We start from the raw sequence: 72,089 nt of genomic DNA on the forward strand, positions 1-72,089 counted from the left end.
TAAAAAGGTACTATGGGGAAGGCAAAGCCTTAGCCAGTATTCACAACCCTAGAGGGGAAAGATGCAGACCATCCTTGGCAAAGCAACAGGGTCTGTTGACCGTGTCCTCCAAAAATAAGAAAATAGTGGATCCCCTCAGAATGACACAGACAGAGAGACAGCTGTTGAAATCAATTATTTTTGCTCTGATTGTGGTGTCATCCTCGGTGATAGTAATATGCTGCTCTATGCCAGTCTTATACCAGCCCAAGACACATAGTCTGAAAGCTCCATAATGCCTATTTTCATATAGTCCAGGGAGATACATCTCAGGTAATTTACACCTACGTGGATTAGGATTGAATCATAATGGTACCTGTGGCATAATGACTTGTGTGCATGCGTAATTTGGCAAATCCTGTTATTCAGCCTGGTTAGAGGAGCATCAGTATATCTTAAAATGGAGCACCCTATGATTAGAGCCTTGGAAAGTGTGTTTGCTTGCCTTATGGGCTTGGTGTTTGGGACTCCACTGAGAGAGTCAGTATGTGTGGTGTTAGGTGTTGCTTTTTCTTTGTGCCTCAGGGCTTACTGAGGAATAGCCTTAAAAGCAGGTGGTCTAGGTGATTTTTGTTCTTTAGGAAAATTGCTTTTAAGTCCCTCAGCATATGTTAGTCTATGTGTGTGTTGTTTGTTATGTGAGGTGGGTGTCATCTCTGTGGTTTCAACAACCTGACGTGGACGTATATGCAAAAGTTTAGTCTGCAGTGTCATTTTGTAATTACATCTCTACCATACTATGTCTGAGGATTAAGTGGTTGTCAGAAAACATGAAGCAATTGCTACATTGTCTCACGATGCCCATATTCACCAAGCTAGAGATGTTAGGAAATTTCATATCTGTACTATCCAGTCATTTGATTTGTGAGCTACAAGGGGGTGGTGTATTGGGATTAGAATGCTTTTAGGGGTGCTTTGTTTGTGCAGACTAAAAAGGGAACTTTATTGGGGCAGATTAAGCTTAACAGTATTAAATTCTACCAACTTTAACCTTAACATAATACTGAATACTACAAAATCTGTAGGTATTGCCACTCCAGGCCCAACTAGCTGCATTACGCTTGTTGGTGCAGAAGGTATTTACACTATATTGCTGCTTTACAGGTTTCAGTTTTCTGGACTGTTCTACAAAGAAAATTTGCTTTCATGGTGCTTGCTACTTTATAAGGCACTGCTAACCCATGCAAGCATGCAACATTTATAGTATCACAGGAAAAACAGAAAACTAAGTAATGAATCCTCTGGTCTATAAAATGACTACACTTTTAGTCCTTTTGTGTATTTCCCAATTCATATAGGCCAGGCAAACACCTTCTGCCACAAGAAGAATAAACCCAGTCCTCTTGATGTAAAAACACAGGAGAAGAGACCCACAAGTGTGATGCTAATTCAAACCACTTAAAAAACTAGCTGGAAATTCCTTGCTGTAAGTAATTTCAAGACAGCAACAGAAAGAGAGGAAGAGCATTTTTTTTACAAAAAATTCAGTAAAATGCACACATAAAAAAGCAAGAAACAAAAGCAATTACTCAAAATAACTTAAGTGCGATTTAGCAAAAAAAAGGTACGTAACTTTGCTTGGATGGCACTGGATACAAGTAACGCACTTCTAGAATCCAGGCTAGGACAGTAAGGTTTGATGAGATCCAGGAGTACTACTTGGCGTAATAATTTGTGAAACTAAATCAAAATGCTACTGCAATTTCTTTTTCCTTCTGCACAGTATCATCATGTTATATGCAGTTAAGCATGTATATTGGTGCTTGCGTTTTACCCTTGAGGTCTGCAATGTAGTTATATACCTAAGATGTCATACATAATGCACCCTAATGGTAGTATATGATGGCCCAGGTGACAGTGAGCAAGTGTTAGCCTGAAAGCCTTGATGCTCAGTAACTGCAATGCTGTGATCTGCTGGGAACTTCTAGACATTGATCTGACAGTGCTGTGGGACAGAGATCTGGGCTATGTGATTCTATCACATGTTATGGGAGGCTGCCAGGTCCTGTCTGCCTCCTTTTGTGTTATCAGACTGGTTTTGTCTGATGAAGGCTAGGTACTTCCTAGTCGAAAACGCTTACAATAAACAGTTTGTTTCGTAAAGTATTTCTGACTGCTGCCGGCTTTTATGGTTTCCGTTTTGTTGTTTTTTAACAGTTTTTATTTGTTTGTTTGAAGTTTCCTTTTGTGTTATGTTACCCATACTCATTGTAGCACTATTTTCAGAATCATATTTGGTGCAGCCTACACTGGCACAATATGTGCGGACATTCCCCCTTCCATGGCCATCTGTGCTTCCTATGTGAGTCTGGTAAGTCTTTACTAGTGCGTGCATGCAGATGGACATGGATGTTGCTTGAGCCACCACACTGCATATGAGAATCATCATGACATTGTCCCTAGCTTCCACCATTCGCATGTGCTTACGAAATTCTTCACATATACCATACAGTACTCTTACCATCTTAACCTAACTCTCGGTGGAAGTTGTTTGTGCCTGAACAATGTCATGGGACATCTTCTGCTGGGCAGCCAAGACCTTTTATGTTTCTGCATCTAGCTATGAGATATGTCTTCATCTGGTACCCCTTTGGACAGCTGCCACAGTAGGTATTGCTAATTCTGAAATTATAGTATCTTCCTGAATGTAATTTTCACAAGAGAATGGTGCTGAATTTTGTAGTGTCCCCTCTCCTTTCAGTTGTAGTTTTATGTCATCATTATATTCATTGCTTAAGCCCCTGTACTACTTATAAAGTTATGTACTTGCTGTGGGGTGGTGGTGGGGGGTCCTGACTGCACACTTTGCAAATGTGAGCCAGTAACCTCAGACTGTGTCATGAATTTGTGAGTTATGGCATTGTTGTAGACAACCATTGTGCTCTTAAGTTCAGTCTTCTATGCTGGCACAATGGAAGTATTTGGTCCTGTTGCTGAACTTGTGAAGGAATGAATAATGACATGTTGAGACCTCTGACAACCAAAATTATTTATGCATAAACAAATTATACAGACACTCAGCTTGCAAACAATGTGAACTTTCTTGCATGTCTAACATTGATGGGTCATCTGTTGTTAGAAAATGTAATCGGTTATATGTACACAGCTAAATGGGGCAGTATCTAGCACCATGGGGTATTGCCATCATGTATCCACTAACCGTTCTAACTGATATGCTGTGGCTGATGCAGTGGCCTGAAAGCACTAGTATCGACCACACCTTTTATTATTTCTGTGGCATTGACATCTTCATGATTGGCATTACCCCTTCTATTCCTCATCAGGTGTTAATGGTTGGATTGCAGAAAGGCCCCCAGCAGTGCTGCTGCAGACAATTGTATTCTGACTAGTTTTGCTCCTTGCAAATCCCAGCAGGTTATTTGCTCTGTTTCTTTACTGTGCGTTCCTCCTACAGCACTGCTTTCAGCCACTACTTGATCCCATGCCTTAGCCCCCTGCTGCTTATCTACTTCTCTGTAACTCTTAAAAATGAAGGTAAACTGCCAAAATGCATCTACACAGCTGTCAAAAATGGTACTTCACACTTTCCTACTCTTGTTATTGTTAAGATTAAAAAAAAATAGTATCTGTCGTACCTTACCAGTAAATAAATGCTTCTGGTAAGTACAGCTTAATGAATTATACCAGCCTGGGTGGTTGAAAAAATACACCTTAAGTGATATAAACTTTATTGAAGTACAAAATTGAAACTCTTTTAATTATTTTGCCCTCAGTTCAGTTCATATCACAGGTCCAGATGAGCTGATCCTCCTCTTGACTTCTGGATGGAAGGTGAAATACTGAAGTCAGTCTTTAAAGTCTTATCTTTTATATTAGCAATGATACACATCATTTGGTTTACAAGCCTTTTGGTTAACAAGTCCTAATTACAGCAACCATCAAACACAAACACTCATGTTGCTATGATACTCAATGTGCAGTCCTACCTATGTCATTTATAAGACATGCCTCTACTTAAAAACTTAAAAACAAAAATGAAACTTGAACTTGTTGTTAAAATGAAACTCAGCTGGTGTGGTGCAGTTAATGATTACAAACACTACTAAGGGAAGCATTTACTTTACTCAGTATCTGTTAGTGGTTTTCTAATCATTTCTGACTATTGTCACTGTTAATTATTCCTTTTATTTTTTCAGTCTATTTTTCTAGACTGTTGATGACAAGCATGTCTCAGCACAGTTAAATATGGTAAACCTAATCCTACTGGCATAAACTGGGGCTGATTTACCAAATTCCTATGCAACCATTGTAGAAATGTGTATTAATTTCAATATGCAGAAAATGAATTTGGCTTCTCATGGACACGCTGCACTGAATGGAGCTATGAACTGGAACATGACTGAGCTAAGAACAGTTCTGAAGCACAATAAGCCATGCTATACCTTTGGGACATGTATGTGGTGTATTACTAATCAGTAGGCTTGTATTCTATATACTAATACTTTATCCACAGCACCAGTGTAACTGTTTTCAAAACAGTGCCCTGCTTTACTTCAAAGGGAAAGGAGAACAAAATGAAAAAGGTTTATTAATGAAGTGCTGTAACATCACCACTGGTTACATAACAACATTTTCAACCAATCGTAACACTGGCAAAACTTTGATATTGAGCTGGAAGATGTTATAGCCTTTTTAGTATATGTATGTGCAGACCGATGCCGTCCCTCCACCTCATGTTCAGTTATTATACTGCACAAACTTCTCCATGTACAGAACGCATGTAACAATGGCATGAAAGGAAAAGGCGTAAGTCTGTGTGACTGCTGTAGTCCATTTGGTAACCCAACATAGAGCAAAACTGGAATTTTAACTCGCATTAAAAAATCATTATTCAGTTATACACAAAATAATTAGCTCAAAACCTTTCATATCTAAATGGAATGTTGCTTTATAGTTCACTAATGCTGCACAGTATTTTCATAGTATCCATATATGTGGCTGTGTGTAAACCTTTTAAACTTCTATGGCAACCTTCTGCTATATTCTGTGTTCAGTGCAGAGAGCAAAACTGTAGTACACTGATACATTAAAATGATGGTGGAAACTAAGGTGGTACTAAGTCACATATAACATGTATATGCACAGCCTAAAATGTCATAATTCTTTAAATATTTAATAAAATTCATACCACAATCAGTCATTTCACATTTCAACATTTCAAATACTGACTATACCGATTGGCTTTAACCTTGCTTACGATCAAATTGAACTTACAATCCAGGCTATATAAATTTGAAAGACCGTGCACTTATACTTTTCTCCAGATGTTCTAGTATATTCTAAGAAATAACTATGTACATACATAGGCAGAAATCATATTCACACTTTTTAAAGCAGGATGTTCATAGTTCATTAACAAAAGCAAAGTTAAACAGCTCAACTCAAGATGAGAAAATGTTTGAATGACATGATTCCACATCGCATTATATGCAGTGTATAACTTGGTGGACAATAAGAAGTAAGCTAAAGGCAAAATCTGAAAATGAGTCATATGCTGTCCAACACCATGAATCATACACAGTTGATGCATAAGTTTAATTTTAAAGATCATGTGCAAAGCTTTTTAACATTTCATTTTGCTGTACTTAAGCTCTCATCATGTAAAGTGGTCTTTCAGATTCTAAAATGTCATTTTTATGTTATTTACATCACTGGATCTTTAGTTATAAAGTTTTAAATATGTGTATGCGAACTATTGCTGAGAAGTTGTCCACTTCCTGATTCTTGCTCGTCTGGCAGCACATTTTAATGATTTCATTAAAGGAAAAAAAATGAGTAGTTGTCATACCTCTCAACTGTACTGAATTTCTCAGTAAATACCGGTTTTGAGGGCAAAATATTGGGGTGCCATGAATTCCCACGTGGCCCCTTTAATTTCTGAATTTCCTGGGGTTTTTTAAATTTTACTCCTGATGTCATCACGTGCAGGGCATGCGTGATGATGTCAGCTTCTGCAGGACAGTCTGCGCTCAAGCAGTGCACAGACAGCACATCTTTCATCCTCTGGCTCCTCCTCTCTAGGTAAAAACACTATGTTCTTAACTTTTACTTAACTGTAGACATTTCTTTGTGATGATCACACACAAATGCCTGCCGTTAAGTAAAAGTTAGGAACACAGTACCTAATGCCTGCAGCCGTTAAGCAATCTCCGAGTCCTCTCTAAAATGTAATCACACTGTCATTGAATATTCTAAATCACACTGTGATTACATTTTATAGAAATGGCAGGAGATTACTTAACAGGCAGCAGCAGACATTAGGTATTGTGTTCTTAACTTTTACTTAACAGCAGGAGCAGGCATTTGTGCATTTTAGAGAAAATTTAGGTGCTTAACTTTTACTTAAAAAATGTCAGGAGAAACTGTGTTTTTACACTTTGAAACTGTTCAAAACTGTGCTTTTACTTACTTAATGGGTGAGGGTGTGATTACTAAATGTTCACAGCAGCTGTTAGCTTAACATAATTACTGCCGAAGTGCTGAGAATTGAAACTGCAAAAAAACGGGGAAGAGAAACTGTGCTTTTACACTTTGAAACTGTTCATAACTGTGCTTTTACTTACTTAATGGGTGGGTGTGTAATTACTAACTGCAGAATGAACTGCTGTGCATTTTATTTTATTTAACTGCCGAATTAACTGCTGTGCATTTTATTTAACTACCAAGTGAACTGGGGTCTATATTAGATCACCGAATGCTTAAAAAAGTGAACAGTGATTGATCAACCCTATGTAAGTGAAAGTTTACAATTTTGAACTGTCAGAACAGTGATTTTTTTTCCTAGGAAAAAAAATTGCTGTTCCAAAAAACAAAAAAAAGTACTTTAAACATTACATTAAGTGGGGGGGCTTTGCCCCCCACACCCCCCCTACTTGTATATACCAACTCTGAGACCACACTACAGTGCCAAAAATGGCAAAGTAACAAAGCGGCCAAGCAAATTCTTTCCCAGTTAAATATTTTTTTTTTAGATATTTTGCCATTTCAGGCTTTTGAGTTCGACCAAGATGCATTTGAAAGAATGCGTCTTCAGTCTTCTAATAGGGAACCAGTGAACTGCTGTGGATTTTATTTAATTTAACTGTCGAGTGATCTGCTGTGCATTTAATTTAATTGCAGAGTGAACTGCTGTGCATTTAATTTAACTGGTGAACTGAACTGCTGTGTATTTAATTTTAATTGGTGAACTGCTGTGCATTTAATTTAGCTGGTGAACTGCTGTGCATTAAATTTAACTAGTGAACTGCTGTACATTTTATTTAACTGGTGTGTGTGTGTGTGTGTGTGTGTGTGTGTGTGTGTGTGTGTGTGTGTGTGTGTGTGTGTGTGTAATGCCCCACTTAAGTGTGGCTGTTTGTTAGAGGTACCCAGACTCAAACCCTGTACCTTGAGTACATGAAACATGTACCTAGATTCTCTACCCATATCACCAAATGTTTGGCTCATAATTTTGGTCTGCTCCTCTTAAAACTTGTGGTTTTCTGGCAAATCACTGAGAACTGAATTCACTAAATAATGATAGCCATTTAAGTAAGTTTCAGTCTTCCTATCTTTCAGGAAATGCATGATAACACAAAATATTTTATTCTAGCAACTTTTCTAAGATTATATAAGCAATGATTAAAATGTGTCCCTGGTTTTGGGCCTTTGCCCCTCCCCCAATAAACTTTGGCTTTTTCCAGATTTCTTGTGCTGCATAATTCTTCAGGTGGAGAGACATTTATTTATTTTATTTTATTTATTTATTTTATTTTACATTTGTTAACCGGGCTAGTCTAACTGGATATATTTCCATTTTCAGTAGAGGCCCGGGGAGAAAAGCTCCACATAGAGATAAACACAGTTACATAGTATGCAAAAATGAGCTGAAATAAAAAGGAGGTGGGAATAGACAAATATACAGGATAACATCATAGGATTCAACATTCACATAACATCATAGGATTCATCATTCACACACAAAACAATAAAAAATGGAAACTTAATTCACATTATTTTATAGGAAGGTTATAAAAAGAAAGTAAAAGAGAAAAAAAATTCAAAATGAAAAGAGTGAGTAGATCAGTTAAATTTATACTATCAGTAAAAAGAAATGAACCTAAAGGTAACAGTAGGTAACAGCAGTAACACAGCAGGTAGAATACTTGCTGTTGATGCAGAAGGCCATAGCTTCTACTCCCACAGTATGACGATTGATTACTGCTACTGTACTCTGTTGTACTTTTAAATAGGGTGGATGCTGCAGTCCTGAGAATGTCCTCTTTGGTGGAGATGCCTAGTAACTATGAACCTGTTATCAGTTTGCCAACCATTCCCTATTGCAATATTACTAGCTTATCATTTTTTTAATGCAACATAGGCAATTTATTCCTCAAGTGCAATAGGCATTTTATTTGTCGATGAAACAATGAAATATAAAGTTGTTTCCTAGCAGCAACCTCTTCATTAGTTACAGTCTAGATCTCTTTAATGTGGAATTATTTAAATGACTTTTACTTCTGCAGAGATTGTGAATATTTACTGATACTGGTGGACTGTAGAAGTGTGAGTAGACTTTTATGATGGGAATGTTCTGAATTCGGCAATTTTGTCATTATTGGTTCATGCATTTTGTTTCATTGCTTACTGGAAAAATGTTCAAAACAATAAATTTAAAATGTGCTCTAACAAGTGTGCTGTATTAAACAAGGAATATAATTTAATACAACCAGGAAGGTGTTTCAAAGAACACATGTATGTTTCTTGTGCAAGAGGCCTATGATTTGAAAACAGCCGAAAGATGATCTTTATCCATTACTGGCCAGATGCATTTTCTTTGAATGTGGGTTTCAATGCTGTTTCAATGAATGTGAGTTTCAAGGGCAGAAAAGTGTTAATGCAAAGTAAGTCTATTTTCATTGTGAGACTGTATTGCTTTGTTTAGCAGATGTCTATTAGTGTTTGTGCTATAAAATGTATAATAAGTTTTAAACAAAATCCAAATCATTGTAGAAGTAAAGCAGTATCCACATTACAGTGTTTATGGTAAATGGGGTGAAATAGCTAAGTAATGGGACATTGGAATGGCTGCAGGGGAGGGATGTGTAAGGCAAGGCCTATTCTACCATGATTTTGTGAGAGGGGAAGGATGACCCCGGGTGTCACAAACTCTAGCTGCGCCACTGTCTGATCAGCAGGCTATGGAGAATAAATTTTGAAGGTCCTAGCAAACAATAAAATTCTTTTGCTAAGATTAGAATATTGCCTACCATTAAATGCACTACCTTTACCACAAATCCCACATACTGCAAGTCAAGTCACCAAAAACAAAATCCTAAAGTTTATCATCTTCTCCTTTCCCAGTGAACATCATTGCTACACATTTAAAAAAATGTTTACCATTTACTATAGTGTCTGGGACCATATTTTGGTAGTCTCTTCTTCAGTTTGCATTTAAAAGTTGGCATCCCACAATTCCACTGGAGTGGGCGGGGCTATGTGATTATGTATGTAAATGTTATGTTAATCAGAATACCAATTTGTACCTATTTTTCATGGGCCTTTGTTCAGATTTTTGATGTTTCCAGGTTGAGAGGTATGGTACTTCCAAGTATTGAGTTGAAGAGGTCCTGCAGTTCTGGAGCAGGTATTGAGGTTCTATAAAACTCTCTGTTAAAGAATATTTTACTTGTTTTGATTGTAGCCCAAACTTAGTAGAGTATTTGGGGGTTGCTGCTGAGTATGGCTGATGTTCTCTGGTGCGGCAGTTCCACTTGTTTTGTTAAGGAATTAGGCCTGACATAGAGGTAGATCTGCATGGGTAAAAGGCTGTCAATCACAGAAACTTCACCTGGCTACATGGTTATAACACTAACCAGTTCAGGAACTCTACCTGTAGGGAAGGATGGTCATCATACTTGTATTCTCCTTATCTGAGATGAGAAACAGGATTGCTGGCCCACTAGCCCACCAGAGAATTAAATCTGTTTTGAAAACAGAACATTGCAAGCCATCCTAACAAGAGTTTGGAGAATGGCTTACATTAAACCTAATCATACATGTGCTTCAACTGAGGCTGCCCCACCCCAAATCCTAAAACCTGTAGAATAATGCCATACGTATGTGCAGCTTAATACTGCAGGCAAGTTGGCTTCCCAAGAGTACAGAATATGTTACCTAGTTCCTCATAAAAATGAAGCTTCTGCTTTACAAAGAACCCCATTAAGTTCAGTGAATAGTTTTCATTCCAGCACTAATCCAGTAAATGTATTTTTAATAAATGTTTTATTTAAATGTATCAGATAATCACATCAAGCATATATATAACAACAGGATTATAAAATTTGAAAATGGAATACATAAAAGACAAACAAGTAGAACTATTTACAATATTTGCAAATAATTAATTTTAAAACATCTAAAGTAGAAAAAATATAACAGGATAGACCCTCCCTTTATAAAGTAGCAGTACATCAACCAGAGGTTCATACCAGCATTGTTTTCAATAATGATTTTTAGATTATTATTTCTAAGACTTTTCTTGAACCTGATAACCAAGAATCTTTTATTTGAACTATGTGGCAAAACTTAAAATATTTAATATGTTCTATCACCAGGTTTTTGAAAATTTCCATGGCTATGTATTTCAGTTCTAAGCAGTTATTGGTAATGTAAAACATTATTAGCATAAAGATAGCTAACAGTATTTTCATATCAATGGGGTTCAAGTTTTTGAAAGAAATGTGTAATATTTTGAACTCCAAAGTAATAACTCTATTACTATAATCCAAGAAAACTAATTTATGTTGAAGGGTGAGACATACATTACTAGAAAATTTGCAGTCCCAGAGTATATGAAGCAGATCAGACTTTTCAGGTCTTCATGATGTACAGGTAGACTATTCCCAAGAAACATTTTTTCTTTCCTATAATGTGTTAAATAGGCATTATTTAGTACCATGAATTAAGCAAAAAAAAAAATTCCTTCTTTAGTGAAATATATCTTAGATTATTTTCAAATGATGTTGCCATAATTAGGCTTTCAACAAAACATTCTCATGAAGACCAATGCAGAGAAATCTGATATTATTCCTGGTTTATGTGATTTTAATAAATTTATATGAATTAAATATATTTTTTTCCGAAATTAAATATGCCCATGCATTTTGAAACTTCATTGTTTTATCTAATTGAGATGTTTAAATATGTGATTAGTAAGTGGTAAATAACTATTAGGGAGTTTCAATTGCAGTCTAATTTGTAAATAACTATTAGGGCATTTCAACTGCAGTCTAATTTGTTCAACTGAATGTGAAGAGCAAGTGAGGAATTATCCACTTATTTATCATTTATTAAGGACAACAGAATGTGCTGGAGGGGCAGGTTCATAAAACAGAGACTGCCCATGCTGTGGAATAGACTTCCCATACATGTCAAACAGAGCATCTCATTGGACCTCTTCAAGAGAGATCTTGATGAGTGGATGGAAAATAGGAAATTCACCACGGGGATCACTCCAGTGGCTCTACAGAGGCACTGGGAACTAAGGCCGGGTGGCACAATACCAGGGTAATCCTATGGGCTAGTCTTGTAAAAGCTCCAGGAACATTAGCCTAGTACACCCCTATGAACCTATGAATGAATAACTACATAGCTCTAGCATCTTATTTAATTTGATATCTGGATTTAAATTTATAGATTGAGACAGTTTAAATACTTAGATCTTAAGTAACTTAAGATGCAGTGGTGTAGTGGTAGCATTGTCACCTTACAGCAAGAGGTTTTCCAGTTTGATTTTCAGCTGGAATGCCTTCTGTGCAGAGTCTGCATGTCCTCCCTGCATTTGTGTGGGTTTTCTCCGGGTGCTATGGTTTCCTCACACATTATAAAGACTTGCATCTGGAGCATTTCTCCCAAGCCCTCTGCTGAAAATTGGTTTCATTCCAAGTCAGACTTTCCCAGTAAACAAATGTTAAATAAATAAATACATAAAATTATTTTTTAAGCAATGACAAGATGCATTAAGAAATTGTGAAGTTTAATTTTAATTTTGGTTATAGGAGTTTTGGAAATGAAAAAAGTTTAAATGTGACCATCTTTTAATAACACGGTGTATAATGATACATTATTTTAGAATAAATGCTTGATATTTTATTGATGGGTCTTAATGAAAAGTTATAGCTAAATATGTTGATGATGTGCTTATCTTCAAAACTTGTTGACTAATAGAGTTTATAATGCTGTGTTTTTCTCTTAAGGGAAAATAAAACTGATTTTTGAAAGCTGAGTTTAAAATTAGTATGCTTTGAGAATGAGTGTATGGTTTATAAAACAATTTGAATATCTGAGCCAGGGTATTTGAAGTAAATATTTAAGTAATCTGATTAGGTGGTTAAAGGGAGGTTCAATTTGAAAGGTGGGGGGAGAGTTACAATAGGTTTTGCAAGTAAGTATGATTAAGAGGGGTTCAGTAAAAATATTAAAATGGTATGGGGAGAGACAAAAGTCTTGCCTTACACCATTCTTGATTTGTATAGGCTGTGACAATAGTTTATCGATGAGTAGCCTGGAAGAAGGTTTCCTGTATAAAATTTGCATGCAGTCTATAAGATTTTAGGAAGGCCATATTTTTGATACAAGTGTAAAGGCAAATTTGTGATTTAAATGCTACTGCGGCATCTATTGCAAGGGTATATACATCATTTGATCATGTCAGGGTGACAAGTAATGGGGGAGTGTTATCATCACCTGGTGATGATAACACTCCCCCATTACATGTCAGGGTGACAATTAATGGGGGAGTGTTATCATGACCAGGTGGTGAGGTCTGATGGGGTGACACATAAAGGAGAAGTATTATCACCACCCCATGAAAGTGCATATCACCCTGACATGCACTTTCATAGGGGGATGATAATACCCCCCTCACTACATCTCATACTGACATGAGCTTTTGTGGGGGAATGATAATAACCCCATTATGTCTCACCCCATTGGACCTCATCACATGGTGATGATAATACCCCCATTAAGTGTCACTGTGACATGCACTTTTTTGGGGAGATGATAATACCCACCATTACGTGTCACCCTAGCATGGACATTCATAGAGGGATGATTATATCACTCATTACGTGTCACCTCATCAGACCTCATCACCTGGTGATGACAATACCCCCCATTACGTGTCACTCTAGCATACACTTTCATGAGGGATGACAATGCCCCTATTATGAGTCACCCCATCGGACCTCTTCACCTGTTGATGATAATAACCACCCATTATGTGTCAACCTTACATGCACTTTCATGGGGGAATGACAATACCCCCCATTATGTGTCCCCATGACATGCACTTTCAGAGGAGGATGAAAATACCCACCCATTACATGTCACCCTGGCATGTATTTCATGGAGGGATGATAATACCCCTGATTATGTGTCAACCTGACATGCACTTTCATGTGGGGATGATAATACCGCCCATTACATCTCACCCTGACAGGCACTTTCATGGGGGATGATAAAATCCCCCCATTACATGTCAAGCCATTGGACTTGATCACCTGGTGATGACAATACCCAATGTGTCACCCTGACATGCACTTTCATGGAGGGATGATAATACCTCCCCATTCCGTGTCACCCTGACATGCACTTTCAAGGGGGGTGATAATACCCCCAATTACATGTCACCCTGATATGCACTTTCATGGGGGGGATGATAATACCCCTATTACATCTCACCATTACATGTACTTTCATGGGGGGATGATAACACCACCCCATTACATGTCACACCATTGGACTTCATCACCTGGTGATGATAATACCTCCCCATTCCATTTCACCCTGACATGCACTTTCAAGGGGGATGATAATAACCCCCATTACATCACCCTGACATGCACTTTCAAGGGGGAATCATAATACCCCTATTATGTCTCACCATGAAATACACTTTCTTATGAGGGATGATGATACCTCCATTGCTTGTCACTCTGACCTGCACTTTCATGGGGGGGGATGATAATACCTCCATTACGTGTCACCCTGACATATACTTTCATGGGGGGATGAAAATAACCATCATTAGATGTCACCCTGACATGCACTTTCATGGTGGGATGAAAAAAGCCCCCATTACTTGTCACCCTGACATGTACTTTCATGGGGGGTGATAATATCCCCCACAGTGTGCAACACTGACATGCACTTTCATGGGGGGATGATAATATCCCCCATTACATGTCACCCTGACATGAACTTGCATGGGGTGATGTTATTAACCCGCATTACATATCACCCCATCGGACCTCATCACCTGGTGATGATACTCCCACATTATGTATCACCCTGGCATGCACTTTCATGGGGGGATGATAATAACCAACATTACATGTCACCCTGATATGCACTTTCATGGGAGGATGATAATACCCCTATTACGTCTTACCCTGACATGTACTTTCATGGGGGGATAATACCACCCCATTACATGTCATACCACTGGACTTCATCACCTGGTGATGATAATACACACCCCATTACGTGCCACCCAGACATGCACTTTCATAGGGGGATGATAATACCTCCCATTACTTGTCACCCTGACATTCACGTTCATGGAGGGATGATTATACCTCCCCACTACGTGTCACTCCATTGGACCTCATCACCTGGTGATGATAATACTCCTCATTATATATCACCCTGACATGCACTTTCATGGGGGATGATAATACCCCCATTACGTGTCACCCTGATATGTACTTTCATGGGGGGATGATAACCCCCATTAGGTGTCACCCTGACATGCACTTTCATGGTGAGATGATAATTCCTCCCATTACATGTCACCCTGACATGAACTTTCATGGGGTGATGTTATTAACCCGCATTACATATCACCTCATAGGACCTCATCACCTGGTGATGAAACCCCCACATTACGTATCACGCTGACATGCACTTTCATGGGCGAATGACAATACCCCCCATTATGTGTCCCCATGACATGCACTTTCAGGGGAGGATTAAAATACCCCCCCATTACATTTCACCCTGACAGGCACTTTCACGGGGGATGATAGTATCCCCCATTACATGTCAAGCCATCGAACTTCATCACCTAGTGATGATAATACCCAATGTGTCATCCTGACATGCACTTTCATGGGGGGATGATAATAGCCCCCATTACGTGTCACCCTGACATATACTTTCATGGGGGATGATAATAGCCCCTGTTACATGTCACCCTGACATGTTCTTTCATAGGAGGATGATAACCCCCATTAGGTGTCACACTGACATGCACTTACATGGTGGGATGATAATAGCCCCTGTTACGTGTCACCCTGACATGTTCTTTCATGGGAGGATGATAACCCCCATTAGGTGTCACTGTGACATGCACTTTCATGGTGGGATGATAATAACCGCCATTACGTGTCACCCTGACATGTACTTTCATGGAGGATGATAATATCCCCCACAATGTGTCACCCTGACATGCACTTTCATTGGGGGATGATAATATCCCCCCATTACGTGTCACCCTGACATGAACTTTCATGGGGTGATGTTATTACCTGGCATTATATATCACCCCATCAGACCTCATCAGTGGTGATGATACCCCCACATTACATATCACCCTGACATGCACTTTCATGGGGGGATGATAATAACCAACATTACATGTCACCCTGATATGCACTTTCATGGGGGGATGATAATACCCCTATTACATCTCACTCTGACATGTACTTTCATGGGGGGATGATAACACCACCCCATTACATGTCACACCATTGGACTGCATCACCTGGTGATCATAATAGCTGCCTCATTACATGTCACCCCGACATGCACTTTCATAGTGGGGATGATAATACCCCCCATTACTTGTCACCCTGACATTCACTTTTTGGAGGGATGATTATTACCCCCCATTATGTGTCACTCCATCGGACCTCATCACCTGGTGATGATAATACCCCTCATTACATGTCACCTTGACCTGCACTTTCATGGGGGATAATACCCCCATTATATGTCACCCTGACATGTGCTTTCATGGTGGGATGATAATAGCCCCCATTTATTTGCAGTTATTTATTTATTTTATTTCCTGTTGGTTTACCAGGATAGTCCATTGGGCCAAAATGAACCCATTTTCAATGGAGTCCTGGGGAGAAAAGCTCCAGAAAGAAGGAATTACAATATGTGTTACAATATTTACAAATGATGCAGTTTTAGCATTAAATATTTACAAGTTATGCAGTTAGAGCAACAAACTGGTGGTGAGCATTACAGAAAATACTGACCCGAAAAGGGTGTTCCGTGATACCTTTTTACAGATTCAGATGACAATTACAGTTGATACAGACTAGAAAATGGAAAGATTTTGGTAAAAATACTGTGGTTTTTTTTTTTTTTTTTGGGTAGAAGAGGCAGGAGCAAGCATGTTGTTGGAAAAAAAGGGAGAGGAGGTAAGGCAGTGTAGAATTATGAAGGATGGAAGCAAGAGCATTCCCACTGGGTTAGTAGATGAGAGTGAAGAGATTTTTTTGAATGTAAAATGGTTGAAAGTGGTACGAATGGCTGGAAGTAGAGAGTTCCAGAGATGTGCTAGACCATAGGATAGGAGGTTTTTGCCTGGGGGACGAGTTGGTTTGTATACTTCAATTAGGTTTGGTTATTAGTTCTGAGTACTCTATTGGGGAGATGCATTTTAAAGGCAAAGGAAAGGGATGGACAAAGGGAGGGTTTGAAAATGAACTTATGAGCTAGAGTAAGTTGAGAATAGGTGAGTTGGTTGGGCAGTTCAAGCCATTTTAGTTTGTGGAGTGAAGAACAGTGGTGGGTAGATGCTTTTTGACTAGTAGCGAATTTGGCTATTTTGTTGTAGCATGAGGAGAGTTGTGTTTTGTGGGAAGATTGTAGGTTAGTTAGGAGTGGGGCTCCATGTAGAAGAGAGAGTGATTTTTGTGGAGGGTGTAAGGTAGCGGTTTTGTCGGTAGAGCATGCCTAGTTTTTGATGAGTTTTTTGATATTTAGTTGTATGTGGGAGTTGAATTTGAATTGATTATCAATTTGAACCCCAGGTAACTTGGCCTCTGGCACCAGTTCTAAGGATGTATTGTTATTGCTGGTGATAGAAAAGGAGTTTGTGTTGATAGAGATGAGTTTAGAGGGGGTAAATATCATTAATTTGGTTTTAGAGGAATTGAGTGCTAGGTGGTTTTCTTTCATCCATTGTTCTGTGATTGAGAATGCGTCTTGCGTAAGCTTTTGGAGTACTGGGAGGGTTGTGGCTGAGCAGATAATAGCTGAATCATCTGCATATTGAATGATATTGGAAAATGGGATAGAATTTCGGAAGTCATTTATGAATATGTTAAACAGAAGAGGACCCAATATGGAACCTTGGGGGACTCCTGTTGGGGTGTTAAGGAATGAGGAGGTGGCTTTTTTCCATTTGACTGCTTGAAATCTATTAGATAAGTAACTGGAGAACCAGTTCAATGTGGAAGTAGATAGGTTAAGCTGGGAGAGTTTAGTTAGAAGTAGCTTGTGAGAGATAGTGTCAAAGGCCTTTGAGAGATCCAGTAGCAGGGTAGAAACGATGTTACTGGAGTCCCGAGCTTTATTTATAGTTTCTGAGAAGGAGAGGAGGGCTGTCATGGTGCTATGGCCAGGTCTAAAACCATGTTGGGTTGGAGTTAATAGGTGATTGTCTGATAGGTAAGGTAGGAGCTGTAGATGGATACACTTTTCTAGGAGTTTAGAGATGGGGGACAGGATAGCTATGGGACGGAAGTTTGTAGTATTGTTATTGTTGCCACCTTCATGCAAAGGTATGATGAAGGCTTTTTCCAAATTTGTGGTACTATGCTTTCTTGGATAGAGCGGTAGATTAGAATACAGATAGGGTAGACAATGGCTTCAGCAGCTATGCTAAGAAAGTATGAAGGAATATTGTCTGGGGCATTGGAGCATGGCTTTAGTTTCTGGAGAAGTTTTTTGATGGTTGATGTGGGGATAGATTTTAGAGTGTAAGGTGGGGAGAAGGGGGGTAGGGAGTTTGAGGGTGGTGGAATAGGAGAGGAAGTGAGGGTGGTGTTGGGAGTGGGGGGAGGGGTGTTATTAGAGGAGGATGTGGGGAGGAGTTGTGGATGTGGTGGTGTTTGAGAAAGAAGAGGTTAGTTTAGAAATAGAGTTTATAAAAAAAGAGTTGAATTGAGTAGCCAAGTCAATGTCAGTAGTGTTGGGATCTGGGCTGGGGTTGACTGTTTTGCTAGGATTGATAAGGGTAGAGATACATTTCCAAAACTTCTGAGGATTTGTTTTGTTAGTATTTTGGAGAGTGGAAAAGTAATTTTGTTGATCAGAGATAATAAGCTTTTTTACTTTGTTTCTAAAAATTCTGAATTCATTTTGAATGAGTGGAGATTTATTTTTCAGAGTGCCCAGACTTTGTCTCTATGTCGCATGGCTGTAAGTGTGGTTTTAGTTAGCCAGGGGGAGGTTTTTAATTTAATTCTTTTAGTTCTTAGAGGAGCGTGGAGGTCTAGGAGGTTTAAAAAGGTTGTGTTGAAGTGGGCCACAGCATTGTCTGGAGGTAAAGTTTTTAGAATGTTCCAATCTATTACTTTTAGGGATTCAGAGAAAGTTCTTGGGTTAAAGTTTTTCTGGTTTCGGGTGGTAATATAGTTATGTGATTTCTGTATAGGAGTAGGGAGATGATATGTGAAGATGGGTAGGTGATCACTAAGGGAGTCTGGGAGTGAACCATTATCTGAGAAGTAGTGGGGGGGGAGACTAAAATCCAGTCTAGAATGCTACCATTTGAAGGAGTTTTTAAGGGGCGGGTTATGTTGTTAATTAGCTGTGAGAAGTTATAAAGGTTGATATTGAGTGGGTTTGTGGGAGATTGAATGGAGGACCAATTGATATTAGTGTCTCCCAAAATTATGATTTCATTACTGATGTTGGTGGAGAGCCAGAGTAAGATATTCTCAAGAGTAGTAATATTGTCTCCAGGAGGGATGTAGAGGGAGGCTATACATATGTGTTTGTTTTTATTGATTTGAAGTAGTGATAGGAGTAGTTCATCATTATTGAAATTAGGGATGGATTTGTTATAAGGGGTGACTGTCAAGGAGGATGAGTAAAGTAGATCTACTCCACCCCCTTTTTTGTGGGATCTGTCTTTTCTGATGATTGAGTAGTTTGGTGGTGTTATTTCATGGTCTTTTATGTGGGATTTTAGCCAAGTTTCAGAGACAGATAGGATATTTTGTTTATTATGTGTAAGCCAAGCATGAAGGTTTGGGACTTTGTTTACTATGCTTTGGGAGTTAAGTGAGGTGAATAGTATAGATTTATGAGTGATAGATGAGGTGGTGGGGCCGGGATTGGGGTGGATGTCACCTGATATTAGAGAGGTTAGTATATATAGGGTTAGGTTGGAGAAGTAGTTGGAGTATATAGAGTTTGGGTTGCTCTTTGTTATGTTGAAGAAGGATTTCTTAGGTACTGTGGAGGTGTGAGGTTTTTGAGTGTTGATAAGTTTATAGGTAAAAAATAGGTGTTTTTTTATAGGGTAAAGATGAGGAGATATTGTCGTGTGTGTTTTTGTGTGAGGTGAGTTTAGATGTATTGTTATGTGGAAGGCTTGTGAGTGGTTAATATATATGGGCTGGGTGAGGTAATAGATGTAGACTATATTGAGGAGAAATAGTAGTAAAGTATAGGAGGGTATTGATTTAGGGAACATTTGTAGAGATAGTTTCTGGAAAAACATAAGATAAAGATGATAGTTAGGAATTGCTATGTTGTTTAAAGTAAACTTGTAGGAGCTGTGGGGTTCTACGTGCAGTAACTATGTATGTCTTTGAAATAGTTGTGGAGGGATGGTATAGAGTAATGGTTTATATGGGTGGGGTTTAGGTAAAGGGTGTAGAGTGGAGAAGATAGTTTTAATTGGTGAGGTAGGGTTTACTAGGGAGATGAGTAATGTTTGAAAGGGCGGGGTGAGGGAGTGGCTATAGAGAGAGTTATTTTGTGTGACTAGTTGGGTTGTATAGTGGGTGGGGTTATGAAGATATAAATCTAGAGGTAGTGGGGGCGGGTGGAAATAGGGGGCAGGGTAGGGGAGCGGAGTGAGCCCATAGGGCGAACGGAGTGGGAAGAGCCAAGGGAGGCAGGATGAGAGCGAGAACCTATCAGTGAACTGTGGAATGGAGGAGGTAAGTACAAGTGACAGGGGATTAATGGGAAGTTGTTGCCAGCGGAGTTAGAAAAGACAGAGAGAGAAAGAAAGTAGGTAAGTTAAAACCTGTATAGTATACTAGGGAGTAAATTAAAGGTATGGAAACTCGGCAAAATTGTGGGGAGGGTGCAACCTAGTGGACTAAAGCTGAAATGCACCTGTAGAATCACCAGGGTAGATCCCTAGGCTGGATTAATTTAAGGGGGAGAGTGGTGAAAGGTGGGCTAGAGGAGGGCTAATATTGGTGGCACAGGGTGAAATTAGTGTTTAGCTGCTGGGTTTCCTGGCAAGGGAGCGTACCGAACAACTAGCAGGACTTTAGAAATCTTTAATAATACAAGGTTTAGCAGTGATTGTACATACTTTCTTCTGTTCTACTATGAAGACCTTAGTCCTTTTGCCAAACGGGGATGAGGGAAATATAGCTTGTTTTGATTTTGGTTAGGTGTAAGCCTCCAGGCCAGGTGTAGTCACAGAGAGTAGTTCGGGGTTAGAAGGCTGGAAAAGAGGAGGGAATATAGAGAGAGAAATTGCACTTAGTTTAAACTGTAGCAGAGACACATTGGCTCAATTGCATATACTTTGTAATAGCACAGTGAAACACAAGTATTCAGAATAGCATGTTCATCATACTTTCTAACAAACTTTGTGGCAAAACAGTTAAATAATAGTCCAACCAGCTGCCAATGATAGAAATAAGCAATAAACAAACACCAGAATACGCTGAAACACACCCGTTTAATAGCAAAGCTTTCAGGTACAAACCCTTTATCAATACTCATACAGGTTACAAATAAAATCAAACATTTAAATAGAAGCCAACAAAGCACATGACCAGCAGCCAAAGATCATGTGATGAAAATTTATGTTTAAAAAAAATATATATATATATACATAAACTTTAAAATACAATTATTTCAGTACTGAATGTTGTAATTTCACTAATATAGGCTTTAGTGTGACAGCAACATTCAAACCAGGCATCTTGTCAGCTGAAAGTCTTAAAATCCATTCAAATTCTTTTAAATCTAATAAATTGTTAATGTCACCCCCCCCCCATGGATACACACACTCTATCAATAACGCGAAATCTAAACTTGTGTTGATTGCCACATAAGGATATATGCCTGTATAAGGCATTCCTATCATTCCCTCTCCGTATCTCAGACTTATGCTCAATGATACGGTCTTTTAATCTTCTCGTAGTCTTACCTACGTAAAAACATTGGCAAGACGTGCATGTAGCTAAATATATCACATTAGTTGAAATGCATGTTGCCATGAGATTAAACTTGTATATAATACCACTTACCGGATGCTTAAAGTCTAAGCTATTTTCTTTATCTATTATATCAGGGCAGCAACTACAGTTGAGACATTTTAAAGTTCCATATGTATTAATATTATTCACTTCAGTTAAATTTTTAAAATCCTTGTAACCAAGCTTACATTTAAAATTTGCCATGTTTTTATAAGAAAAAAGTGGTCTGTCACCAATAATAGATTTAATTTCACTGGATGCCAATAAAACAACCCAATTTTTCTTTATAATGTTCCTGACAAACCTAGTCATACAACTAAAAGTAGTAACATATCTTAGGGTATCACGATTTCCATGTGCTACAATATTTTCATTCTGGTGTTCATCCATAAGAAATAAAGGTTTTAAACCTAAATGCCTATTATTTATAGTATCCATTTTAGCTGTTTCTAATACACTGTCTGGATAACCACTATTTCTAAATTCATTAATGGTTTCATCCAGCTGCGACATGAAGAGACTATCATTCGTGTTAAGTCTACATATTCTATTAAATTGTAATTTAACTATACCATTAAAAACATGTGATGCGTGCATGCTGGTATAGTGAACATACCTGCATGCATTGATCACTTTTTTATGTACTGTAGTATACATTACGTTATCCTGTATCCCTATTTTAAGATCTAAGAAATTAATGAACACATCAGAAAATTCTATTTTAAACTTTAAGAAAGTAGTGGATTCATTCAAAAAGTGTACAAACTGTAACAAATCATCAACATCACCTTTCCATATGAGGAAACAATCATCCACAAAGCGTTGATAATATAATATATTATTGACATATGGACTAGTGTCATTTACGACAAACTTCTTTTCCCATATAAAAAGTACCAAGTTTGCATAAGTGTTAGCTACGGGCGTACCCATAGCAACACCAGTATTTTGCATATAAAATTGACTATCAAATAAAAAAATATTATTATTCAAAACTAGGTTTAATAATAAACATAATGTTTCAATATCCCTTGTTACAAATGTAGAAGACTTGTTTAAAAACTCACAAATTGATTCTATCCCAAACTCATTAGGTATAACTGTAAACAAGGATGTTATATCTAAAGTTACCAGTAAAAGCCTACTGTTCTGCATTACATCCTTGCCCATATTATTATACCATACTCTTAGTTTTCTAATAAAATCTGGTGTATCTTTCAAGATGGTATCACATTTTTCTAATAAAGGCTGCAACCTTCTATGTAAATAGACTGAAATAGGTTCAGTCAACCACCCCTTCCCAGAAACAATAGGTCTCATTGGTGGTTGAGATAGTGACTTGTGAATCTTTGGTAAACCATATAATTGTGGGACGACTGGACAAGGAACAGTAAAAAAATGAAATAAGTCAAGTGTTATATCATTAGAAAGTTATAAGTCATAAATTGTCATATTGACCATACTTATACATTTTTCACATCAGCATGCACAATAGTTTTAAAAGCATCAGCATCATCTAACAATTTCAAAACTGCATTCTGATAATCTACCCTATTCATAATTACAATAGCCCCTCCCTTATCTGCCTGCTTAATCACAATATCTTTATTACTTTGCAGATTCATAAGGGCTGTGTATTCCTCATAACTTAAATTATATGTTTTACTAACAGCATTATTTTTATTTTCATACAAGATTCGTAAGTCCCTCTCACACAAATCATGGAAAGCAATTACTACTGGGGGGTTCACAGGTACAAAAGTACTACGCCTTTTACAAATACCAACATCATGAAAATCATTATTAAACATAAGTTTTAAGCTTAGATTCCTAACAAACTGTTTCAGCTCAATCAAAGCTCCCACAATATTGTCCTTTGAAGAAGGAATGAAGCTGAACCCTTTTTGTAACAGGGACTAATGCGCTTTGTCTAAGCACAAGTCAGTTAAATTTAAAGTACCTTGTGTAATTTCCAGTTGTTTCACAGTACAATTTTTGTCCAGCAAGATTGGAACACACACCAAATTTATCTCATTACTTATAGTATGTGCATTTGCTGTGTTAACACAATCCAAACAGTTAAATAAAGAAGAAACATGAGCATCAGTGTGCTCTACTTGCGTGACATTTTTGCTTGTTTCTGTGGGCTGTTGTATTTGCATTTGCCCACATTTACTAACTGCTTAGTCGGTTGTCTTCCCCTCGATGTAGAACGGACTCTCAATGTTTCAGGTTGCTCTAATACAAAACGCTTTTGAAATATACTCGCAACTGTTTTGTTAGATAATTTATTAGTCTGTTTGGTAATTCCATCTGAATGGGGAGAGGCACAAGCAACATTCACTGCAACTGAAGCACCTACTTCTCTAATGCTTGCTGAAGTGGGCGTGTCACTAGTTGTTTCTAGTCTTTTATCAGCTTGTATACTGCAAGCTGCAGTTTCATTTAAAGGTGTAGTAGGAAAATCATCCAAAGTGTCTAAGGAGGCTTTCTGTCTATTCTGAGAACTAGTAACAAAGTTTCTTGATGTAGTCTGTTCTCTTGGCCAAGAAAAAATGTTATTATTTTGAAAGTCTCCCAAATCACGTAGTAACTTACGTTTTTTTGTAGCTTGTATTCATTCTTCCATCAACTGTACTCGATCCAGCATCTGCTGGTAAGACTCATTTAATGAGGTGAAACAAACAGCATTAAGAATATTATCTTCTAACCCAATGATTTCTTCCTTCAGCTGTTTTTCATGATCCAGAAAGAAATCATTCATAAGGTTCATGTAGTCCAAGCTGAGTTTTATGTTCATTTGTTGCCACTTTCTCAACAGCTCTGGATAAGTATTTCCATATGAGGGCATTTTCAGAACTCTTAGCCCTCGGGGAACAATACCTTTATCCAAATAAGCCAGAAAACTAAAATGCTGCCATTGCAAGCGTTTAAATATACCCACTTTTCTCTCCAACAACAAATTCTTGTTAAAGTCTTCCACGTGGCTCAATTCCATTTGTTCAGGTAATTCAAGATTTGTAGCAACATTTGTAGAAAAAACTTTTAGGAGAGGATTACTCTCATTCTCCAGCAGCAACTTTAAAGAACTCTTGATGCTGCTAGAGTGGCTGCTATGGCTTCAGAAATTGTCCAACGTATAAAACAGCAAAAAATATAAAATAATAGTCCAACCAGCTGCCAACGATAGAAATAAGCAATAAACAAACACCAGAATACGCTGAAACACACCTGTTTAATAGCAAAGCTTTCAGGTACAAACCCTTTATCAATACTCATACAGGTTACAAATAAAATCAAACATTTAAATAGAAGCCAACAAAGCACATGACCAGCAGCCAAAGATCATGTGATGAAAATTTATGTTTAAAATATATATATATATATATATATATATATATATATATATACATAAACTTTAAAATACAATTATTTCAGTACTGAATGTTGTAATTTCACTAATATAGGCTTTAGTGTGACAGCAACATTCAAACCAGGCATCTTGTCAGCTGAAAGTCTTAAAATCCATTCAAATTCTTTTAAATCTAATAAATTGTTAATGTCACCCCCCCCCCTCATGGATACACACACTCTATCAATAATGCGAAATCTAAACTTGTGTTGATTGCCACATAAGGATATATGCCTGTATAAGGCATTCCTATCATTCCCTCTCCGTATCTCTGACTTATGCTCAATGATACGGTCTTTTAATCTTCTCGTAGTCTTACCTACGTAAAAACATTGGCAAGACGTGCATGTAGCTAAATATATCACATTAGTTGAAATGCATGTTGCCATGAGATTAAACTTGTATATAATACCACTTACCGGATGCTTAAAGTCTATGCTATTATCTATTATATCAGGGCAGCAACTACAGTTGAGACATTCTAAAGTTCCATATGTATTAATATTATTCACTTCAGTTAAATTTTTAAAATCCTTGTAACCAAGCTTACATTTAAAATTTCAATTTTATATGCAAAATACTGGTGTTGCTATGGGTACGCCCGTAGCTAACACGTATGCAAACTTGGTACTTTTTATATGGGAAAAGAAGTTTGTCGTAAATGACACTAGTCCATATGTCAATAATATATTATTTTATCAACAGTTTGTGGACGATTGTTTCCTCATATGGAAAGGTGATGTTGATGATTTGTTACAGTTTGTACACTTTTTGAATGAATCCACTACTTTCTTAAAGTTTAAAATAGAATTTTCTGATGTGTTCATTAATTTCTTAGATCTTAAAATAGGGATACAGGATAACGTAATGTATACTACAGTACATAAAAAAGTGATCAATGCATGCAGGTATGTTCACTATACCAGCATACATGCATCACATGTTTTTAATGGTATAGTTAAATCACAATTTAATAGAATATGTAGACTTAACACGAATGATAGTCTCTTCATGTCACAGCTGGATGAAACCATTAATGAATTTAGAAATAGTGGTTATCCAGACAGTGTATTAGAAACAGCTAAAATGGATACTATAAATAATAGGCATTTAGGTTTAAAACCTTTATTTCTTATGGATGAACACCAGAATGAAAATATTGTAGCACATGGAAATCGTGATACCCTAAGATATGTTACTACTTTTAGTTGTATGACTAGGTTTGTCAGGAACATTATAAAGAAAAACTGGGTTGTTTTATTGGCATCCAGTGAAATTAAATCTATTATTGGTGACAGACCACTTTTTTCTTATAAAAACATGGCAAATTTTAAATGTAAGCTTGGTTACAAGGATTTTAAAAATTTAACTGAAGTGAATAATATTAATACATATGGAACTTCAAAATGTCTCAACTGTAGTTGCTGCCCTGATATAATAGATAAAGAAAATAGCTTAGACTTTAAGCATCCGGTAAGTGGTATTATATACAAGTTTAATCTCATGGCAACATGCATTTCAACTAATGTGATATATTTAGCTACATGCACGTCTTGCCAATGTTTTTACGTAGGTAAGACTACGAGAAGATTAAAAGACCGTATCATTGAGCATAAGTCAGAGATACGGAGAGGGAATGATAGGAATGCCTTATACAGGCATATATCCTTATGTGGCAATCAACACAAGTTTAGATTTCGTGTTATTGATAGAGTGTGTGTATCCATGAGGGGGGGGTGACATTAACAATTTATTAGATTTAAAAGAATTTGAATGGATTTTAAGACTTTCAGCTGACAAGATGCCTGGTTTGAATGTTGCTGTCACACTAAAGCCTATATTAGTGAAATTACAACATTCAGTACTGAAATAATTGTATTTTAAAGTTTATGTATATATATATATATATATATAAATATATATATATATATATATATATATATATTTTTTTTTTTTTTTAAACATAAATTTTCATCACATGATCTTTGGCTGCTGGTCATGTGCTTTGTTGGCTTCTATTTAAATGTTTGATTTTATTTGTAACCTGTATGAGTATTGATAAAGGGTTTGTACCTGAAAGCTTTGCTATTAAACGGGTGTGTTTCAGCGTATTCTGGTGTTTGTTTATGGCAAAACAGTTAAACACAGGTATTCAGAGTAGCATTTACATCATACTTTCCAGTAAACCATACAAGTAAATGCACCTTAGTAAGCAGTTCTGAAAAATCGTTGGCCACTGTAGTAACATACACAAAATCACAAAGAATTAGGTCCTCACATGCTTAGAACAGGCGCACTACAGTAAACCAATCCAGGGGAAAAACAACAATCTACTTCCTCTGAATGGGCAGTGTTATAGGAGCTAGGTGTTATTTCAGTAGACTATACCTGAAAACAGCATCGGAAAAATGTTTTTGAGCTGGGTATTAATTAGGAAATCCCAAGCAAACACATGCAGAGGTTGGCGTTTTCCATTGTTTATTTGCCTAACGCTCTCAGCGAGCACCAGTTAGTTGGTTATAGATTGTGATTCCTTTAGGACCAGCTGTGCGTTGCCCTTCCTTATACAGTTATCACACGCTCATTATTTAAATATGAAGGTCCTTGCTGATTTTCTACCTTTTATATTGATGGAAATATAATGCTGGTAAATGTTATTAAAGTGATGTGCGATGAGCGCTTAATCATCACACATGCAAGGGTTGACGTTGTTTAAATATCTCTGACCAGTTGGTTATAGATTGTGATTCCCTTAGGACCAGCTGTGCATTGCCCTTCCTTATACAGTTATCATACGCTCATTATTTAAATATGAAGATCCTTGCTGATTGTCTACCTTTTATATTGATGGAAATATAATGTTGGTAAATGTTATTAAAGTGATGTGCATTGAGCGCTTAATCATCACACGTGCAAGGGTTGGCGTTGTTGAAATATCTCTGACCAGTACACGCAAGTCCTTATTATAGACTTTCTTTTGTATTAAAATGAATATAATGCAGGTTTAAGGTTTGCAAGTGATGAGCGATGAACGTTTGACCATCACACGAGCAGGGTTGGCGTTATTTAGATATTAGTGGCCAGTACACCCATAAACTCATGAGATCTAGGTCGGAACTGGATAGCGTTTCATCGCTTATTCAATGTGCATATGGGAGCTGGCGATATCGCCCTAGTACTCCCAAGACTTTCGCTAAATACTGAGTTACGATTAGCTAGCACGAGGAAGTGAGTCTAAAATTGGGTGGCATTTCACCGCTTTCACAATCACCTGCAGGAGTTGCCGTTAGTAACCCTCTGGCAGCGCTCACAAAAAGTACGCTCAGTAGTAGGTTGGGTTTAGCTAACACATTGCATTAACCACTGAACCAACTTACAGTACATTTATCCAGCCCAATTCAGTATGAGGACTTTGTTAGGTATCAGGCAACTATCTCCATTCCTCTTGCTCCCGCCCCACCATACATGCATGCATAGGTTAATAATCGACTTATTTCTTCCTCTGTTATATCACAACAAGCAGCGGTACAGTGATTGAACAAACAAGTTTTACCTTACTAGTGTTGCAGATGCTAAATGCCAGGAGACGCAGCAGCAGAGGGCAGAATTACTTTAAAGATGGTGCCCTGGGATCAGGGGGTTTTATAAATTCTGGGAGGATGTTAGGTAAGGGGGGTAGGATACAGGGGGGGCGTTTGTAGGTACAGACCGGAAGATCTGTAGCACAAATTACCTGGGTATGTAGATGGGTAGGTGAAAACGGGAAGGAGGAGGAGAAAAGGATGATTGAGTATGTACACAGAGTGGTAAGAACAGGAAGAGGGAGTAAAGTACTGAGTGTAATTAGGGTAGTGGAGGTTAAGGATATTACAGTCTATTGTAGACAATATGTGTCAGGAAGAGTGAGAAAATAGTGAGGGAATAGAGAGCAAGCAACGAGAATAGTAACTAGAATTAGAGCCAAGGGAGGCAGGATGAGAGTGAGAACCTATCAGTGAACTGTGGAATGGAGAAGGTAAGTACAAGTGACGGGATTAATGGGAAGTTGTTGCCAGCGGCGTTAGAAAAGGCAGAGAGAGAAAGAAAGTAGGTAAGTTAAAACCTGTATAGTATACTAGGGAGTAAATTAAAGGTATGGAAACTCGGGAAAGTGTGGGAAGGGTGCAGCCTAGTGGACTAAAGCTGAAATGCACCTGTAGAATCACCATGGTAGATCCCTAGGCTAGATTAAGTTAAGGGGGAGAGTGGTGAAAGGTGGACTAGAGGAGGGCTAATATTGGTGGTACAGGGTGAAATTAGTGTTTAGTTGCTGGGTTTCCTGGCAAGGGAGAGTACCGAACAACTAGCAGGACTTTAGAAATCTTTAATAAGACAAGGTTTAGCAGTGATTGTACATACTTTCTTCTGTTCTGCTATGAAGACCTTAATCCTTTTGCCAAACGTGGATGAGGGAAATATAGCTTGTTTTGATTTTGGTTAGGTGTAAGCCTCCAGGCCAGGTGTAGTCACAGAGAGTAGTTCTGGGTTAGAAGGCTGGAAAAGAGGAGGGAATATAGAGAGAGAAATTGCACTTAGTTTAAACAGTAGCAGAGACACATTGGCTCAATCGCATATACTTTGTAATAGCACAGTGAAACACAAGTATTCAGAATAGCATGTTCATCATACTTTCTAACAAACTTTGTGGTAAAACAGTTAAACACAGGTATTCAGAGTAGCATTTACATCATACTTTCCAGTAAACCATACAAGTAAATGCACTTTAGTAAGCAGTTCTGAAAAATCATTGGCCACTATAGTAACATACACAAAATCACAAAGAATTAGGTCCTCACATGCTTTAAAACAGGTGCACTACAGTAAAGCAATCCAGGGGAAAAACAAACAGGTGCACTACAGTAAAGCAATCCAGGGGAAAAACAAACAATCTACTTCCTCTGAATGGGCAGTGTTATAGGGGCTAGGTGTTATTTCAGTAGACTATACCTGAAAACAGCATCGGAAAAACGTTTTTGAGCTGGGTATTAATTAGGAAATCCCAAGCAAACACATGCAGAGGTTGGTGTTTTCCGTTGTTTGTTTGCCTAACGCTCTCAGCGAGCACCAGTTAGTTGGTTATAGATTGTGATTCCTTTAGGACCAGCTGTGCATTGCCCTTCCTTATACAGTTATCGTACGCTCATTATTTAAATATGGAGGTCCTTGCTGATTTTCTACCTTTTATATTGATGGAAATATAATGCTGGTAAATGTTATTAAAGTGATGTGCGATGAGCGCTTAATCATCACACGTGCAAAGGTTGGCGTTGTTTAAATATCTCTGACCAGTTGGTTATAGATTGTGATTCCCTTAGGACCAGCTGTGCATTGCCCTTCCTTATACAGTTATCATACACTCCTTATTTAAATATGAAGATCCTTGCTGATTGTCTACCTTTTATATTGATGGAAATATAATGTTGGTAAATGTTATTAAAGTGATGTGCGTTGAGCGCTTAATCATCACACGTGCAAGGGTTGGCGTTGTTGAAATCTCTCTGACCAGTACACGCAAGTCCTTATTATAGACTTTCTTTTGTATTAAAATGAATATAATACAGGTTTAAGGTTTGCAAGTGATGAGCGATGAACGTTTGACCATCACACGAGCAGGGATGGCATTATTTAGATATTAGTGGCCAGTACACCATAAACACGTGAGATCTAGGTCGGAACTGGATAGCGTTTCATCACTTATTCAATGTGCATACGGGAGCTGGTGATATCGCCCTAGTACTCCCAGGACTTTTGCTAAATACTGGGTTACAATTAGCTAGCACGAGGAAGTGAGTCTAAAATTGGGTGGCGTTTCACCACTTTCACAATCACATGCAGGAATTGCCGTTAATAACCCTCTGGCAGTGCTCACAAAAAGTACACTCAGTAGTAGGTTGGGTTTAGCTAACACATTGCATTAACCGCTGAACCAACTTACAGTACATTTATCCAGCCCAATTCAGTATGAGGACTTTGTTAGGTATCAGGCAACCATCTCCATTCCTCTTGCGCCCACCCCACCATACATGCACGCATGCATAGGTTAATAATCAACTTATTTCTTCCTCTCTTATATCACAACAAGTAGCGATACAGTGATTGAACAAACAAGCTTTACCTTACTAGTGTTGCAGATGCTAAATGCCAGGAGACGCAGCAGCCGAGGGCAGAATTACTTTAAAGATGGCGACCTGGGATCAGGGGGTTTTATACATTCTGGGAGGATGTTAGGTAAGGGGGGGAGGATACAGGGTGGGCATTTGTAGGTACAGACCGGAAGATCTGCAGCACAAATTACCTGGGTATGTAGATGGGTAGGTGAAAACAGGAAGGAGGAGGAAAGGATGATTGAGTATGTACACAGAGTGGTAAGAGCAGGAAGGGGGAGTAAAGTACTGAGTGTAATTAGGGTAGTGGAGGTTAAGGATATTACAGTCTATTGTAGACAATATCTGTCAGGAAGAGTGAGAAAATAGTGAGGGAATAGAGAGCAAGCAACGAGAATAGTAACTAGAATTAGAGCCAAGGGAGGCAGGATGACAGCGAGAACCTATCAGTGAACTGTGGAATGGAGAAGGTAAGTACAAGTGACAGGGGATTAATGGGAAGTTGTTGCCAGCGGCGTTAGAAAAGGCAGAGAGAGAAAGAAAGTAGGTAAGTTAAAACCTGTATAGTATACTAGGGAGTAAATTAAAGGTATGGAAACTCAGGAAAAGTGTGGGTAGGGTGCAACCTAGTGGACTAAAGCTGAAATGCACCTGTAGAATTACCAGGGTATATCCCTAGGCTAGATTAAGTTAAGGGGGAGAGTGGTGAAAGGTGGGCTAGAGGAGGGCTAATATTGGTGGTACAGGGTGAAATTAGTGTTTAGCTGCTGGGTTTCCTGGCAAGGGAGCATACCGAACAACTAGCAGGACTTTAGAAATCTTTAATAATACAAGGTTTAGCAGTAATTGTACATACTTTCTTCTGTTCTACTATGAAGACCTTAGTCCTTTTGCCAAACGGGGATGAGGGAAATATAGCTTGTTTTGATTTTGGTTGGGTGTAAGCCTCCAGGCCAGGTGTAGTTACAGAGAGTAATTCAGGGTTAGAAGGTTTCTTCTGGTCTACTATGAAGACCTTAGTCCTTTTGCCAAACGGGGATGAGGGAAATATAGCGTGTTTTGATTTTGGTTAGGTGTAAGCCTCCAGGCCAGGTGTAGTCACAGAGAATAGTTCGGGATTAGAAGGTTTCTTCTGTTCTACTATGAAGACCTTAGTCTTTTTGCCAAACGGGGATGAGGGAAATATAGCTTGTTTTGATTTTGGTTAGGTGTAAGCCTCCAGGCCAGGTGTAGTCACAGAGAGTAGTTCGGGGTTAGAAGGTTTCTTCTTTTCTACTATGAAGACCTTAGTCCTTTTGCCAAACGGGGATGAGGGAAATATAGCTTGTTTTGATTTTGGTTAGGTGTAAGCCTCCAGGCCAGGTGTAGTCACAGAGAGTAGTTCGGGGTTAGAAGGTTTCTTCTGTTCTACTATGAAGACCTTAGTCCTTTTGCCAAACGGGGATGAGGGAAATATAGCTTGTTTTGATTTTGGTTAGGTGTAAGCCTCCAGGCCAGGTGTAGTTACAGAGTAGTTTGGGGTTAGAAGGCTTACCAGTGTTGCAGACGCTAAATGCCAGGAGACGCAGCAGCCGAGGGCAGAATTACTTATGTATTACCATTACGTGTCACCTTGACATGTATTTTCATGGGGATGATAATATCCCCCACAATGTGTCACCCTGACATGCACGTTCACGGGGGATGATAATATCCCCCCCATTATGTGTCACCCTGACATGAACTTTCATGGGGTGATGTTATTACCCTTCATTACATATCACCCCATCAGACCTTATCACCTGGCGATGATACCCCCACAATATGTATCAATGTGACATGCAGTTTCATGGGGGAATGACAATACCCCCCATTATGTGTCCCCATGACATGCACTTTCAGGGGAGGATGAAAATACCCCCCATTACATGTCACCCTGGCATGCACTTTCATGGAGGGATGATAAATCCCCCCGATTACGTGTCAACCTGATGTGCACTTTCATATGGGGATGGTAATACCCCCTTTACATCTCACCCTGACAGGCACTTTCATGGGGGATGATAATATCCCCCCATTACATGTCACGCTATCGGACTTCATCACCTGGTGATGATAATACCCAATGTGTCACCCTGAGATGCACTTTCGTGGGGGGGGGTGAAAAAAACCCTTATGTGTCACCCTTACATGCACTTTCATGGAGTGATGTTATTACCCCGCATTACATATCACCCCATCAGACCTCATCACCTGGTGATGATACCCCCACATTACGTATCACCCTGACATGCACTTTCATGGGGGGATGATAATACCACCCCATTACCTGTCATCCTAACATGCACTTTCATGGAAGGATGATTATACCTCCCATTATGTGTCAAACCATCAGACCTCATCACCTGGTGATCATAATACCCACCTATTATGTGTCACTCCATCGAACTTCATCATCTGGTGATAATAATACCCCCCATTACATGTTTCCCTGGTATGCACTTTCATGGAGGGATGGTAATACCACCCCATTACCTGTCACCCTGACATGCACTTTCATGGAAAGATGATAATACCTCCCATTGCATGTCACTCTAGTAGAACTTATCACCTTGTGATGATAACACCCTGCCCAATTATGTGTCAAGCTCACATGCATTTTTATGGGGGGATGATAATAACCCCCATTGCTTGTCACCATTGGACCTCATCACTTGGTAGTGATAATAGCAGCCCATTATGTCTCACCCCACTGGAATTCATCACCTGGTGATGATAATACCCCACATTGCGTTTCACCCTGACATCCACTTTCATGTGGAGAAGATAATACCCCCTATTACATTTCACCCTAATATGCACTTTCATGGGAGGATGATAATACTCCCCCATTATGTGTCACCCTGACAACCTCTTTCATGGGGTGATGATATCCTCCCATTACGTGTCACCACATCGGACCTCATCACCTGGTGATGATAAGACCGACCATTACGTATCACCCTGACTTGCTCTTTCATGGAGGGATAATAATACCCTCTATTATGTGTCATCCTGACATGCAATTTCATGGGGGGATGATAATACCCCCACATTAGTGTCACCACATCAGTCTTCATCACCTGGTGATGATAATACCCACCTATTACGTGTCACCCTGGCATGTACTTTCATGGGGGGATTATAATACCCCACTTATGTGTCACCCTGACATGCACTTTCATGGGGGGATGATAACACCGCCCCATTACTTGTTACCCTGACATGCACTTTCATGGAGGGAAGAAAATGCCCCCTCATTATGTGTCACCCCATCAGACCTCATCACCTGGTAATGATAATACCCACCCATTACGTGTCACCCTGACATGCACTTTCATTGAGGGATGATAATACCCTCCGTTACATGCACCCAGTCGAACATCATCACCTGATGATGATAATACCCCCCATTACATGTCACCCTGACATGCACTTTCATGGGGGGATGATAATACCTGACCTCTATGTGTCACCCCATCAGACCTCATCACCTGGTGATGATAATACCTCCCCATTATGTGTCAACCTCACATGCACTTTCATGGAGGGATGATAATGCTCCTCCATTATATGTCACCTTGACATGCACTTTCATGGGGGGATGAAACTACCCCACATTACTTGTCACCCCATCGGATCTCATCACCTGCTAATGATTATAGCCCCCCATTATGTCACCCTGACTTGAACTTTCATGGGGGATGATAATAGCCCCTAATACATGTCTCCCTGACATGCACTTTCATGGGGGGATGATAATGCCCCCCAATTAAATGTCAACCTGACATGCGCTTTCATAGGGGGATGATAATACCCATTACGTGTCACCCCATCGGATCTCATCACCTGGTGATGATAATACTCCCCATTACATGTCAACCTGACATGTAGTTTCATGGGGGATGATAATATTGCTCCATTACATGTCCCTATGACATGCACTTTCATGGGGGGATGAAAATACCCCCATTTACATGTCACCCAATTGGATCTCATCACCTGGGAATGAGAATAGCCTCCCATTACATGTTATCCTGACTTGAAGTTTCAGTGGGGGATGATAATACCCACTATTACATGTCACCCTGACATACACTTTCATGGGGGGGATGATAATGCCCCCACATTACATGACACCCCATCAGACCTCATTATCTGGTAATGATAATACTCCCCATTCTGCATCACCCTGACATGCACTTTCATTGGGGGGATGATACCCCCATTACATGTCACCCCATTGGACCTCATCACCTGGTGGTGATAATACCCTACTGTATGTGTCACCCAGACATGGACTTTCGTGGGAAGAAGGTAATACCCCATTGCATTTCAACCTGACATGCACTTTCATGATGGGATGATACCCCCTTTACGTGTCAGCCCATCTGACCTCATCACCTAGGGATGATAATACCCCCATTACGTGTCATCCTGAGTTGCAGTTTCATGGGGGGACAACATCTCCCATTATGTGTCACACTGGCATGCTCTCTCATGGGAGGATGATAATACCCATATTAAGTGTCACCCTGTCGGACCGCATCACCTCAGGATGATAATACCCCCTATTACATGTCACCATGACATACACTTTTATGGGAGGATGATAATACACCCCCATTATGATAATACACCCCCATTATGAGTCACCATGCCATGTACTTTCATGCACAGATGATAATACCCCCCATTACATGTAAGCATGACATGCACTTTCATGAAGGCACACCCCCACATTACGTGTCACCCCAGTGGGCCGCATCGCCTGGTGATGATAATTCCCCTCATTATGAGTCACCCTGACATGCACTTTCATGGGTGTATAATACCCCTCATTAAGTGTCACCCTGGCATGCACTTTCTTGGGAAGATGAAAATACTCCCCCATTACATGTCACCCTGACATGCACTTTCATAGGGGGATGATAATTCCCCCCACTACATGTCACCCTGACATGCACATTCATGGAGGGATGATAATATCCCACCTTTACTTGTACCCAGTCGGATATCATCACCTGCTGATGATAATGCCCCCCCATTAGGTGTCACAATCTCATATATTTTCATGGAGGGACGATAATACCCCCCCATTACATGTCACCCTGACATGTACTTTCATGGGAGGATGATAATACCAGACTTAAACATGTCACCCTATCAAACCTCATCACATGGTGATGATAATACCCACCCATTATGTTACACCCTGACATGCACTTTCATGGGGGGATGATAATACTCCTCCGTTACATGTCACCTTGACATGCACTTTCATGTGGGGATGAAGATACTCCCCATAACGTGTCACCCCATTGGATCTCTTCACCTCGTAATGAGAATAGCCCCACATTACATGCCACCCTGACTTGAACTTTCATGGGGGATGATAACACCCCCTATTACATGTCATCCTGACATGCACTTTTATGGAGGGATGATAATGCCCCCTCATTATGTCACCCTGACATGCACTTTCATGGTGGAATGATAATAACCCCCATTATGTGTCACCCCATTGGACCTCATCACCTGGTGATGATAATACCCTCAATTATGCATCACCCTAACATGCATTTTCCTTGGGGGATGATAAACCTCCCATTACATGTCACCCCATTGGACCTCATCACCTGGTGATAATACACCACTGTACATGTCACCCAGACATGCACTTTAATGGGGGGACGATAATACCCCCACATGCATTTTCATGGGGGGATTGTACCCCTTTATGTGTCACCCAATCTGACTTTATCACCTAGTGATGATAATACCCTCATATTACGTGTCACCCTGACTTGCAGTATCATGTTATCCTGACCTGCACTTTCATAGGGGATGATAATACCCCCCCAATGCATGTCACCCTGACATGCACTTTCATGGAGGGACGATAATACCCCACCGTTACGTGTACCCCATTGGAACTTATCACCTGGTAATAATAGTACACCCACATTACATTTCACTCTAACATGCAGTTTCATGGGGGGATGATATTACCCCTCATTACGTGTCACCCTGACATGCACTTTCATGCTGGATGAAAATTTCCCCCACTATTTGTCACCCTGACAAGCACATTCATGGGAGGATGATAATACTCCCGATTATGTGTCACCCTGACATGCATTTCATGGGGAGATGAAAATACATTCATGGGATGATGATAATACTCCCAATTATGTGTCACCCTGACATGCACTTTCATGGGGGAGATGAAAATACCGCTCCATTACATGACACCCCATCTGACCTCATTATCTGGTAATGATAATACTCCCCCTTCTGCATCACCCTGACACGCACTTTCATTGGGGGGATGATACCCCCATTACATGTCACCCCGTTGGACCTCATCACCTGGTGGTGATGATATCCCACCGTACGTGTCACCCAGACATGGACTTTCATGGGAAGAAGGGAATACCCCCATTCCATTTCAACCTGACATGCACTTTCATGACGGGATGATACCCCCTTTACGTGTCAGCCCATCTGACCTCATCACCTGGGGATGGTAATACCCCCCATTATGTGGCATCCTGAGTTGCAGTTTCATGGAGGGACAACACCTCCCATTATGTGTCACACTGGCATGCTCTTTCGTGGGAGGATGATAATACCCCAATTAAGTGTCACCCTGTCAGACCGCATCACCACAGGATGATAATACCCCCTATTACATGTCACCATGACATACACTTTTACGGGAGGATGATAATACACCCCCATTATGAGTCACCATGCCATGCACTTTCATGCGCAGATGATAATACCCCCATTACATGTAAGCATGACATGCACTTTCATGAAGGGATACACCCACATTACGTGTCACCCCAGTGGGCCTCATCACCTGGTGATGATAATTCCCCTCATTATGAGTCACCCTGACATGCACTTTCATGGGTGTATAATACCCCTCATTATGTGACACCCTGGCATGCACTTTCTTGGGGAGATGAAAATGCACCCCCCATTACATGTCATCCTAACATGCACTTTCATAGGGGGATGATAATACCCTCCCACTACATGTCACCCTGGCATGCACATTCATGGAGGGATGATAATATCCCAGCTTTACTTGTACCCAGTCGGACATCATCACCTGTTGATAATGCCCCAATTAGGTGTTGCCATCTCATATATTTTCATGGGGGGACAATAATACCCCCCATTACATGTCACCCTGACATGCACTTTCATGGGAGGATGATAATACCAGACCTAAGCATGTCACCCCATCGAACCTCATCACATGGTGATGATAATACCCACCTATTATGTGTCACCCTGACATGAACTTTCATGGGGAGATGATAATACTCCTCCATTACATGTCACCTTGACATACACTTTCATGTGGGGATAAAATACCCCCCATAATGTGTCACCCCATCGGATCTCTTCACCTCGTAATGAGAATAGCCCCACATTACATGTCACCATGACTTGAACTTTCATGGGGGATGATAAAACCCCCTATTACATGTCATCCTGACATGCACTTTCATGGAGGGATGATAATGCCCCCTCATTATGTCACCCTGACATGCACTTTCATGGTGGGATGATAATAACCCCCATTACTTGTCACCCTATTGGACCTCATAACCTGGTGATGATAATACCCCCGATTATGAGTCACCCTGACATGCATTTTCCTTGGGGGATGATAAACCTCCCATTACATGTCACCCCATCGGACCTCATCACCTGGTGATGATAATGCACCACCGTACATGTCACCCAGACATGCACTTTCATGGGGGGGAAGATAATACCCCCACATGCATTTTCATGGGGGGATTGTACCCCTTTATGTGTCACCCAATCTGACTTTATCACCTGATGATGATAATACCCTTGTATTACGTGTCACCCTGACTTGCAATATCATGTCACCCTGACATGCACTTTCATAGGGGATGATAATACCTCCCCATTGCATGTCACCCTGACATGCACTTTCATGGAGGGATGATAATACCCCACCGTTACATGTACCCCATTGGAACTCTTCACCTGGTAATGATAGTACCCCACATTACGTTTCACTCTGACATGCAGTTTCATGGGGGGAATGATAGTACCCCTCATTACGTGTCACCCTGACATGCACTTTCTTGCTGGATGAAAATTCCCCCCACTATTTGTCACCCTGACAAGCACATTCATGGGAGGATGATAATACTCCCGATTATGTGTCACCCTAACATGCACTTATATGGGGGGATGAAAATACCGCTCCATTATGTGTCACCCCATCGGACCTCGGCACCTGGAGATGATAATACACCCACATTACATGTCACCCTGACATGCATTTCATGGGGAGATGAAAACACCTCCCAATTATGAGTCACGCTGACATGCACTTTCATGGGGGGGATGATAATACCCCCCATTACATGTCACCCTGACATGCACTTTCATTGGGGGATGATAATACATGCCATTACATGTCACTCCATAGGAACTCATCACCTGGTGATTATAACTCCACCCCTTTATGTGTCACCCTGACATGCACTTTTATGGGAGGATGATAATACCCCCATTATGTGTCACCCCCATCGGACCTTATCACCTGGGTATGATGATACCCCCCAATTCCTGGTCACCCTGACATGCACTTTCTTAGGGGGGGAGATAATACTCCCATATTATGTGTCACCCTGAAATGCACTTTCATGGGGGGATGAAAATAACCCGCATTATGTGTCACACCTTCAGACCTCATCACCTGGGGATGATAATACCCCCCATTATGTGTCTCTGTAAGATGCACTTTCATGTGGGGAAGATAATATCCCCAACTACATGTCACTCAATCGAACCACATCACCTGGTGATGATAATACCCCCTCATTACTTGTCACCCATACATGCACTTTCATGGGGGGAATGATAATGCCCCCCATTATGTGTCACCATGACATGCACATTATTGGGGGATGATAATACCCTAAATTACATGTCACCCTGACATGCACTTTTTTTGGGTGATGATGATACATCCCATTACAGATAAGCCCACTGGATCTCATCACTTGGTGATGATAATACCCCCTTATTACGTGTCACCTTGACATGCATATTCATGGGGGAGGTTGACAATACCCCAAATGATGTCACCCTGACATGCACTTTTTTGGGGTGATGGCACCTCCCATTACATATAAGCCCATCGGACCTCATCACCTGGTGATGATAATACTCCCCATTACGTGTCACCCTGACTTGACCTTTCATGGGGGGATAATACCCCCCATTATATGTCCCCCCTAAAATGCACATTCATGGGGGATGATAATAAATCCCATTGCATGTCACACTGACATGCACTTTCATGGGGAGATGATAGCACCCCCATTACATGTCACCCCATCAGACCTCAGCCCCTAGTGATGACAATACCCCCTCATTACATGTCACCTTGACATGCAAATTAATGGGGGTGGTAATACCCCACATTACATGTCTCCGTGGCAGGCATCCGGGGGGATGAAAATAACCCCATTACATGTCACCCCGTCTGACTGAGGATGATAATACCCCCCCATTACATCACCCTGACATGCACTTTCATGGGAGGATAATACCCCCACATTACGTGTCACCTGACATGCACTTTCATGAGGAGATGATAATTCCCCCAAAGTATGTATCAACCCATCGGACCTCATTACCTGGTAATGATACTACACCCCATTGTGTGTCACCTTGACATGCACTTTCATGAAGGGATAATAATACCCCCATTACGTGCCACCCTGACATGCACTTTCATTGGGAGATAATACCCCCCATTATGTTTCATCCCATTGGACCTCATCACCGGGTGATGATATTACCCACCCATTATGTGTTACCCTGAGATGCACTTTCATAGGGGGATGATAATAGCCCATCATTATGTGTCACCCCATCAGACCTCATCATCTTGTGATGATACCCCCCATTACTTTTCACCATGACATGCACTTTCAGGGGGGATAATACCCCCTTTTATGTGTCCCCCTGACAAGTACTTTCATGGTAGGATGATAATATCCCACCATTATGTGTCACCCCATTGGACATCATCACTTGGTAATGATAATACCCCTCATTATGTATCACCCCATTGGACTTCATCACCGGGTGATAATAATGCCCCCACATTAAGTTTCACACTAACATGCACTTTAATGGGGGGATGATACACCCCATTACATATCACCCTGACATAAACTTTCATGGGGGAATTCTGCTACCCCATTATGTGTCACCCTGATATGCTCTTTCACGAGTGGATGATAATACCCCAAATAACATGTCAAACCATCAGACCTCATCACCTGGTGATGATAATACCCCCTCATAACATGTAACCCCATTGGACCTCATCATCTGGTGATAATAATACCCCCACATTTCTTGTCCCTCTGATATGCCCTTTCATGGCTTGATGATAATACCCCCATTACATGTCCCCCTGACATGCACTTTTATTAGGGGATGATATCTCCCATTACAGGTGACCCTGACATACACTTTCGTGGAGGGTTGATAATGCCCCCCATTATGTGTAACCCTCATATGCACTTTCATGGGGGGATGATAATAAACCCCATTACATGTCACCCCATTGGACCTCATTACCTGGTAATGATAATACCCCCCATTACGTGTCACCCAATTGGACCACATCACCTGGTGATGATAATACCACCCCACTATGTATCACTTCATCAATGCTCATCACCTGCTGATAACCCCCCCCCATTTACCTGTTACCCAGACATGTACTTTCATTGGGCATAATAACCCCCATTTTCATGTCACCCTGACATGCACTTTCATGGGAGGATGATAATACTCCCCTCATTGTGTGTTACCCTGACATGCACTTTCATGGGGGATGATAATACTGCCCATTACATCTCACCCCATTGGACCTTATCACCTGGAGATGATAATACCCCTCATTATGTGTCACCCTGACATGCAGTTTCCTGGGAAGATGATAATACCCCATTACTTGTCACCCAACATACACTTTCATGGGGGGATGATAATACCCCCCATTACATGTCACCCAATTGAACCTCATCACCTGGTGATGATAATACCCCCATTAAATGTCAACCTGAATGTACATTCATGTTGGGATGATAATACCCCCACATTACGTGTCACCCTGACATGCACTTTCATAGGGAAATGATAATATCTCCCCATTATATGTCACCCTGACATGCGCTTTCATGGGGCAATGATAATACCCCCATTACGTGTCACCGTGACATGCACTTTCATGGAGGGATGATAATACCCCCCATTACATGTAACCCTGATATTCTCTTTCATGGCGGGATGATAATACCCCCCTATTATGTGTCACACCATCAGAACTTATCAAATGGTGATGATAATACTCCCCCATTACGTGTCACCACATAGGACATCTTCACCTGGTGATGATAATACCCACCATTATGTGTCACCCTGTCATGCACTTTCCTGGGGGGATGATAATACCACCGCATACATGTCACCCTGATATGCACTTTCATGGCAGGATGATAATACCCCACATTACGTGTCACCCTGACATGCACTTTCATGGGGGGATAATAATACCCCCAATTAAGTATCATCTTGACATGCACTTTCATGGGGAGATGATAAAAACACCCATTACGTGTCACGCTGTCATGCACTTTCATGGGGGGATGACAATACCACACATCACATGTTACCCTGGCATGCAATTTCATGGGGGATGATAAAATCCCACATTACGTGTCACACTGACATGCACTTCCATGGGGGGATGATGACCCGCATTATGTTTCATCCTATTGGACCTCATCACCAGGTGATATTACCCACCCAATACGTGTTACCCTGACATGCACTTTCATAGAAGGATGATAATAGCCCACCATTATGTGTCACCCCATCGGACCTCATCACCTTGTAATGATACCCCCCATTACGTTTCACCATGACGTTCACTTTCATGGGGGATAATACCCCCTTTTATGTGTCCCCCTGACAAGTACTTTCATGGTAGGATGATAATATCCCCCATTACATGTCACCCCATTGGACATCATCACTTGGTTATGATAATACCCTTCATTATGTATCACCCCATTGGACCTCATCACTGTGTGATAATAATACCCCCACATTACGTGTCACACTAACATGATCTATAATGGGGGGATGATGCACCCCATTACATATCACCCTGACATAAACTTACATGGGGGAATTCTTCTACCCCCCCATTACATATCACCCTGATATGCTCTTTCATGGGGGGATGATAATACCCCAAATAACATATCAAACCATCAGACCTCATCACCTGGTGATGATAATACCCCCTCATTACGTGGAACCCCATTGGACCTCATCACCTGATGATGATAATACCCCCACATTATGTGTCCCCCTGACATGCCCTTTCATGGCTTGATGATAATACCCCCATTACATGTCCCCTTGACATGCACTTTTATTAGGGGATGATAGCTCCCATTACATGTGACCCTGACATACACTTTCATGGAGGGTTGATAATACCTCCCATTATGTGTAACCCTCAAATGCACTTTCATGGGGGGATGATAATAACCCCCATTACACGTCACCCCATTGGACCTCATTACCTGGTGATGATAATACCCCCCCATTATGTGTCACCCAATTGGACCACATCACCTGGTGATGATAATACCACCCCACTATGTATCACGCCATCAATCCTCATCACCTACTGATGATAATTCCCCCCATTTACCTGTCACCCAGGCATGTACTTTCATTGGGCATAATAACCCCCATTTACGTCACCTTGACATGCACTTTCATGGGAGGATGATAATGCCCCCCAATTGTGTGTCACCCTGACATGCGCTTTCATGGGGAGATGATAATACCCCCATTACATGTCACCCAACATACACTTTCATGGGGGGATGATAATATCCCCATTACATGTCATCCCATCAAACCTCATCACCTGGTGATAATACCCCCATTACATGTCAACCTGAATGTACATTCATGTTAGGATGATAATAACCCCACATTACGTGTCACCTTGACATGCACTTTCATAGGAAGATGATAATATCCCCCCATTATATGTCACCCTGACATGCACTTTCATGGGGCAATGATAATAGCCCCCATTACGTGTCACTGTGACATGCACTTTCATGGAGGGATGATAATACCCCCCCATTACATGTAACCCTGATATTCACTTTCATGGCGGGATGATAATACCCCCTATTATGTGTCACCCCATCGGAACTTATCAAATGGTGATAATACTCCCCCATTACATGTCACCCCAAAGGACGTTTTCACCTGGTGATGATAATGCCCCCCATTATGTGTCATCCTGACATGCACTTTCCTGGGGGGATGATAATACCTCCACATTACATGTCACCCTGACATGCACTTTCATGGCAGGATGATAATACCCCACATTACGTGTTACCCTGACATGCACCTTCATGGGGGGATGATTATACCCCCAATTAAGTGTCACCCCGACATGCACTTTCATGGGGGATGATAAAACTCCCCATTATGTGTCACGCTGTCATGCACTTTCATGGGGGGATGATAACCCACATTCCGTGTCACCCTGGCATGCACTTTCATGGGGGATGATGTTGTGTCATCCTAACATGCACTTTCATGAGGGATGATATATTCCCCATTATGTGTCACCCCATAGGACCTCATCACCTGGTGATGATACCCCCCAGTACGTGTCACCCTGATATGCACTTCCATGGGGGGATGATAACCCCCAATTACATCTCAACCTGACATACACTTTCAAGGGGTGATGATAATACCCCCCCATTATTTGTCCCCCTGACATGTAATTTTATGGGAGAATAATACCCCCGCATACATAATACCTCATCACTTGGTGATGATAATACCCCCATTACATGCCACTCCATCAGACCTCATCACTGGGTGATGATATAACCCTCCCATTACATGTCACCCTGACATGCACTTTAATAGGGGGATGATAATACCCCAAATTATGTGTCAAACTATCAGACCTCATCACCTGGTGCTCATGCCACCATTACGTGTAACCCCATTGGACCTCATCTCCTTGTAATATTAGCCCCCATTGTGTGTCACCCTTACATGCACTTTCAAGGGGTGATGATAATACTCCCCATGACGTGTCACCCTGACATGCACTTTCATGCGGGGATGATAATCCCCCATTACATGTCACCCTGACATGCACTTTCATGGATGATAATAGGTCCCGACTATGTGTCACCCTGACATGCACTTTCATGGAGTGTTGATAATATCCCCAATTATGTTTCACCCTCACCCTGACATGCACTTTCATAGGGGGATGATAATACACCCCATTACATGTCACCCCATCGGACCTCATTACCTGGTGATGATAAACCTACTTCACTGTGTGTCACCCCATTGAACCTTATCACCTGTTGATGGTATTACTCCCCAAATAAGTGTCACCCTGACATGCACTTTCATAGGGGGATGATAAAATCTACCATTATGTGTCACCCAGACATACACTTTCATGAGGGGATGATAATACCCCACATTACATGTCATCCTGACATGCACTTTCATGGGGGGATAATAATATTGCATATTACATGTCACTCCATTGGATCTAATCACCTGATGATGATAATATCCCCCATTATGTGTCACCCTGACATGCACTTTCATGGCAGGATGATAAGGCAACCCAATTGTGTGTCATCCTGCCATGCACTTTCAAGGGGGATAATAATATCCCCCATTATGTGTTACCCCATTGATCTCATCACCTGGTGATGATAATACCCCCATTACATGTCACCCTGACATGCACTTTCTTTGGGCATGATAACACTCCCCATTACTTGTCACCCTGACATACACTTTTATGGGGGTATGACAGCCCCCCATTTTGTGTCACCCTGACATGCACTTTCATGAATGGATGATAATATTTCCCATTATTCTCATCCCATCGGACCTCATCACCTGGTGATAATACCCCCATTATGTCTCACATTGCCATGCACTTTAATGGGGGGATGATAATGCCCCAATTACTTCTTACCCCACATAAACTTTCATGGGGATGATAATACCCCCCATTACGTGTCACCCCATCAGACATCACCACCTGGTGATGATAATAGCCCCATTACATGTTACACTGAATGTACATTCATGGGAGGCTGATCATACCCCCACATTATGTGTCACCCTGACATACACTTTCATAGGGAGATGATAATATCTCCCCTTTATGTGTCACCCTGACATTCTCTTTCATGGTGCGATGATAATACCTCCCAATATGTGTCACCTTGACATTCACTTTCATGAAGGGATAATACCCCCCATTTTGTGTAACCCTGACATGCACTTTCATGAGGGGATGATAATACTTCCCATTATGTGTCACGCCATTGGATCTCATCACCTGGTGATGATAATACCCCCATTATGTGATGCCCTGACATGCACCTTCATGAAAGGATGATAATACCCCCCATTGCATGTCACCCTCACATGCACTTTCATGACATGATAATAATACCTGCTTTTTACGTGTCACCACATATGAACTTATCAACTGTTGATGATACCCCCATGTGTTACCCCATTGGACCTCTTCACCTGGTGAAGATAATACCATCCAATGTGTGTCACCCTGACATGCACTTTCCTGGGGGTGTGATAGTACCTCTGCATTACATATCATCCAAACATGCACTTTCACGACAGGATGATAATATCACGCATTACATGTCACCCTTACATGCCCTTTCATAGGGGATGATAATACCCCATTATGTGTCACCCTGACATACACTTTCATGAGGGGATGATAAAACCACCCATTACGTGTCATCCTGGCATGCACTTTCATGGGGAGATGATAATACCCCACGTTACGTGTCACCCTGGCATTCACTTTAATGTGAGGATGTTAAAACCCCCCATTAAGTGTCACACTGACATGCACTTTCATGAGGGAGGATAATACCCTGCATTATGTGTCACCCTGGTGTGCACTTTTATGGGGGATGATAATATCCCCCAACTGTGGTCATCCAGACATGCACTTTCATGGAGGAATGATAATACTTCCCATTACATGCCACCTGATCAGACCTCATCACCTGGTGATGATACCCCCCAATTATGTGTCACCATGACATGCACTTCCATGGGGGGATGATAATGCCCCCCATTATGTGTCACCCTGACATGAACTTTTATGGGGGGATTATACTACACCCCATTGTCATCATGAAATGCTCTTTAATGGGGATGATAATATCTCAAATTACGTGTCAAACCATCAGAATTCATTAAGTGGTGATGATGCCCCCCATTACGTGTGATGATATTAACCCACCATTATGTGTCACCCTGACATGCACTTTCATGGGGGATGATAATACCCCCCATTACATATCACCCTGACATGCACTTTCATGGGGGCTGAAAATAGCCCCCGATTACGTCACCCTGACTTGCACTTTCATGGAGGGTTGATAATTCCCCCATTATGTGTAACCTTCACATGCACTTTCATTGGGGGATGATAATAATCCCCATTACATATCACCCCATCAGACCTCATTAACTGGTGATGATAACAGCCCCCATTACGTGTCACTCCATCAGACCTCATCACCTGGTGATGATAATACCACCCCACTATGTGTCACTCCATCAGTCGTCATCACCTGCTGATGGTAATACCCCCAGACTACCTGTCACCCTGACATGCACGTTCATTGGGCATAATACTCCCCATTTATGTATCACTCTGACATGCACTTTCATGGGGGGATGATAATACTGCCCATTACATGTCACCCCATCGGACCTTATCACCTGGTGATAATACCCCTCATTACGTGTCACGCTGACATACACTTTCATGGGGGATGATAATGCACTGCAATAATGTGTCACCTTGACATGCACTTTCATGGAGAGATGATAATAGCCCCATTACATGTCACCCCATTGCACCTCATCACCTGGTGATGATAATACACACTGTTACATGTCACCCGGACATGCACATTCATGGGTGGATATTAATACCCACACATAACGTGTCACCCCATCAGAACTCATTAAGTAGTATTATAATGCCCCCTGTTATGTGTCACCCTGACATGCACATTCATGGGTGGATGATAATACCCCCATTACTTGTCATCCAACATACACTTTCATTGGGGAATGATAATACCCCCATTACGTCACCCGATCGGACCTCATCACCTGGTGATGATAATACTCATTACATGACAGTCTGACTGTACATTCATGGGGGGATGAATATACCTCCATATTATGTGTCACCCTGACATGCACTTTCATGGGACAATGATAATACCCCACATTACGTGTCACCATGACATGTATTTTCATGCAGGGATGATAATACCCCCATTACATGTCACCCCATCGGACGTCTTCACCTGGTGATGATAATACCCCCCATTATTTGTCACCCTGACATGCACTTTCATGGCAGTATAATAACCCACATTATGTGTTACCCTGACACGCACTTTCATGGTGGGATGATAAACCCCCCCCCATACATGCACCGTGACATGCACTTTTATGAGGGGATGGCAATGCCCCACATTACATGTCACCCTGGCAAACACTTTCATGGGGGGTGATAAAATCTCCCTTTATGTGTCACCCTGACATGCATTTTCATGGGAGATAATAATACCCCGCATTACATGTCACCTTGGCAGAAACCACGGTGGTGCAGCTGTAGCGTTGTTGCCTCACAGCAAAAGGTTCTCCCATTAGATTCTCGACAGGAGCACCTTCTGTGTGGAGTCTGCATGTCCTCCCCGCGGTCGAGTGGCATTCGAAAGACATGCATGAATGGGTGTCGGGCTGGCACCTCGGCACCATAAAAATTGACTGTCAATCATTGGGTGACCAGAGTTCCACTGTGACAACCCCTAACCGGGAAAAGTTGAAAGAAAAACAACATTACGTATCACCCTGGCATGTACTTTCATGAGGGGATGATAATACCATCCCAATTGTGTGTCATCCAGACTTGCACTTTCATGGGAGATAATAATACTCCCCATTATGTGTCATCCCATAGAACCTCATCATGTGGTGATGATACCCCCCATTATGTCTCACTCTGACGTGCACTTTCATGGGGGGATGATAATGATCCTCAATTATGTCTCACCCTGACATACACTTTCATGGGGTGATAATACCCCCCATTGTGTCCCCCTGACATGTACTTTTATGGGAGAATAAAACCCCCACATAAGTATCACCCCATTGGTCCTCATTACTTGGTGATGATAATACCCCCATTACATGCCACCCCATTTGACCTCATCACCGGGTGATGATATAACCCCACCCATTATGTGTCACCTTGACATGCACTTTAATGGGGTGATGATAATACCCCAAATTACGCGTCAATCTATTGGACGTCATCACCTGGTGATGATGCCCCCCATTATGTGTAACCCCATCAGACTTCATCTGCTGGTGATATTACCCCCCCCATTATGTGTCACCCTAACATACACTTTCATTGGGCATGATAATACCCTTATTACTTGTCATGCTGACATGCACTTTCATGGGGGTATGATAATAACCCCTCATTTTGTGTCATGCTGACATGCACTTTCATGGGGGAATGATAATGCCCCAACATCACCACAACAGTCAGGAAATCCTTCTATGTGATACACCTCATCACTAAGGGCTTTTCATCCAGAAAAAAGGAGGTCATTGTCCCACTGTACTCATCCCTCATTAGACCCATTATAGAGTATAATGCCCCGTTTGGTATGTACCTCACAAGACATCTGCAACAGCTGGAAAGGCCACAGAAATACCTCACTAAAAGAATCACAGGCCTAAAGCAGATGCCATAAGCTGGCCGTCTAAAAAAAACTCCAGCTATACTCTGTGGCATATCGTCTACTCAGAGGCGATCTCTGCTTAACATACAAGGCCATGTCAAACCCTGAGCTGTTGGACATGCTCCACTTAAAGAAATCCCAATCCCTCAGAGCCACACGCTCCAGGGATCTAAACCTTGTCATCACAATGAACAAAACATGCTGGAGGGATAGGTTCCTGACCCTGAGACACCCCATACTCTGGAATAGACTGCCCATACATGTCAAGCAGAGCGCCTCATTGGCCCTCTTCAAAAGGAAATTTGATGATTGGATGGGAGATAGGAAATTCACCCCGGGGATCATGTCAATCACCCTGCTAGACAGGGGTCCAGAGAAATAAATATTGTGGGAAGAAATATCCAGGGAATTGTTATGGCTAGGCTTTCATAGGCCCTAGGGCCGATAGCCTTTTACCAACCTATAAACCTATGAACCTATAATTACTTGTTACACCACATAAGCTGTCATTGGAGATGATAATACCCCCATTATTTGTCACCTCATCAGACATCATCACCTGTTGATGGTAATACCCCAATTACATGTTACACTGAATGTACATTCATGGGGTGATGATCATACCTCCACATTACATGTCAACCTGACATACACTTTCATAGGGAGATGACAATATCTCCTCTTTATGTATCACCCTGACATGCACTTCCATGGGGTGATGATAATATCCCCCCATTATGTGTCACCCTTACATGCACTTTCATGGAAGGATGATAATATCCCCTTATTACATGTCACCCCATAGGAACTTATCAACTGGTGATGATACCCCAATTATGTGTTACCCTATCGGACCTCTTCACCTGATGATGAAAATACCGCCCAATATGTGTTACCCTGACGTGCACTTGCCTAGGAAGGGTGATAATACCCCCTAATTGAGTGTCATCCTAACATGCACTTTCCTGGCAGGACGATAATATCACGCATTACATGTCACCCTCACATGCCCTTTCATAGAGGGATGATAATACAACCCATTACGTGTCCCCTGACTTGTACTTTCATGGGTGGCTAATAAAACCCACCATTATGCGTCACCCTGACATGCACTTTCATGGGGAGATGATAAAACCCACTATTATGTGTCACCCTGACATGCACTTTCATGAGGGGATGATAATACCCCCATTATGTGTCCTCTGGCATGTGCTTTTATGGGAGGATAATACCCCTGCATATGTATCACCCCATTGGACCTCATCATTTGGTAATGATAATACCCCCATTGTGTGCCACCCCATCGGACCTCCTCAGTGGGTGGTGATATAACCCCACACATTACATGTCACCCTGACATGCACTTTAATGGGGGGATGATAATACCCTGAATTACATGTCAGACTGTCAGACCTTGTCAATTGGTGATGATGCCCCCCCCACTATGTGTAACCCCATCGGACCTCATCTCTTGGTGATTATATTACCCCCCATTATGTGTCACCCTGACATGCACTTTCATGGAGTGTTGATAATGTCCCCCATTATGTTTTACCCTCACATGCACTTTCATGGGGGATGTTAATACCCCCCATTACATGTCAACGCATCAGTCCTCATCACCTGGTGATGATAACACCCCCAATTACTTATCACCCCATCAGACCTCATCACCTGGTGATGATAATACCGCCCCACTGTGTCACCCTATCAAACCTTATCACCTGCTGATGGTAATACCTCGCAACTATGTGTCACCCTGACATGAACTTTCATGGGGAGATGATAAAACCAGTCATTATGTGTCACCTGGACATGCACTTTCATGGGGAGATGATAATACCCTGCATTACATGTCACACTGACATGCACTTTCATGGGGGGATGAAAATACCCCACATTCCATGTCACCCTGGCATGTACTTTCAGGGGGGATGATAACCCCCAATGTGTGTCATCATGACATGCTCTTTCATGGGGGGATGATAATACTCCCCTTTATGTATCACCCCATCACCTGGTGATTTATACCCTCCCATTACGTGTCACCTTGACATGCACTTTCATGGGGGAATGATAATGCCTCCAATAATGTGTCCCCCCTGTCAAGTACTTTCATGACAGGATGATAATAGCCCCCCATTACATGTCACCCCATTGGACCATATCACCAGGTGATGATAATACCCCCATTACATGTCACCCTGACATGCACTTTCATGGGGGGATAAAAGCCCCCCATTATGTATCACCCTGACATGCACTTTCATGGGGGGATGAAATAACCCCCAATTACGTGTCACCCTGACATGCCCTTTCATGGAGTGTTGATAATACCCCTATTGTGTCACCCTCACATCCTTTTTCATGCGGGATCATAATACCCCCCATTACATATCACCCCATCGGACCTCATCACCTAGTGATAATATCCCTCAATTACGTGTCACCCCGTCAGACCTTACCATCTGGTGTTGATAATACTCGCCAGTATGTGTCACCCTGACATGCACTTTCATGGTGGGATGATAAGGCAACCCAATTACGTCTCATACTGACATGCACTTTTTATGGGGGGATAATAATACCCCAAATACATGTCACCCCATTGGACCTCATCACCTGGTGATGATAATACCCCCCCATTATGTGTCACCCTGACATGCACTTTCATGGGGGGATGATAATGCCCCAATTACTTGTTACCCCACATAAACTGTCATGGAGATGATAATACCCCCCCATTGCATGTCACCCCCCCATCGGACATCATCACCTGGTGATGATAATACCTTCCATTACGTGTCACCCTGACTTGCGCTTTCATGGGGGGATGATAAAACCCCACATTATGCGTCACCCTGACATGCACTTTCATGGGGGGATGATAATACCCCACATTATGTGTCACCCTGGCATGTGCTTTCATGGGGAGATGTTAAAACCCCCATTAAGTGTAACACTGACATGCACTTTCATGGGGGGATGATAATACCCCGCATTATGTGTCACCCTGGCATGGTCTTTTATGGGGGGATGATAATACCCCCCAACTTTGTGTCATCCTGACATGCACTTTCATGAAAGGATGATAATACTCTCCATTACATGCCACCCCATCGGACCTCATCACCTGGTGATGATAGCCCCCAATTACATGTCACCCTGACATGCACTTCCATGGGGGATGATAATGCCCCTGAATTATATGTCACCCTGACATGAATTTTTATTGGGGGATGACATGCTCTTTAGTGGGGGGATGATAATACCCCGAATTACATGTCCAACCATCGGACCTCATCAAATGGTGATGATGCCCCTCATTATGTGTAACCCCTTCAGACCTGATTATATTAACCCACCATTACATGTAACCCTGACATGCACTTTCATGGGGGGATGATAGCCCCCTATTACATGTCACTCTGACATGCGCTTTCATGGAGGGATGATAGCCCCCATTACAGGTCACCCTGACATGCACTTTTAATGGAGGGTTGATAATACCCCCCATTATCTGTAACCCTCACATGCACTTTCATTGGGGGATGATAATACCCCCATTACATATTACCCCATTGGACCTCATCACCTAATGATAATACCCCCCAATTACGTGTCACACTGTTGGACCTCACCACCCGGTGTTGATAATACTCCCCATTGTGTCACCCTGACATGCATTTTCATGGTGGGATGATAAGGCAACCCAATAACGTTTCATCCTGACATGCACTTTTATGGGGGAGCATGTCCTGTTTATTGTGGTGACAAGATTTAGGTCCCTAGAGTGTGTAGCTCAGAGGGATTGGGATTTCTTAAGGTGTAGCATGTCCAACAGCTCTGGGTTTAACATAGCTTTATATGTTAGGCAGAGATCTCCTCAGAGTAGGCGATATGCTACAGAGTAAAGTTGGAGTTTTTTGTGACGGTCAGTGTAGGGCATCTGTCTGAGGCCAGTAATCCTCTTTGTGAGGTACTTCTGTGGCCTTTCCAGCTGCTGCAGATGTCTTGTGAAGTACATTCCAAAAGAGACATTGTACTCTATAATGGGTCTAATGACTGCCGAGTAGAGGGGAACAATGACCTCTTTTTTCAGGGATGAAAACCCTTTTGTAATGAGGTGTGCCACATAGAAGGATTTTCTGAATACTGTGGCGATATGATTATCAAAGGAGAGACTACTGACCACCTGTGTCCCAAGGTCTCTTATCACACATTTGGCATTAAGTAGACTTTAGTTTATGTGGTAGTTCATGGGTACAGAGTTTTTACCAAAGATAACAATGCACTTTTTGGCATTGAGCTTGAGGCCATGCCTCTGACACCAGGCATCTGTCTCAGTGAGGCCCTTCTGTAGGATGTCCACATCATTTGAGGACTCGACTATGGCTCCTAGTTTGCAGTCATCTGCAAACTTTGTTAGCCAGAGGCTTTCTGTGTTAGCCTCTACTTCAGAGAAGTAGATACCAAACAGGAGAGGTCCCAGTACTAAACCTTGTGGTACTCCACTTGTCACTGGTTTCAAGTCAGATTTGGAGTCTGCAACTTTTACACTGTGGGTTCTGTCAGTGAGCCAGTTGGCAACCCATCTTGTGACATAGGGATTTATACCTAGTTTGGTGAGTTTAGATATAAATCCAGAATGGGGGATGGTGTTGAAAGCCTTGTCGTGGACAAGATAGGCTGTGTGAACCACCTTACCCTCGTCTTTGTCTTTGGTAACTGTCTCAAAGAAGTAGATCAGATTCAGAAGGCATGATCTGCCTTTCACAAACCAGAACTGGGTGGGGTCCAGAGTTTGGAGGTTACCAATGTCTTTGTTTATGAGTCTCATGATGATACGTTCCATGGCCTTGCAGACCAGGCTTGTCAGGCTAATAGGGTGATAGTTCCCAGGACCAGTGGTGGCTCCCCCTTTGTGGAGTGGGATAACTGTTACTGTTCACCATTCAGTGGGCACAAAGCCTGACATGAGACTATGACTGAACATGGTGCTTAGTTGGGGAGCCAGTTCATTCTGATGTTCATGTAAAATGTAGCCTGGGATGTTGTCCGGGATGATAATACCTTACATTACATGTCTCCCTGACATGGACTTTCATGGGATGATGATAATACCCCATTACGTGTCGCCGCGACATGGACTTTCCATTACTTGCATCCCGAGCTGACTTCATCATGGGGTGATGGTAATACCTCCAATTATGTGTCTCCTGAGCGGACCTCATCATGGAGTGATGATAATACCTCCCCATTACGTGTCACTCTGACATGAACTTTCATCGGGTGATGATAATACCACCCGAAAAAGTGTCACCCTGACATGGACTTCCATGGGGTGATGATAATACCCCCCAATACGTGTCTCCCTAGCAGACCTCATCATGGGCTGATAATACCCCCCATTACCTGCCAGCCTGAGATGGACTTTCATGGGATTATGATAATGCCCCTGATTACATATCTCCTGAGCAGACCTTATCATGGGGTGCTAATACCCTCAATACTTGTCACCCTGACATTGAATTTCTTGGATTGATGATAATACACACCCATTACATCTTACCCTGACATGGACTTTCATGGGGTGATGATACTACCCCCTATTACATGTCTCCTGAGAGGTCCTCTTCATGTGGTGATGATAGTACCTCCATTACATGTCTCCCAAGTGGGCCTCATCATGGGGTAATGATAAAACCTTCCATCAGATGTTACCCTGACATGGGCTTTCATGGGGTGATGATACCCCCCATTACATGTCACCCTCACATTGACTTGTATGGGGTGATTATAATACCCCTCATTATGTGTCTCCCAAGCGGACCTCATCATGGGATGATAATACTCCCCATTACGTGTTTCCTGAGCTGACCTCATCATGGTGCAATGATAATACCGCTCCATTACATGTCACCCTGACATAGACTTTCACTGGTTGATGATAATACCCCCATTACATGTCCAGAGCAGACCTCATAATGGGGTGATGATAACACCCAAAACACAATTCTTTGCACGTGGGGTATGCACGACCCGAACATACCAAATAAACCACAATTAGCCAGCATAATGTGAACCAAGACACTGATGAAAAATAAAAAACTCGAAAAGAGTTAAATCAAATACATGACTTTTATTTTCAAACTGGTTTCGGCTAAACCGCCTTCTTCAGACATAGACTCTTTCACTGAAGAAGGCGGTTTAGCCGAAACCAGTTTGAAAATAAAAGTCATGTATTTGATTTAACTCTTTTCGAGTTTTTTATTTTTCATCAGTGTCTTGGTTCACATTATGCTGGCCAATTGTGGTTTATTTGTGATGATAAGACCCCCCATTATGTGTCACCCTGACATGAACTTTCATGGGGTGATCATAACACCCCCATTATGTTTCTCCCGTGTGGACCTCATCATGAGGTAGTGATAATACCCCCATAATGTATCACTCTGACATGGACTTTCATGGGGTGATGATAATATCCCCCATTACCTGTCACCCTGACATGGACTTTCATAGGGTGACAATGCCCACCAAATATGTGTCACCCTGACATGGAACTTCATGGGGTGATGTTAACACCCCCATTATGTGTCCTCTGAGCATACCTCATAATGGTGATGATAATTCCCCTATTACGTCACCCTGACATGGACTTTCATGGGGGTGATGATAATACCCCCCATTACATGTCTCTGTGAAATGCACCTTAAAGGGATGAGGATAATGCCCCCACATTATGTGTCACCCTGACATGGACTTTCACTGGATGATCATAATGCCCATCCCATATATATCTCCCAAGCGGACCTCTTCATGGGGTGATGATATTGGCCCCATTAGATGTCACCCGAGCAGACCTCATCATGGGGTGATAGTAATACCACACCATTACGAGTTACCCTGACATTGACTTTCATAGGGTGATGATAATACCACTTTAGTATGAGCCTCCTGAGCAGAGCTCATCATGGGGTGATGATAATAACCCCATTGCGTGTCACACTGACAAGGACTTTCATGGGGTGACGATAATACCCCCCTATTATGTGTCTTCCGAGCGGACCTCATCATGTGATGATGACAATACCCCCCCTATTATGTATCTCTTCAGCAGGTCTCATCATGGGATGATAATTACGCCATTATGTGTCTCCCGAGCAGACCTTATCATGATGTGATAATACCACCCCATTACATGTCACCCTGATATAGACTTTCATTGGGTGATGATAATACCTCATTATGTGTCACCCTGACATGAACTTTCATGGGGTGATCATAATACCTCCATTATGTGTCTCTCGATTGGGCCTCATCATGGTGTGATAATACCACCACATTACGTGTCACCCTGACATAGACTTTCATTGGGTGATGATAAAACCCCTATTATGTGTCCAGAGTGGACCTCATCAAGGGGTGATGATAATACCACCCCATTATGTGTCACCCTGGCATGGACTTTCATGGGGTGATGATAATACCCCCCATTATGTGTCTCCTTGTCATGAACTTTCATGGGGTGATGATAGATTATAGATAGATTAGATTAGATTAGTACTAGGCTAAATGCCCTTGCAAGCCATTTTTAAGCCTAGCCAATTATCCCCTGTGAGATTCAAACCCTGTACCTTGTGTTTGTAAGGCAAACACCTTAACCGTTAAACCATCCTTTATGTCTCCCGAGCAGACCTCATGATGCGGTGATGATAATACCCCACCATTATGTGTCTCCCTGCATGCACTTTCATGGGGAGATGGTCATACCCTCCATTACATGTCTCCAGAGTGATCCTCATCATGGGGTGATTGATAATACCCCACCATTACATGTCACTCTGATAGGATTTTCATGTGGTGATGATAACACCCCCCTTTGCGTGTTTCTCAAGTGGACCTCATGATGGGGTGATGATGCCCCCCTATTACGTGTCACCCTGATGTGGACTTTAATGGGGTGATGATAATACCCCCATTATGTGTCTCCCGAGCGGACCCCATCATGGGATGATTATAATACCCTCCCACTGCATGTCTCCCAAGCGGATCTTATCATGAGGTGATAATAATACCCCTCATTATGTGACAGCCTGACATGGACTTTCATGAGGTGATGATAATTCCCCCATTATGTGTCTCCCGAGCGTTCCTCATCATGTGGTGATAATACTACCCCATTATGTGTCTCCCTGACATGGACTTTCATGGGCTGATGATAATACCCCCCATTATGAGTCTCCCTGACATGGACTTTCATGGGGGTGATGACAATACCTCCCATTACAAGTCTCCAGAGAGGACATCATCATGGGGTGATGATAATACCAACCATTATGTGTCTCCTGAGTGGACCTTATCATGGCGTGATGATACTACCCCCCATTACATGTCACCCTGACATGGACTTTCATGGGATGATGATACCCCCCATTATGCATCTCCCTGACATGGACTTTCATGGGGTGATGATAATACCCCCTATTACATGTCTCCCAAGCAGACCACATAATGGAGTGATGATAGTACCCCCATTATGTCCCCCGTGACATTGACTTTCACTGGGTGATGATAATACCCCCCATTATGTCACAATGACATGGACTTTCATGGGGTGATGATAATACCCCCCCCCCATTACGTGTCCCTTGAGCAGACCTCATCATAGGCTGATGATGATGCCCCCATTATGTATCACCCTTACATGGACTTTCATGGAGTGATGATAATACCCCCATTTTGTCTCCCAAACAGACTTCATGATTGGGTGATTATAGTACCCCACCATTATGTGTCTCCCTGACATGCACTTTCATGGGATGATGGTAATGCCCTCCATTACATGTCTCCATAGTGGAACTCATCATGGGGTGATGATAATACCCCCATTATGTTTCACCCTGACATAGACTTTCATGGGGTGATGATAATACCCCCCATTATGTCTCCCAAGCAGACCTCATGATGGGCTGATAATACCTCTCCATTACATGTCTCCCTGACATGCACTTTCATGGGGTGATGGTAATACCCTCCATTACGTGTCTCCCGAGCGGACCTCATCATGGGGTGATGATAATAGCCTCCCCATTATGTGTTACTCTGATAGGACTTTCATGTGGTGATGATAATACCCCCCCTTTATGTGTTTCCCAAATGGACCTCCTCATGGGGTGATGATACCCCTCTATTATATCTCACTCTGACATGGACTTTAATGGGGTGATGATAATACCCCTCATTACATGTCTCCTGAGCAGACCTCATCATGGGGTGATGATAATACCCCCCACTGTGTGTTTCCAAAACGTACCTTATCATGAAGTGATGATAATGCTGCCCATTATGTGTCAGTCTGACATGGACTTCAATGGGGTGATTATAATGCCCCCCATTATGTGTCTCCCAAGTGGACCTCATCATGGGGTGATGAGAATACCCCCCATTAAACATTATCCTGACATGGACTTTCATGTGGTGATGATAATACCCCCATTATGTGTCTTCCTGACATGGACGTTCATGGGGTGATGACAATACCCCCAGTATGTGTCTCCCTGAGCTGGACTTTCATGGAGTGATGATAATACCCCTCATTACATGTTTCCTGAATGGACTTCATCATGGGGTGATGATAATATCCCCCATTACATGTCTCCAGAGCAGACCTCATCATGGGGTGATGATAATACCAACCATTACGTGTCTCCCAAGTCGACTGCAGTGGTGGTGCTACAGTAGCGTTGTCACCACACAGTAAGATGTTGTCCTGTTCGATTCTCAGCTAGAGCGTCTTCTGTGTGGAGACATGCGTGAATGGGTGTACCTTCATTGAAGGTTGTGCGTCAGGGCCGGCAACTCGGCACGTAAAAATCTACTGCCAATCATTAGCGTACCGGAGTTTCGCTGTGGCAACCCCTAACTGGGAAAAGCCGAAAGACACAACAACAACAACATGTCTCCCGAGTGGACCTTATCATGGCGTGATGATACTACCCCCATTACATGTCATCCTGACATGCACTTTCATGGAGTGATGATAATATCCCCCATTATGTGTCTCCCTGACATGCACTTTCATTGGGTGATGACAATACCCCCCCATTATGTGTCTCACTGACATGGACTTTCATGGGGTGATGATAATACCCCCTATTACGCATCATCCTGACATGGACTTTCATGTGGTGATGATAATGCCCCCGATTATGTGTCTCCCTGAGCTGGACTTTCATGGAGTGATGATAATATCTGTAAATCAAAGCTCCACAAGAACGGCAAGTGCAAATGGCCACCAAGCTGTATTCAAACCAAAGAAATCACGGCCAGCACTCCAAGGTGGAGAAATATAATAAACATTTAATGTGGTCACTCAGTCCAGAGGATCGTGCACAGCACAAATCCCCAAAATTCAAACTGGTTTTGGCAAACAACTTGCCTTCTTTAGTGAAAACAGTTCAATTAACATTCACACACATGTATATACAAAAAAAGCCAACATGTGATTGGATAATTACAAATGCTCATTAAGACCTGGGGAAAATACCCCCCCCCCCAGTCTTATTATCAAATTGTTTTCCTTTTTACTAAGTATACCATGCCAACCAATTTTATTAGCCCTATCCCCTTCAATTTTATCAATGACCATAAATCTAAACTGTGCAGTGGGATGCTTAATAGAATGCTTATACAAAGCATTCAAAAGCACTTTGTTTCTCATGTCACTCATGTTCTGAAATACGAATTCTCAAGGAACGTGAGGTTTGTCTAATATAAAAAGCAGAACAGGTGCAAGTCGCTAGATAAATCACTCAATCAGTACTACAACTACATGCAAATTTAACCTCATATACCTTGGAGGTATTTTAGTAATAAATTGCTGAGATTTCAAAACAAATTTGCACAGTGAACAATTACTACAAGGACAACAGCCCAAAAGTCTTGTACCAGCCAACGTAACCTGATGGCCATTGTCTTGTAAATTATCTCTGTGTTTGTAATAGCTAAGAAAAGAGCCCAATGTTTTGCTTCTACAAAAAGAGAACAAACACTTTGATGTAAGTATTTCAGACAACTTATCTACATGTAAAATATCCCAATGTTTTTGAATGATGTCCCTGAATATATTAGTGTTCTGTCCGAAGGTGGTAACTAACCTTATGGTAGAACTAAAATTCTGATCCTTACCCTTATAATCTAATAATGAACTCCTTTGTTGGCATGATGCCCAATACATAATCATGTTTATAACCCCGTATTTGAAACCTATTAATTAGGTCTTGTTTGTAATATTCATAAGAGTAATCGGATGAACAAACCCACTTCATATGTAAAAACTGTGATTTTGGGATATTATGGATAATGTGACGTGGGTGAAAACTGGTGGCATGTAACAAAGTGTTATATTGTGGATGTTTGTAAAAGGCCGTACTACTCAAGGTATTATCTGCATTCCTAGAAAGAGTTAGATCCAAAAAATGTATTTCATTAACATGATGATGTAAAGTGAAGTACCACAAATTCTTCTAAATAAATAGTGTCAGACCTCCATACCATCCAACAGTCCAGATATCTATGCCAGATATCAATTTCTTCCAAAAATATATTGTGATTAACATCATAAATTAATTGTTCCTTCAGGTAGCCCATGAACAAATCTGCATAGATGGGGGCAAAAGAAGCCCCAATTGCAATACCCTTAACTTGCCAATAGCAATCTCCATTAAAGCAAAACACATTTTGGTCAAAATGTGTTCAGTGAGACATATAAGAAAGGTGTTAAATCCAGGTGTATACAGGGAAACCCTGTTGAGCCAATATTTCAGTGCTGCAAGACCCGGCCAGTGGGGTATATTTGTATAAAGTGCTGCTACATCCAGTGTGCACATAATCAATCCAGGTTCCAACTGCATATCAGAAGTGATCTTCAAAAGTCTGTGGTGTCTTGTAGTCTGGATCTAACAACATTTAATAAAGGTTTCAAATATTTAGGTAAGAAAGCTGATAAAGGTTCTGTAAGGGATCCCTTACCTGAAACAATGGGTCTACCTGGAGATTTGTATGAATCTTTGTGTATTTTGATTAACAAATACAAATATTGGCATTGTGGATAAGATTCTGTTGAATGAAAGACAACTGATTTGTTAACACTGCCCTCCTCTAAAGCTAACCTTAGAAAGGTATCAATTTCTTTTTTAAAATGTATAGTGGGATCTAAAGGCATTTTCATATAAAACATACAATCAGACAGTTGTCTATGGGCTTCTGCAAGATATGAAGACCAGTCCATGACAACAATGGCCTGTCCTTTATCTGCCAGTATAATAACCAAATTATTATTTTGGAGGTTGGTCAAAGCTTGCAACTCAATGAAGGATAAATTGTGTTGCAACACATTGGATTCACACGTCCTAAAATGTAAATATTTGAGAATGCACTCCTAAAAAATAGACACATATTTGTTCATAGGAGGCATAAAAGATGATTTATGAAATTTAAACTCAGTAGATCTTTGAGAAAGGGAATCCCCACCAAAATGTAATCTTAAGTTAAGTAGACGACAAAAAGAAATAACATCATTAGCCATAACATCCTCAGGAACAAAAAAAGCCAGGCACAAAATTGAGACCTTGGTTGAATAATTGTATTTCCACATCAGACAATTGTACTGATGAAATGTTATGTACATTGCAGATCCCACTTAGCTTGGCATCAATAGTTCCAGAAGTGTATCTACATTTAGTGCTTTGTTTGTGCTCCCTTCCATCCCTTTGTCTCCTAACCCTAAAGGGTTACTTATTGTGCGTTTCTTTAGAGCTGGTGAACCCTGTGTGTGATCCTTCTCAGTATCAGTGATAGAGGAAGATTCATCTCCCAAGGTTTCATCATACTGCTCTTGATATTTTTCAATATAGACTTGTGTCTTTTTCTTTTTTTGGGATGAATGTAAAAAATCCTGATTAGCAAATTTAACATTTTTTTGATATCCAAAAGGTTAACCTTTACTATAGTCACCTATATCGCTGGTAAACTTGTGAATCTTTTTCTCCTTAAGTTGTTTTTCCAGAGCAATAAGCTCTTTATCGAGTTTCTGAAAACAAGAGACATAAAAGTGTTGTCTCATAGATTTTAACTTCATCACAAATAGACATAACTTCTGATGTAGATTTAACAATCATACGTTCATAAAATTAAATCAAAATTTCTACAACGCTCATAGAAGCAATTTGTTGCATCCTGGCCTAATCTTGTGACAATGTCTCATCAGTATTACTAACTAAAGGTCGGATACGAATCCTTAGCCCCCTAGGTGTAATGCCTCTGATTTTGTGAGCCTTAAAAAGCTTGGGATGCCAAACATTGGTCCTTGGCCTCTTCATGGTTCTAGTTAGTTTTCCAAAAATTTGATTACATATATTTTCTAGATTGCTCTCAGCCACTTCAGATATAATACTGGCACACTAGCCTAGCCCAAATGACTGTAAATCATCTTTGTCAGCTGATAGTCCTTGTAATATGGTCAACAAATCCATGTATGCACCCAAGCACTTACAAAATAACCATTTAACCAAAATTTGATTCAAATAACATTGTACAATCTGTCTAAATCTAAGATAACAGTGTAGTTCAACTCACATATAATATAACTATATTTGACATTGAAAACAGTGAAAGAATGTCCCAACTCGCAGTCATACAGCTGCGATAAAGAGATATTATCAAATAGTTGAAAAGTCTGTGGACGAAAATGATTGCAAAATGTCTCAGCAATTATAAAATATATTAACTTTTTGTCCATTAACCATCCAATGATGTAAATCTCTCCCACAACTAAGGACAACAAATAAACCCAAAAGAAAAATCAAGAGCCAGTAACTAGGCCCTGTTTTGCTTTATATCGAGAAAACCATACATCCAATCCAATGAGAGGACCATAAGATAAATATAAAAGTACCTTAAATGATGAACTACATCTTCCATCTTCAAACCAAAGTGTGACAGAGTTTAAGAAATATATACAACCCTCTGTAAACCTGAAATGCCAGTTTTCTACTTGTTTATTGTTTCTGTCTTTATTATTGCTGACAAATTCCAAGTGCTCTTCATCCAAAAAATACGCACAGTTGAAAATCAGGTCAGCATGTTATTCCATTCGGTAATCCAAAAAGGAAAATGAAAAAAAAAACAAACATAGAATGGCTCAAAAAACAAATGTTCAGGATCGTGCCTTCACCACTGATACCAAGAAGCTCCATACACAAAATGCCAACAGTGGAAACAAATCGGAACTGCTGTGAATCAAAGCTCAGCAAGTACAGCAAGTGCAAACGGCCACAAAACTATATTCAAACCAGAAAAATCCCATGGCCAGTACTCCAAGGTGGAGAAATATAATAAACATTTAATGTGGTCACACAATCCAGACGACCATACAAAGTACAAATATCCAAAATTCAAACTGGTTTCGGCAAACAACTTGCCTTCTTCAGTGAAAACAGTAAAATTAACATTCACACACACACACACACACACACACACACACACACACACATATATATATATATATATATATATATATATATATATATATATATATATACACATATACAAAAAGGCCAACATGTGACTGGATAATTACAAAATGCTCATTAAGACTTGAAGAAAATAAATGCCCCAGTCTTATTATCCAACTGTTTTCCTTTTTATTAAGTATACCATGCCAACAGATGGACTCTTGTCCTTGTGGTCATTGTTCACTGTGCAAATTTGTTTTGAAATCTCAGCAATTTACTAGCAAAAATACCTCCAAGGTATATGAGGTTAATTTTTTATGTAATTGTAGTACTGATTGGTTGATTTATCTAGTGACTTGCACCTGTTCTGCTTTTAATATTGGACAAATCTTACATTCCTTGAGAATTTGTATTTCAGAACACGAATGACATGAGAAACAAAAGGCCTACAAATGCTTTGTATAAACGTTCTATTAAGCACCCCACTGCACTGTTTAGATTTGTGGTCATTGATAAAATTGAAGGGGATAGGGCTAATAAAATTGGATGGCATGTTATACTTAATAAAAAGGAAAACAGATGGATAATAAAACTGGGGGGGGTTTATTTTCCCCAGGTCTTAATGAGCATTTGTAATTATCCAATCACATGTCGCTTTTTTGTATATACATGTATGTGAATGTTAATTGAAATGTTTGCACTGAAGAAGGCAAGTTGTTTGCGAAACTGGTTTGAATTTTGGGGATTTGTGCTTTGCATGGTTCTCTGGATTGTGTGACCACATTAAATGTTTATTATATTTCTCCACCTTGGAGTGCTGGCCATGATTCATTTGGTTTGTGATGACAAGAAGCCCCCATTACATGTCACGTTGACATGGACTTTCATGGCATGATGATAATAACCCAATTTTTGTGTCTCCTGAGCGGACCTCACCATGACGTGATGATAATACCTCCCATTACATGTCACCCTGACATCAACTTTCATAGGGTGATGATACTTCCATTACGTGTCTCCCGAGCAGACCTCATCATGGGATGATGATAATACTTCCTCTATTACGTGTATCTCTGACATGCACTTTCATGGGGTGCTGATAATATCCCCATTACGTGTCACCCTGACATGGACTTTCATGGGATGATGATAATACCCCCCCATTGCGTTTCTCCCGAGTGGACGTCATCCTGGGGTGATGATAACCCCTCCTATTATGCATCACCCTGACATGGACTTTAATGGGGCGATGATGTTACCTCCCCATTATGTGTGTCCTGAGTGGACCTCATCACAGGGTGATGATAATACCCCCCCCATTATGTATCACCCTGACATGAATTTTCATGGGGATGATGATAATACCTCCCATTAAGTGCATCCCAAGAGGACTTCATCATGGGATGATGATAATACCCCCTATTGTGTTTCTCCTGAGCGGACCTCATCCTGGGGTGATGATAACCCCCTCCTATTACGTGTCACACTGACATAGACTTTAATGGGGCAATGATATTACCTCCCCATTACGTGTCTTCCGAGTGGACCTCATCACAAGGTGATGATAATACCCCCATTTTGTGTCACCCTGACATGGACTTTCATGGAGTGATGATAATACCCCCAATTTTGTGTCTCCCGAATAGACTTCATCATGGGGTGATGATAATACCCCCCATTACGTGTCTCTGGAGTGGACCTCATCATGATGTGATGATAATACCCCTCCATTACATGTCACCCTGACATAAATGTTCATGTGGTGATGATAACACCCCCCCATTACATGTCTCCTGAGCGGACCTTATCATGGGATGATGATAATACTTCCTCCATTACATGTCTCTCTGACATGCACTTTCATGCGGTGCTGATAATATCCCCATTATGTGTCACCCTGACATGGACTTTCATGGGATGATGATAATACCCCTATTAAGTGCATCCCAAGAGGACCTCATCATGGAATGATGATAATACCCCCCCCCATTGCGTTTCTCCCAAGCGGACTTCATCCTGGAGTGATGATAACCCCCTCCTATTATGTGTCACCCTGACATGGACTTTAATGGGCAATGATATTACCTCCCCATTATGTGTCTCCCGAGTGGACCTCATCATAGGGTGATGATAATACCCCCATTATGTGTCACCCTGACATGGACTTTCATGGAGTGATGATAATACCCCCAATTTTGTATCTCCTGAGTAGACTTCATCATGGGGTGATGATATTACCCCCCATTATGTGTCTCCCAAGTGGATTTCATCATGGGGTGATGATAAAACTCTACCTTTACGTGTCATCCTCACGTGGACTTCATGAGGTGATGATAATATCCCCATTACATGTCTCCGAGTGGATGTCATCATCGGGTGATGGTAATACCCCCATTACATGTCTCCGAATGGATGTCATCGTCGGATGATGATAATACCCCCCATTACGTGTCTCCTGACATGAACTTTCATGGGGTGATGACAATGACCCCCATTATGTATCAACCTCACATGGACTTTTATGGGGTGATGATAATATACCCCCATTATGTGTTACCCTCCCATGGACTTTCATGGGTTGATGATAATACAATCCATTACGTGTCCCCTGAACGGACCTCATCATGGAGTGATGATAATACCCACCATTACATGTCTCCCTGACATGGACTTCATGAGGTGATGATAATACCGACGAAGGCATGTCAGGGAGACACATAATGGGGTGTATTATCATCAATCCCTAACGTGTCTCCCTGACATGGATTTCGTGGGGTGATGATAATACCCATAATTATGTGCTTTCCAAGCAGACCTCATCATGTTGTGATGATAATACTCCCCCATTAGGTGACACCCTGATGTGTACTTTCATACGGTGATGATAATACCCTCCCAATATGTGTCACCCTGACAGGACATACCCACAAGTAACAAAAATAGCCAGCAACTGTACGCTGTGTATTTATTTGTAAATAACTACATGAAACACAAGAAAAAACAGACCGGTTTCGGCTAACAAATTAACCTAGCCTTCATCAGTGTAACAAATACAAGACATCTTGTGAACATATATATATATATATATATATATATATATATACACACATATATATATATATATATATATATATATACACATATACATATCTATATATATATATATATATATATATATATATATATATATATATATAGTATACTCTTAATTAATACTAAGATATTATTGGTGAGTTCATAAATATTCATTTAAGCCTGGGCTGAACAGCCCTCCCAATTTAAAAATCCACTTCTTTTCCATTGCATTCAATTTTGTGTGCCATCCAGTTTTATGGTTCCTATCACCTATTATCCTATCTATAATAGTAAAGTGAAAGGATGCTGTAGTGTGTTGTAAAGCATGTTTGGACAAAGCATTTCTCATTCTTTTATGCTTGACATCAGAAAGGTGTTCATAAATACGTAACCTAAGGGGTCTAGATGTCTGTCCAATGTAAAATGCATGACAGCTGAAGGTAGCCAGGTATATAACCCAGTCTGTACTGAAATATTCAAAAAAAACTTAATGTCAAATACCATACTGCAATTGCTGCTAGAAAAGTTTTTAGTTTTCAAAATTCGAATACAGTTACTGCAATGGCCACAAGGCATGCAGCCAATGATCTTCTCCCCAGAAATAGTAGTCTGAATAGTGTCATGATGAGTAGATATATGCTGATGTTTGAAGTGGCTAAAGTAAGACCCCAAATTTTCCCTTTCCTAAAAGAAAACTGACATGTTTCACCTAAATGTTGCGACAAAAAATAATCTGGCAATAGTATATTCCAATGTCTTTTGATGACCTCAATAAGCTTGTTGGTGTTCCTACCATATGTGGTGGTAAAAGGTAATTTCTTAGTTGTAGAGCTTGTTTTTTGTTTATATTTAAGAAGGTCCTTTCTATCAATATTGGCAGCATGGTTACTTGCTGTATAAACATAATCCATGTTATATCCTCTCTCTTGAAATCTATGAACTAGATCAGTGCGAAAATGTGCAAAAGAATTATCATCTGAACAGATGCATCTCATCCTGATGAATTGTGACTTAGGAATGTCTTTGGTAATATGCAATGGATGAAAGCTGGATCCGTGGAGTAGTGTTATATTCAGGGTATTTACAAAATACTTCTGTATGTAAAGTATTATCAACATTCCTAGATATAAGTATATCTAGGTAGGTAATTCTATCCAGGTGCTAAGTGACAGTAAACTGTAGACCCCACTTATTTTCGTTGAGATACCCAATGAGTTCCATAAGGTATTCCACATCAGACCTCCACGCCATCCAGCAATCATCCAAATACCTGCGCCATATATCAATTTCTCCCAAGTAGATGTTATGTGTGGTATCATAAATAATGTGTTCTTCTATGTAAGCCATGTATAAATCCGCATATATAGGGGCAAAAGATTTCCCCATTGCAGTGCCACGCACTTGTAAATAACATCGGTTATCATAAAAGAAGACATTCTTCGTGAGAGCATGTTCTGTCAGAATGATAAGAAAGGTGTTAAAACCAGGTTTGTATAGATTTGATTTCTGTAGCCAATATTCAATAGCATCCAACCCTGCCTAATGTGGTATATTTGTTTATAATGAGCAAACATCTAATGTGCACATTAACCAATGATCCTCAATTTGCATATCATTTATTATATCCAGAAATTCTGTAGTGTCTTGAATTCTGGATCTAATCCATTTAAGTAAGGGTTTAAGATATTGTGTCAAGAACTGTGATATTGGTTCAGTTAGGGACCCATTACCAGCCACAATAGGTCTGGCTGGAGGATTATGAAGATCTTTGTGGATCTTCGGTAAAAAAAATATATATTGGCTGCTTGGATCTGGAACAATAAGGTGATATTTAATTTGTTCATTAATGATGCCATTTTGTACTGCTGATTCCAAAAATTTATCTAGTTGTTGTTTAAACATACTAGATGGATCAAAGGGCATTCTAGTGTAGTATCTGCCATCATCTAGTTGTCTTCGAGCCTCGGCATTATAATGTGACCAATTCATGACAACCACAGCACCACCTTTGTCTGCAGAAATAATTACCAAGTCTTTATTATTAGAAAGTTCTTGTAAAACCAACATATCAGACTTTGAGAGATTATTGCATCTTGCATGAGCCATATTTGCACTGAAGTGCAGATCTTTGAGTACGCTATTTTGAAAAAGGTTCACACAATGGTGCATCAGTGGAACAAAGGTGAATTTGTGGTATTTGAATGAATCCCCAGCTGAATAATCATTGGTACTGTCATGGAAATGCACTTTGAGATTTAGCAATCTACAAAAAGCTATAACATCCTGTGCCAATACATCTTCATGAATAAAAAAAGACAGGTATAAAAGAAAGGCCTTTATTTAACAACGCTATTTGTGAATCTGACAGTGTTACATTAGAAATGTTTAATACATTTGTTTTAGAACAACTGTTTACTTGTTCGTCAAGAGTTCCGTCAAACCCTGCATATTTTTGATGTTTATGATGTTTTCTGCCTGTCCTCTTATAAGGCCTAAAGGGACAGCTATTGTTGCATTTGCGGGTTGGAGAGTCCGAGGTCTGTTGTGTGTCTAGATCTGTACCAGATGATGAATCACCCCTAGATAAATCAGTATAAGTATTACGTTTCCTAAGAATGGATTTGGGATGTTTATATTTAGGGGTTGTCTTACTTTTATTATTCCCTCCCTCAAATCTAACATGTCTAGTATGATTGAAGGGGTGCCCTTTGTCATAGTCCATTTGGTCTCTTTAGAACTTTTTCAGTTTCCTATCCCTAAGTTGTGCCTCAAAAGTTAATAAATCTGAACTAAGCTTGGTCAGCTGTGTAGAATAAAAAGGTTGACCAATATATCGATTGCTGTCCTCGCATAACTGACAAACTATGTTAATTTGTTGATCAATAACCCTTTCATAATATCTAGCCAACATTTCCACGAATCCCATTGAACATTTTTGTTATATAGCAAACCATTCATTTATTAATTGTTCATCCATATCATTGACTAACAGCTGGAGTTTTACTCTGAGCCCTCTGGGAGTTATACCTTTTGCCATATACGCTTTAAATAATTTAAGATGCCAAACATTGGATCTTAAAGTTTTCATGGTTTTATTAAGTTGGTGAAACAATCCTTCACAGCAAAATTGTGGATTATCACTAATATTTGAACTATTGTCATTATTGGGATCTGTGATACCAAATATACCCAGGTCTTTCTTATCAGAAGTTAAACCTGCCAAAATACTCATTAGGTCCGTCCATTATACTAAAGGTTAATACCGAATGTAATAACTGCAACAAGAGGTCATGAATATCACCTTCAACAAGGATGGTAAATTAGATGTATATATATATATATATATATATGTATATATATATATATATATATATATATATATATATATATATATATATATATCCATCCAAAAAAACCCACCTGCATATATATACATAATAATACTTAAAAAAGAAGAACCAGGCCTGGTAATATAATCAAAATCCAAAGTTATATGCAGTGCCATGTCCAAAAGGCAAATATATTTTGCTAAAAAACCTTCGTTTTTTGGACTGGACAATAATAGCCCCTGTTAGAGCTAAATCAACAATATATTTGAAATCCACCACTTGAATATCTATCCAAGATTATATTGGTCCATCCTGAAATAATCTACAGACCTGATAACAGTGCCATGTCCAGAATAGCCTGATTGTAAACCTTTCAATATCACAATGTTAGGTTAAATACGGACTATAATGGCCCCTGCATAAAAATTATTAATATCTATGTAACCAATTGACTAGAAGGTAAAAATCAGCAAGGTTAGATATAGGCCTGATATCAAGTGTAAATGTATATAAGGGTAGGATTATAGAATAAAGTTAAAAAATATATAATAATTATGCAGTTAAAGTTTCATAATCAAAAGTCGAGTGTTGTGTAAATATAACAATTTCTAATAATATTTGTTTACTGTATTAACCAAAAGTATAGCTATTATACTCCCCTTGATGCCCAGAGATATATCAAGAATTTAAAATATAAATGACCATCAGTTCCTAGCAGAATGCTTATTTGGGTTTCCTGATTGGAAATAATAATATATATTTTCTATTTTTAAACAAACTAAGCACATATATTGGTCTCTAATATAAACACAAGCCTTGTGTAAAACTGACGAAATAATGTGACCACCAGGCCTAATATAAACAGCAATGTGAAAAATGTAGAAATAAACAATAACCAGTAAACATATTCAATCAGTACAATTCACAATAACAGATTAATTGTATAAAAAGAAAATAATAATAGCTGTAAGTCCAGAATTGCCAACAAAAATGTTGCGTGTTGCATGA

This window comes from Protopterus annectens, chromosome 14.part0 (assembly GCF_019279795.1).
Source record: "Protopterus annectens isolate FY-2018-M chromosome 14.part0, PAN1.0, whole genome shotgun sequence".
NCBI lineage: Eukaryota > Metazoa > Chordata > Ceratodontiformes > Protopteridae > Protopterus > Protopterus annectens.